The 55,393-nt window shown below is 56.6% G+C and overlaps 7 protein-coding genes across 7 annotated transcripts in view; 2 read left to right on the top strand and 5 right to left on the bottom strand.

Annotated features, from left to right (window-relative positions):
• Positions 1-1,141: 1,141 nt before the first annotated feature.
• BESB_025650 (putative pre-mRNA branch site protein p14) lies at positions 1,142-2,561 on the top strand (the record flags this gene model as incomplete). The annotated part of the gene is made up of 3 exons (XM_029361245.1): positions 1,142-1,389; positions 2,052-2,156; positions 2,444-2,561. The coding sequence occupies 3 exons, from the start codon at positions 1,142-1,144 to the stop codon at positions 2,559-2,561; spliced, it is 471 nt and encodes a 156-aa protein (XP_029215600.1).
• A 4,263-nt stretch (positions 2,562-6,824) lies between these two features.
• On the bottom strand, positions 6,825-16,711 carry BESB_025640 (guanylate-binding protein, N-terminal domain-containing protein; the record flags this gene model as incomplete). Its single annotated transcript, XM_029361244.1, has 17 exons — positions 6,825-7,036; positions 7,191-7,365; positions 7,573-7,722; positions 8,025-8,240; positions 8,568-8,687; positions 9,297-9,473; positions 9,763-9,911; positions 10,310-10,448; positions 10,798-10,936; positions 11,089-11,229; positions 11,679-11,926; positions 12,314-12,833; positions 13,128-13,303; positions 13,559-13,849; positions 14,470-14,921; positions 15,351-15,440; positions 16,156-16,711. The coding sequence occupies 17 exons, from the start codon at positions 16,709-16,711 to the stop codon at positions 6,825-6,827; spliced, it is 3,951 nt and encodes a 1,316-aa protein (XP_029215599.1).
• A 317-nt stretch (positions 16,712-17,028) lies between these two features.
• Positions 17,029-17,421, bottom strand: BESB_025630 (uncharacterized protein; the record flags this gene model as incomplete). The annotated part of the gene is made up of 1 exon (XM_029361243.1): positions 17,029-17,421. One exon carries the CDS (start codon positions 17,419-17,421, stop codon positions 17,029-17,031), a length of 393 nt encoding a protein of 130 aa, XP_029215598.1.
• Positions 17,422-19,691: 2,270 nt separating this feature from the next.
• Positions 19,692-27,343, bottom strand: BESB_025620 (putative cell-cycle-associated protein kinase CDK; the record flags this gene model as incomplete). The annotated part of the gene is made up of 11 exons (XM_029361242.1): positions 19,692-19,801; positions 20,259-20,312; positions 20,734-20,794; positions 21,115-21,225; positions 21,571-21,710; positions 22,128-22,217; positions 22,461-22,617; positions 22,864-22,950; positions 23,259-23,348; positions 23,752-23,907; positions 24,041-27,343. 11 exons carry the CDS (start codon positions 27,341-27,343, stop codon positions 19,692-19,694), a joined length of 4,359 nt encoding a protein of 1,452 aa, XP_029215597.1.
• Positions 27,344-30,634: 3,291 nt separating this feature from the next.
• BESB_025610 (uncharacterized protein) lies at positions 30,635-35,141 on the bottom strand (the record flags this gene model as incomplete). Its single annotated transcript, XM_029361241.1, has 5 exons — positions 30,635-30,643; positions 31,643-31,998; positions 32,584-33,156; positions 33,473-34,168; positions 34,574-35,141. 5 exons carry the CDS (start codon positions 35,139-35,141, stop codon positions 30,635-30,637), a joined length of 2,202 nt encoding a protein of 733 aa, XP_029215596.1.
• A 5,673-nt stretch (positions 35,142-40,814) lies between these two features.
• BESB_025600 (uncharacterized protein) lies at positions 40,815-42,806 on the bottom strand (the record flags this gene model as incomplete). Its single annotated transcript, XM_029361240.1, has 3 exons — positions 40,815-41,305; positions 41,791-42,303; positions 42,683-42,806. 3 exons carry the CDS (start codon positions 42,804-42,806, stop codon positions 40,815-40,817), a joined length of 1,128 nt encoding a protein of 375 aa, XP_029215595.1.
• Positions 42,807-51,491: 8,685 nt separating this feature from the next.
• The window catches only part of BESB_025580 (uncharacterized protein), a gene marked incomplete at both ends in the record, with an annotated part of 14,810 nt that continues 10,908 nt past the window's right edge, over positions 51,492-55,393 (top strand). The window contains one exon of the mRNA XM_029361238.1: positions 51,492-55,393. This exon is cut by the window's right edge and continues 1,110 nt beyond it. Within this exon, the coding sequence (XP_029215594.1) occupies positions 51,492-55,393 (3,902 nt within the window).

Below are 55,393 nucleotides of genomic sequence, written 5' to 3'. Positions count from 1 at the left end.
CTCATCTCAGAGCATGAAACAATCGGAAATCCTAACACGGTATCCCTCACAATTCATGCTCGATTTATGCAGGAGTATTCACCTTAGAGGAGCGGCAGCGGAGACACGAACGCTTGACAGGTTTCTTTGGTCGAGCGGCCACGGCCGACTCCCTGTGGAGCTAGAGGCCGCAAACCCAATGTCAGACAACATCTCCTCGAAAAAGTTCCTTCTTTCTACAAACCCGCGAGATTCCTTCGGTGCGACTCAACGAGACGAGGCTGCAGAAGCGACCGTAGAGGCAAGGCTGCGTGTTTGCGTGATTCGGAACTGACTCTGGGCTGTTGAAGCTTTTAGGTCGAGCGCCGATCTGACTTCGCCCATTGAGGTCCCGAAACCCTGCTACCCTCGTGTTTCTGCTTCTAATAGTTTCGGGAGACCTTGAAGAATAGGGTGGGATTCGAGGTTTTCTCCACTTTTTATGAGCTCCTGGCCATCCTTCGCTGCCAGGAGACACGAGACAAAACGTCTTGCCTCTGGCGTTGTCATCGCCCTATAGACGGAGAACGCGTGGACAGGTTCTTTGCCACTCAGTTTTTTTTCGCGCGTTTGAACGTACAGAAAAGCAGTGCATGCACGGTCACTTCTCACCCCGGTGGCGTCGCATGGTCCAAGAGCAAGAAAACGAACGGAGGAAAGATTGGGACTGCACTTCTTGGGTCTTCCTTAGCTGTTCTAACACGTCTCTCGCAGTTTCCCTCTTTACGCGTGGTAGCCAACCTGCTCAGGCGTTGCGCGCTCCTCTTTCTAGCTCTCTTTCCTCTCGATCTATGTTCGCGGAGGTTACGCCGTGAAAACAGTCTTCCAAACGACCGCTGATTCGCAGTCTCTGCAGTTCAAGTCTTTCTTGCTGTCAGCGGAAACGTCTGCTGTTCGCCTGCCATCTCGTGTTTGCTGGTTCTTGGTGTACCTTTCCTCTCCACCGGCATCGCCCTTCCCGTTGTTTTCGCTTCGTCTCAAGGCTCACGTTTCGCATCTTTCCGGGCTTGCTTTTGTTTGGTCTTGCCTCGCTGCCGTCTCGCGGCGTGCCGTTGTTTTCCCGTTCTGCTCTGTAACCACTTTCGCCTCTAATTTCTCCTGTGTCGCCTTCTACGTCACCACCATGCAGACGCCGATGATGACTCCGCAGACCACGCTTTCGAGCGGCATGGGAGGGATTGGAAGCGCGCAGACTCCTGGCACTCCAGGGAGACTCGGCGGGTCTGGGGGAAGCGGCAATGTGCGAGGCCGGCAAAAGATCGCTCCAGACATGAGCAGAATCGTCTACGTCCGAAACCTGCCTTTCAAAATCACCGACGACGAGCTGTACGATATCTTCGGCAAATACGGAGCCGTCAGACAAATTCGAAAGTACGACATGAATATATATGTTGCATGCATTTGACCAGCGCATCTGTGAATGTGAGGCCTGTACAGCCACCGGAGTCCTGCTCTGCAGTTGGCTATGGGCATGTGACGGCCTCATCGACTCGCCTCGTGGAACCACTGTGTAGATGATGCATGCCACACCGTGACATCGTTTGCAGATACAGAGGGACGCGTGGAGTCGTCTGCTAGTGTGGATACAATCAGCTATCTTTTTTTTGCGGAACAGCTGGCGAAACTCTCTAGCAACGGCAGAGTTAGCATTGAATCGTTTAGTAGGCGCGGCTTTCGGTTGTATATTTTAGACGCTAAGTTCCCGGCTAATCTAATATATGACTCCGTTCATGGAAATCAAAAGAGCTTTCACGCTATCTGTAGTGCCTGTCGAGTCGCTCAAGGAAGATTTGATCCTGTTTATGATTTAAGGGATGTAAAGGTGCTCAGGGTCTAACCCCCGTTGTACTCGCGTGCAGCTCTGCAGGATGCATACGTCATATCTGTAGGGGGGAGACGACTAGCTGGCTCAGTGGTGAATAATTATCAAGATACGGCACTTTAATGTGTCATTATCATTATGCACGTAGTCGTCGCTCCTCTCGAACGCGTGCGATGTATATCTCTCCGGCCCTCGCAATTTCTGTCTTCAGGGGTAACACAGAGAAGACAAGGGGCTCGGCATTCGTTGTTTACGAGGACGTATTCGACGCTCGCGCGGCAGTGGAGCAACTGTCTGGTTTCAACGTCGCTGGAAGGTACACAGGCTCACCTCTTCAACGGGGTGTCTGCTTCAGGCAGAGCTAGTCTCGAACGGAGGCGTTTATTATCGGCACTGCTTTAGCCTACGCAACTTCAGTTGCCTTAACCTTGATCGGATGTGTCCCGTTTTTGGGCAACATCTGTAGGGTAAGTTGGTGTTTTCGGAGGTAGGCACGTGTATCTGTACAGCAGGCAGATGTGCGTGCTGGAGATTTGGTGGATACGTGCGCCTTATACTTCTACGTTGTCCTGCTTTGCGTGTGGTCCTTTGTCTGGTTTTCAGGTACTTGATTGTTTTGTATTACAACCCGCAAAAAGCTGCGCAGCGCCAGCAGATGCTTGCGCAGAAGGAAGAGCTCGAGCGCATCCGCCAGTCGTACCAGAAGAAAACAGGAGCGTGAAAGCAAGAAAGGCAGTTCGTTCCCTCTTATCTTGATTATAGTCCCTCTATTTCCAGTCCCTTTCCGGCTCCAACCACTGCAATATTTCTGCCACAGAGACGACAGAGAATTCGAGCGTGTGCATACGTTTGAAAGCATGTACATGCTTGTACTGTAGTGGAACGATTACATGCGCGGAGTCTCCGAGGCTTTTCACTGCGTCGTCCTGTCTCGAGCAAGAATTGTATCTGTCTAGCGCTTCGAGAGACGAACGCTTCTCTGGACTGCGTATGCAATGTATAGAGTATGTGTATGCATGTGAGTTTGTATGCGTATGTACGAAGTCTTAAAGTTGAAACTCCTGCCTCTTGTTTACTCTATCTTGTCTCCTCTCGGTATTTTTCTCCCTCGTCAGCTAAATGAACTGCTACAGCCGGTATGCGCGTGTGTACGAGGTATTTTCACATATGCGCACACGCGTGTCAGCGTACTTATTTGCGTCTCCGCACCTCTTGTTCTTCTATATCTTCTATCGTTCTTTGCATCCAGAGCCAGGCGCACTGCGCTAGCTGTGTCATGTGGCGCGGCGTCTTTCTTTGTGCTTGTGCTTCTCTGTATAATGTATGTTTGGGATGGATCGGTTGGCCTACGCTCCGCATGATGATATTTATATCGTTCTCATAGGTATCATCGTGACCAGGAAAAGACTCCAGAGGTTTTTGTCAAGTATCCTGCACTTTGTCGTCTTTCTTTCCACGCAAGCATCGGATCGTGTAGATATAGTCAAAAATACTTAGGCAGACAGCATATCGAGGCCAGTATGACAACGGCGGCCTCTGGTCGCTTAGCTTGATCTGATGGTGCGCAGGACATGCTGGGAGGGGCGGATGTGGGTATGCCCAGAAAAACAGGTCCACATGAATACGGTACACGCACAGCCGGTCTATTGCTGCCCCAATGCGTATGCAGATATCTGTGTGTAGTATCTGTATTTCTTCTCCCTTGGAATTTCGTCCCGCTCCAAGCGGTACCCCAAAGGGCCTGCCGGACCTGTGGTTCGAGTTTTCTTCAAATTTCGACAGATACGTGAAGACTCTCAGCACTGTTCGTGCCCTATATGCTTAGGTAACGGCGGGTACTCAGACAAGCGTGTACCAAAGAACAGCCACTAAGAATTCCAGCGTCGCATGAATGTCCCATATAAGGGTGCGGTTAAGTCGACGCCCGGGCAACGCCGTGTCTGTCGCGCCAACACCAAAAAATGTGCATGAGTTGACCTCTGGAGAGGCTGCCGGCAATAAGGCAGTGCCGGCGGCTATCCTAGCTCCGCCGCGGTGGGGACGGCCGAGTTGTGCAAGGGTTAGTGGCGGGATGTTGCTCGTACCGAAGCGGCACACTTCAGGGCTCGAGCCCGTAGGAGCGCAATCGGGTTGGAGGGCATGCTTCCACAAAACAACTGCGCAGAGGGCACCCACTGCCTCGCTGTTGATTCCGTCCACGAAGGACGGATGTAGCAATAATGCGTCGTTCCCGTCCGATTGTTGTTGCCAAGAGCTGCAACCGGGCGGTATGCGCAGTTTCATACGCGGTGGTCGTGTCCAACTGTTCATGTGAGGGGCACGACGTACTTCATCGTGTCAAGTACTACGCGTACTTCTTTTCATTACGGCAAGAAAATTAGTCCATGTCCTTCACCCGCCGGTCCTTGACCAGTGTACGTCCGGCGGCATGGAGGATGACTCAACCCAAGACTATTCCGAGGGCGCCTGACGGCGACCGCGATGTTTCGCGAACGGCTGCGTCCTCGGTAAAAAAAAAAGTCGTCCCCGCATACATTCTAACTCGTGGGCACTCGCAAGACTAGTCTGTTCCAGATCTACATGCGTAGATAAGTCCTCCTGTTAAACTGAAAGGTGGCAGGCGCAGTAAGCCGCAGCCTTTGAAGCCGATGATTGCTTATAAGGGATCCCCGCGTTCCCAAGTCAGAGGGCCGAGATGTTAGTGGCCCTTCCTCCCTCGAAGCTGCTCTGTACGGGAAAACGTCTTCTTCGCTTCTGGGTGTCTGTTAGCTCTTTCCCTAGAACGCAAAGTGCCTACTTGCTATGCACGAGCCTGGGACCCCAGCCCCTCTACTGCGCTCCACAAGCTGTTTGATCGACTTGAACCGGTACCACGCTATGTGAATAAGGAAACTCGAAGCAACGGAAAAGCGCAGCCCATACAATCAGCAGCCCTGAATTACCAGAAGCCTCGTCTTCAACCATGCGGTAGCAACAGCCACCGCACCAACAAGCCTGGTGACTGATGCTTCTGTTCTGTGACGGGCAACTGTATAGACACCTCGGCCCAAGGCAAGGTGGCTAGTGTATTACGCTGCTAGTGATCCCTTTTCCATTCAACTGGTTTGATGTTGCAGCGTTGCGTGCTCTACTGGTGCCTTTTACCGTCCCCCGCAGCACTGCAATTTGTTATCGTTATCGTCACTTACTCTGGACCAGGATGGCCAGTCCTTCATTGCTTTCTCTCGCTAGGTATGGCGGAGAGACCGTCACCTCCCCTTATGTGCGTCAGAATCAGTTGCGGTTGGCTTCTCGAAAGCATTGTCTAGTAGATTCGTGCACATCTGGCTGCGCTCTGGATTCCCTTTGTGAAGGAGACAAAAAAAAACTCAACGCTCCGTCGTGTGTTGGTCGCTTGGAGGCGACCGCGACGGACTCCTTCGAACCATCCAGCTGCGTAAATGTGCCTTACCCCTCCCCACCGCAATCGCCGTTGTCTACCGCGCGATGTGCGTCGCTAGGTACGGCTGGACAGCGTCTACGTTATTACCGCACGTCGGCATCGGGTAGGCAGCGGCACCCATTTGAAGCTCACGTGCACAAGTATCCCGCCTCGTGACAGGTGCTCACTCTTCCATACCTTCTCGCGAGAGTTTCCAAGGATTACCAACGAAAGGACGCACAGCAGTCAGGGATACACCTCCAGCTCAACAACCGTCTGGCTTCACCGTTTCCTTGGGGAACTCCACGTCGCGGTCCGTGTCATCACAAAGTAGCGTGTCACTGCCTGCCCCCTCCCCAGAAAAGCCGGAGCCAATGGGTCTTGGTGCTATACCGGAAGTAGCCAACATCTTCCACGCTCTAGTTTCGTAAGAACCACAATAACTTGCAGTGTGATGCATAGTGCGGATAACGTCTAATCCAGCGAATTCTCACACCAAGAAACGAATGCGGCGTCCTACACACGGAGGGCACTGCAGCAGGTACGTCTGTTCACACGTTCTCAGCAAGGCCTGAGCGTGGTACTCTGACGTCTACCACTACTGGGGATTGCAGACAGCTGATCTGCGTCAGCAAAATGACGAACAGGAACGCCGGGTGGAAGCTCTGGACAAACTGGTGAACACCCTCAGACACGCCAGAGATCGAGAGGTGCAGGAAACTAGGACATTTGAAAGCCACGCGGGAGAGATGATGAAAGCCCTCGCTCGAGTGAAGTGCCTGTAAGAGGATATGAAACTAAACTCCCCGTTTTGATCCACATAACTCGCATGCCCACTACCGTGTTCCAGAGTTAGGCCCTTATGTGTTAAGGCAGACGCAATAACTGCATGAGTGGCGGGGCCCGCGCAATGCTTTGCTTCTTTCGACTCGCAGTTTCTCCCCTTAGCACGTTTCTATGAGTTGTTTTACTATCATGAGTCAAGGGGCTCTCGCCGTCTTTCACAGTTAGGCGGAACAAAAGTTCGACCCGCCTTCATGCGCAAGCGGAGCGTACGCCTGAAGTGTTCCTACAAGTGGAGTCGCGCTCTGGAACTACTGGATTTGCCATTTCCGCCACTTCCAAAGCATTGACTCAATCATTAGCAAAGTCGACAGACAATCAGGCGTCAAGGACGCCAGCATCAACTGGCTAACAGACTACTATAAATCAATGTGGGAGCCAAGTTCGCCCCTCCGTTTGCTGCTTCTGCGAGAAATTTCCTGTGACCTCTAAAACTTTGCTTGTCAATGATATCAACTGCAGATCAGACGGCGTTCAGGCTAGTACTAAATCACAACTCTCCCAGCAACAGAATCAGCAGTGAATATGGACAGTGTTCTACGAGGGTTGACGCACGCACAGTGCGGTTCGGCAGCCATCCCGCGGGTCGCAGGAAGTGACCCGTGATGTGAAAACACCCTGGACGCCAGACGCTCCTGTTGGAAACACTTTCTCCGCTTGGTAAACAACCGTCCTTGAACTCATCTCTCCAACAGAAGCGTGAACAAAAAAAATCGACGTTCACCCAATGTACGCCGTCGAATAGCGGCTCTTCCTCTCTGCGTCGGGGAACATGGATTCATACATGATACTGGATGTAGGCACTGCTGACGACCTCACACCCAGAGGCGTCTGATACTCCATCGGCTGCGGCATGCCAGACTGCGATGGCCGCGACAGACCTCCGCCCACACTGTAGGCACCGGGATCGACGGAGCACGGCCGGGAAATACCTGCATTCACCCACACACAACGGATGCAAACAGGTATCGGAAATCTTAAGGGGGTGCTCTATCCTCGCAGATGAAGGCGTGGGCAACCGGACTCCTGTATAGCGGAAGATACGAGAAATACGGTAATCAGACTCACAACGAAGATAGCGCTTACTGCAAGCGTTCGCCTGGAAGGCCTGATGCCCGGCAACATAGCCGAGATTTCTCGATTTTCGAATCGAAAGCCATCGGAAGCCGGCGGCGCCGACTACAGCGGCCGCAACGAAGAATATTCCCACAGCGGCCTCGAGCCCGACTCTGTCCTGCAAGCCGTGCCACAATCCTTGAACCTGAAAAACGCCACGATACACGCCGGAAAACTGACACAAGCGATGACCTTATTTGCATCGAGACAGGCCCAGGGGCAAGCGCTTGCATCCATGCTGGTTGTACGAAGCTACGCTGTTGTGCACGCGCTGCGATCACTCTGTCGAATCCACATACAGCGTTTCTTTCTTCCACACGGCACCCGCAAATACTATCGCTCCATGTCTTACGGTAAATTTAAACGCGCCTCTCATCCATCCGATGAGCGTCAAGATCCCAAAGAGCAGCCACGCCCCCAACGTCATCATCAGCACTCCGATCCACATATTGTACGTGCTGAAGACAGCCAAGCCTGCGGTTCCAACGATCCCACCGGCAATCTGTAGGCACGCAAGATACGCGAAGGCTCCAATGCAGTTCCGCTCGAGACGAAACAAGCGGATATGACATCAATAACACAATAAGTGTCAACCTACTTCTGGTCAATCGTCTCACTCATTCAACCGCATTGTTGCGCAGCTCCTTTTTCTAGGCAAAGACTCCTATATTCCCTTGATGCCAACCCGCGAAAAGTGCGTACGTGCAACACGCTTCCAACGCAGAAAACTCTCGCTGGCACCACAATCCTCCTTCGCGGCATGTTGGTGGTCGGTTAAAAAGAAACACCTCGAGGCTCCCTCACCTGCTGGCATAAGTTAACCATATTTCGCCACACTGTGTCCGCGTAAGCACTTTTGACGTCCGTCTCGAGCCAGTGCTCCGTCACACGCTTCACCAGGCGATCAGAGAGAAGGACGGTCGCACGACTCTGGGCGTTCTGCGACGCAAGCAGCGCGAGCGCCTCTTGCTTTGCCAAGGCAACGAAAGTTGTCCAGAGGTAACGGCTCTCTGCTTCGGGCTGCACGCATAAACACACAACGAATCCAGGACGCGGAAGCGTTCGATCCCAGCACTCGAAGGCTTGTGCCGAAGAGGAGCCAAAGAGCGGCAGTCTGTAGGGTGAGCCAAGATGAGAAAGGTGCGCGCGAAGCACGAAACTAGGAAGAACGTCTGCTTTGCGCACAGTGAACTCCGCTATACACCGGAGAGGCAAAATGTACATCCAAGACTGCATTTCATCTCTATCACTGGTCCGCTCGAAGACGATGGCGTCCAGGCCCTAATCGGATCCCCGTGTAGCATGCGCGAATGCGGGCCCCTCCTCCTCCTGGCGCGACCTTCATACCTTCAGCCCTTTCAGGAGCTTGTCCAGCGGCTCTTTGCAGTTCGTTTTGATGGCTTCGACGTTCTGCAGCTCGAGTTCCTTCTGTTTCTCGAGCAAAACTTCCTTCAGCTCGCGAGCCACCTAACGAAAGAAAAAACATCCCGGAGTAAGGATATACGTGCTGGGATCTGCCCGGATACTCCCCACCACAATATCCATCTACACAGATAGATACATCCATATACATTTATGTGTGCGCGAACGACGGAGCTGTATGCTGGACACATACACAGACACATGGAACGCGGACAGGTATGTATACGCCTGAGGATGCTTTGAATCGCCGCAGTGGAGCCGAAATGCGAAAATGCACCGCTGAGGTACACCTTCAACCCCCTGAGCATTTTGACTGCCTCTTCACCTTCACGGCTCCTACAAATCCGCTTCGCTGCGGAACCTCATTTTTCGCTCAGTCACCTCACAATGGCGCTCACACATGCTCTACCAACTCTGCAAGCGTGGCGCGAGGCGCGAGGCGCACACACAAATACGCATGCAAGCTGAACTTGTGCTGGCTTTACCGGAAGCGTTCATGGGCATGCAGGTGTGGAGCCAGCTATTCAACGCCCCTTGCAGACATACGCGTATGTGTCGAGTACGACCCCGCCGTGCAGGCGCACGCATTCAGCGATGTGCGGACTATGGATAAGCTTCGCATGCAAATGTGCATCAAGCAGGCTGGGCGCGTACCTGTTGCCACGGCGCGGTCTTAGTGCAGTACAGCTCGTTCATCTCCTCGAGCGCGTCTTGCATTTTGTTTTGCGACGCTGTGTGGAGAATGTCCTCATCGACCGGCAGAGCCTGGACTTTAGGGAACGAGGCAATGACCTCTGCCTTGTAGGTGCTGCTCCACTTCTGCAGCACGTCCTGAGCACCGCGACCGCCCGACCAAAGCAGTGGAAACGCGATAGAAAAAAACGAAGCCTGGCTTCATCCGCGCCGATTTCGCAACAAAACAGCGCCTTCCCAAACATACTCGCTCGCCCACGTACCAGTGGACATGTATATGCGAGCTTACGTATCTAGGCGTATACGTATATCCAGATTTACCGGCGCCTATGCGTATGCTTGTGCGTTTGCGTGCATACATATATATAAACACATATGTATATGCGTGTATGCATATTGATTTTCGATTGTCGATACATATACGTACGAATGCAATTTCTGTGCATTTTTCGTTCCACTGTTGGAGCGCCTGCTGCTCGAGGCGCTTGAGTTCCGATGTCAGCCGCTTCTCGAAGACGCTGTAGATCTGCCGCACGGCACGCAGGTCTTCGACTTTCTGCTGAAAGATCTCCCACGCTAGAAACACACGCAACGATCACGTCACCGCAGCCTTTACTCAGACTTTACCACCCAAGAAAGAGGATGGACAAGCACGCACGGGCACTCAATCGCGAATATCGCTTCATACACAAAGACGTGGCGGCGTGTTTGTCTCCTCGAAACACGCTGGAAATGGCAATCTCGAGCGACACCGCACACGACAAAACGCGACGACAGCTTTCACGACGGGACTGAGTAGTCGCGACGCACACGCAGCTGTGTTCCGGACGCTGAGCGCGACACAGAACACTCTCAAGCGCCTATAAAAATGTATCTATAAATATGTGTATGTGTGCGGACGACTATCTCTACTGAGGAAACAAGTACGGTATTGGGAAAGCGGCGGTAAATGAAACGCGGGCAGAAGGCAGTACCTGCAGTCTTCCACTCGAAGAGGAGCGCGCGGAATTGCTCCAACGGGTGCAGCATCTCCAGGGGGTGTTGCTTAAGCTGTTCAGCGAAAAACACTACAGTCTGCTCCTCCGCCTTCTGCATATCGGCAGTGATCTTCTTCTGAAATCACACACACAGGATGCCACAAACGGACAAGGGCCGCGCCTGAGCAACAAGATCGCTCTAGGAGCGCTTCAGCGGGTAGTCGTAGATCGGTAGGGGAGCGTTATACCATAAAATAAAGCAAAGCTATTAAATTTCGTGAATAAAGTAGAATTGCGCATGCCGATTTAAGTAACGATAAGGATAAGAAACGTAGAAAGAAGAATGCACGCGAAGTGTTACACCACACTTACCCTAAAAATAAATATATATATATAAATTTGCTCGGAGACACTCAGATCTGAGTTTGGTTCTCGAGGAAAAGCTACGCAGGATTGCGTTGAACTTCGAATGCAGCGCAACCTACCGTGTTTTCTTTGTGCAAGAAGAGGAAAAGATTTTCGACTTTTTCATCGTAGGCGCGCAGTTCCTCCTCGCAGACGTCTGCCGCGGCGAAGTCGCGGCCTCCGTGGTTGACTTCTTCAGTCAGCAGGGATCGTTGGAGCCTGAGAACGCACAGGAAAATAGAAACCCTTGGAGAAATATGTCTCCGCAGTCGGTCTCTGGCGACCTCAGGATTCGACAGCCCGTCGCGTTCACCATTGGCGGTTGACTATCCGCCGCTTTTCCCAGCCGCGTGTGCGCGCCGACGCCTTACCGTTGCTCATAGATCGCCCACTCAGCGAGAGCCTGGGGCGCCATTGGCAGGCGCTGTTGCTGTTTTTGGATTTCCTGCTGAACCAGGTGGAGGCGTTTGTCGCAAAATCCGCGGCAGTACTTGCGTACTTGCTCCTCAGCTCTAAAACGAAGCACAAAACGGAAAAAAACAGACGAAGACGTGAAGCAGGAACGCACTCGGCGCGGACCTTTCAGCAGCCCTTGGAGCTCGGCGCTCCCTCATTGAGAGAGAAACGGAAAGAAACGCAGAAACCCACCAGAAGACAGAAGAAGACAGAAAAGACACAGCCAGAAGGGGGAAGGTCCCTAAGAACTGGCGCTTTTAACGACACCGGTGCATGCTGGGTTCAGAGAGAGATGCGTTGCGCGTTTTCTTTCTGCTGCCGAAGAAAGTGCGTAGGACGCGACGAATCTTGGACTCGACAGGAACTGGGTAAACCGACTGGCGTGCGAAGCGAGGAAACATGAGAGAGAAGGGAGATGGAGCGAACACAGAGAAGACACTCGAGTCGACAGAACCCGAAGAGAGGCCTCCGGCTGCTCTGGTGGTAGGTCCGCGCGGCCACTTACACGCCTCTGAATTTTTCTACTTTTTCGTTTAATTTCTGAATCATTTCTTCCTGCTGGCGCTGCTGAACCTCCTGCGCGTGATTCCCCTCCTGGCCTGCGATCTGCTGCCGCCACTGCTGAAGCAGCTGCTGACGCAGAGAGTCCGCAAACGAGAAGAAGAGCGGAGGAAGCGGCGGCGGATGCACGCTCAAAAAGCGCTGCATGTCCTCGTCAAAGAGCAGAAGGAGGTCGTTCTTAGCCAAGTCAGACTGCGACGAACGCACCACAAAACACCAGGAATCCACTGTAGACACGGGGAAGGCAACCAGACGCCACCTGCGTATATACATACCTACATATATGTACGTATGTACGTATGTATACCTACGCATACATCCATACACGCCATGTATCGCTTGCAGAAGCGTAATCAGGTGACCATGTAGACAGGCAGATATCCAGGCGTGAAAAAAGTGTGTGCCGCGCTTGCAACCGTCTCTGCGACTGTGTATCTCGCCACGCGCGGCACTGGCACGCCCGCCACGCGGTCGACCTTCCCCTCCTTCAGCCGCAAGAGGAATCAGAAGAGGTTGCAGAATGCGTAGACAGACTTATGCTTGCCCGATTGCGCGGCCTGGGCCAGCCTAGGAACTCACCCGAACTGAAGAGAAGTGGTTCATGAAGATTTCGACGTCCTCGAACATGTTGAGGTTGGCGGCACGCACGAGGAAGCGCAGCAAATCGGCGATGTCTTTGCCACTCATCGCCACGCGGCCGATCGCCTCGCCGCGGCGCGGGGCCTCCACTCGCGCGTCGCCCCGTCCCGCGCCGCGGTCGCCATGGGCTTTACCCTCCGCATCCTCCTCGCCCGCACAGCGATCGCCTCCTTCGCTCTCTCGCGGCTGCTGCCCTTGGCCTGCCTGGGAGGGCGCGCGGCGGCAGGCGCGCTCGTCCCCCCCCGCGCCGCGGCCTGCGTCGCTGGAGGGGTGGAACAGGTGACTTTTGGCCTTGAAGTGGTTCGCCGCACGTTTCAGCAGCGCGTCTTTGAAGTCCAGAAACGCGCGCTTGTATACCGAAGTCATCTCCGTCAGCGGCAAGAGATCCAGCCGCTGCAGAGCCTCCGACGAAGCAGACGGCGCAGGCAGCGCCACGCAATGAATCGAATCGTAAAACGACCTGAGAAGCAAACAGACGCCTCATACGAAAGCCATACGCAACCCGACAGCGACGGCCTGCCCCACGTCGACTTACGAAATATTCGTAAGCAAACGAAACGCGCGTAGGAGCGTGGAAAAGGGGCAAGCCCTCGTTCCCTTTTTTCGCTTCCCAGCTTCTCCGCACGGGCTGCCGAGGCTCTGCACTGTTTATCGCGTTTTCCCCGCTCTCCATGTGTCGCTTCTTTTTTTCAGACACGCGCGCTGCGGTCTCTCTGGTGTTCGCCTTCTATTCTTCCGTTCTGCCGGGACTTACCGCAGCGAATGCCTGAGAAAGCCGTCTTTTTCGTCGCCGTCCTCGGGTTTTCGGTTTCTCTCCAAGCCACGCTTCTCCTTCCAAAAGTTCTTCTCAACTTCCGCCGGTGACGCGCTCCACCGGTTCGTGTCGATCAGCCGCTCCAGCCACTGCAGGGCCGTTAGGCCCTCAAGATCCTGCGAGCCTCAACAGGAAAAAAAACCCGCGGAAGCGCGGATAGACAGGGGACGCCGATCGACGAGGAAGACAGACGAGACGCGGGCATCCCCCATAGAACCGCCAAAGGTGCGACGCACAAGCTGCTTCGGCGTCGCCTGCGCTCGTTGCCGAGGGCGCGCATCTTCTGCAGGAAAGCCCCTACTGCCCTCGCAAGTTTAGAATTTCGAGCCACAGCAGGGGCCATGAACGGCACGGCGCGGAGAGGCACACACCTGAACGAAGTCCTGAACAATCCAGGAGAGGCAGCAGGGCGCGAGCGACGAGAAGAGCGCGGAACCTGCGACGGAGTCTTTCAGCGTGATCTCGGCTTCGCGCGCGACGCGCGCCTTCGCGTCCTGAGGATCTTTCGAATCCTTCGAAGACACACCCGCCGCCTCCTCCTTGTCCTCGCGCCGCGAGGAAGACAGCGGAGGGACGATCCGCGTCCGGTTCACCGACTGCGCGTGCGCCCGCAAGTTGAAGAGATTCGCGTCGCGCGTCAGGTCCTCAAGCAGCTGCAGAGACTGAAAGGAACCGAAAAACACCCCACACGACACGAGATCCACATCATCCGACGCAGCGCGAGACGCAGAGACGCATGCCAGAGGGCGACAGAAAAACGGGTGGACGCATATCAAGCCCTACAGCGTACAGGAGACTGGCCGTCTGACGCCGCCTGCGTCTCAGGCAGGCCCGCGACCTGCCGTCCCCTCTGTCCGCATGTTTGGCTAAAAATACCGACTGACACGCCCTCAACCGATACGCCGATCTGCGCACATTGCCGCAAGCGCGGGCCTCCCCCCAAGGTGGCGGGGGAGAAACTGATCGCGCGTCGGAAACCAGAACTTGGAAATCTCGATGGGTTGGGATGGAACCATAACGCAGCGACCTTTACATAGTTTAGCCCTCTCTCATAAATCCCCACAGACTCACGTCCTTGTCCGTATATAAATCTACCCACATGTGTCAACTTGCCTATATCTGGTAGCTCACTGCGACCTCGGGATCAGGCCAAACGAGTTCACCAAAAATACTAGAAAACAGCAGACCGCGTTCGCACTGGGGGGTCCCTGTTTCTCTCCCCCCCACCCCCCCGGCCTGCCAGAGTGCCGGCGTCACAGGGTCGCCGGCGGCGCGTGCGTACCTGCGCGTCGATCATTTTCATGGTGGTGAAGACGATCTCGGACGAGACCAGGGAGGCGACGGCGTAGAGGAGCTGGTCGTAGCTGCGCGTGACGTTAGGGCCACCGAATCCCTCAGTGTCCAGCAGGAGGACGTGGGTGATGTCGCTCTCCTCCGCCGCGCCCGCGACCCCCCCCCCCGCCTTCCCGGCGCGGCGCCTCCGCTCGCCTGCCACGACCTGCCCCGTGCGGCGGTCGACGCGCAGCGGCTCACTCCAAAACGACAAGCCCTGCGTGCCTGGATGCACTGTGTACCCCACTGGGAAGGCCGTGAACCTCCGGGACTCCTCCGAGGGCGAGGTGGAGGCGGAGGCCTCCGTCGCGTTTCCCGGCCGCGCCACCGCGTGGGGTGGCGCGTGCGAGTGTTCCTCAGGGAACGAAAACGCCAGCAGCTGCGACAGGAAAAAACTCTTGCCTGCAGCACCAAGCCGACGCACAGAGACGAGATAGAGAGTGGAGCAGGGGTCAGGCCGCGGAGACGCGACCGAAGCGGCGGGGGCGCCGCCAACAGAGACTCGCCACCGCACAGAACGGTCTTTGCCGCCCTCCCGCGTAGGCTTCGAGCGGCCTTCACGGCCGATCCAAGACACACACGCGCGTGATCCTGAGCTCCCCCCCTTCGGATGACGGACAGACGCAACTGCTGCCTGGCGACGGCGCCGCGGAATAGCGGACTCGCTGCAGCCGCTCCAGCGTCTGTATGTTTGTGGGGTGCCCAAATGCTCGTTGCTTGACCAGCAAGCGGCCGAGTTTTAGGAACGGCATCCCTGCGTTGTCTCGCAACTGTGCGAGGCCGGCGTCTGCGGTTTGAAAGCGAAAAAGTCGTGTTTTTGCTGTGGCGCACCTGTGTGGATGGAGCCGACGGCCGTCACGACGGAGACGGGCGCGGGAATTTTCTCGATCTCCGTGAGGGCAGCTTCGTCGATCTCAAAGCCTGGAAACAAACGCGCACCGTGCTCACGGCATACGAAGACAAGCAGAGAGAATCTTACCCTCGAAAACACAAGCAATTTCTTGCACGGCAGGCTTGCATTATCGATCTGCTTTTCTCAAATACATATGTAGTACACTGGTTACTCGGTGAATACGACGCGTCTGAAAAACATTAAACGGGGGCGCAGCCCTGACGCGACGCACGCAGTTCTGCCGGCCTCCGCTTATCCACCGAGGCGACGAAGCGCAAGAAGCCCGCGCGGCATCGCCACACAGACAGGCACACCGTCGGACGTCCATTGTTTCTACAGGCGCGTGTCCAGTTACACACTTCAGAAGGGGAGACATTTCTTCAGAGAGCCGCAGGAGATCGCTGTTCTGGCAACCCCGCCGCCTCCACACTCGCAATCTCTGCACGTCGCGCGCCGCAACGGCACAGAGTACGCAGAGTCTCGCGCGTGAGCACCGCACAGAGAAAAAACGCGAAGCGATGATAGCGAGAGAGGACTCCCGCCACGCGGAGACGCGACAGAACACACCCGAAGACGAGGGAGGGAAGACACGGCATACAGACGAGAGAGGGCGGAAGAATAAGCGCGTCAAATCGTGGTTGAGGCGCGCCGCGAGGAGCCGCCAGGGCCGTGAAAGGCGCAGAGGCCGCGTGGGGACGAAGAGGCTCGCCACGTTGCCGCGCGAGCTTCCGCGTCCGCACTCACCTGTGTGGCGGTCATTCGGGCGAACGACCTGAAGCGCGCGGGGCGGCAGTTTCTTGGCCTTGTTGGGCGCCTCCTTCTTTTCGGACTTTGTCACCTTTGCAGATATCTCAATCGCGTCCGCCCCTACGGCGCCGAGAGCCGCGCGCGGAGAGGCCGCCACCGGCAGCAGGAAGAAATGAGAGAGTGCCTGTGCGGCAGGCGGGGCGTGCAGCCTCCCCTGGGGGGCAGGCGAGGGAAGCGGAGAAAAGGGAAAAAGGGACGCCGACGGCCAGTCGAAACTCGAAAACCGCGAGCAACACAGAGAGAGAACAGACAGCAATACCAGGGCGGAGACAAGAAGAGAAGCGCGTGCCTGACGAAGAATCGACACCCTGTGCACCCCTCCTAGGACGCGCTTGACCTCCGCCTGCCGCGGCGCTGTCGCGCTCTCTGTAGGCGCGGACCTCGAGGCGGAAGCGGCTGAAGAGAGAGCTTTTGTCGAGCCCTGCGCGTCGCGCACGCCTGCCCCCCGCAGGCCGGCGCACCGCCAGTCGTCGCGCCTACGTCTCGCGTTCATTTTTCTTTGTCTCCCGCGAGCCGGAGCGAAGTGCGTGGCGTCGAGGCGCTTCACACACCCAGAGACCGACTGACGTCTCGCCGCCGAGAGCAGAGTCGAGACAGAGCGTGCGTTCGCCCGGCTCGGTGAAAGAAAGCAAAGAAAAGATGACAGCCGCTCCCCTAGGTGACGGGGGAGACTCCCGGCTTGCCTCGCTGCTCGCTCGCGTGCGGAATCGACGCCCACTCGTCGTCGCCGGGTTTGAGAAAGAAGCGAGGAAGCGGAAGTTGGAGGCTTTAAAGAAACCTAGCGTGGATAGAGCGCAAGGTGGCGTCGCTCTACGCACTCAGGCGCATGTGTTCAGTGAGGATGTAGTCCCCGATGGAGACGAGACGCGTCTGGCGGCCAAGCCAGCGCAGGAAGGCCTTCCAGGGCGCAAACAGCGCGGGGTAGCGGCGAACCCAGCGCCGAAAGCGGATACCGACGTTCTCTCCCAAGTCGTAAGGAAGCTCCTGCGCGACGCAGAGGAGCATCAGCCAAGACGCGAGCGCGCCGACCGTCGCTAGACCGTAGGGCGCGCCTGAAGGCGAGGAGGGCAGACCTGCAGCACTGAGCGGCGAGGCCACGGACGCCGGCGCGAGGGCGGAGGAGAGGAAGGCAGACGAGTCCGGCGGGAGAAAGCGGGGCTGGAGAAAAGACGAAGAGGAGAGCGCGGGAGCAGGGGGTCGCATGGTTCTCCCACGCCAGAGAGCGAGGCTTCGCGCTAGCAGGAACGAAGGACGCCGCTGAACGAGCCCGCAACCGACGTCTCCCGCGGTGGAACTCTGGGCACACGCCTCCTTCGGCAAGAGAAAATGAGGCGCATGGAGAACCAATCAGCCAGAGGAAAGCAGGAGATCTGGCCGAAGCACAAGGAGAGGAACCGAAATCCACAGGCAGGACAAGAGGGAGCGCGTTGGGCCACGAGAGACAGGTGGACACCAGCGCCCTACACACGGGAAAGAAATGCAAAACAAGAAAGAAAAATGCAGATGACCGAGTAGGGTTGTTTGAATTCCACGCTGCGAGACGTATTCGATAGAAAGAAAATGTGAATGCGAGCACGAACGGAGGACGACAAGGCTTTTTTTGTCATGAGAAAAGAGGATCAGGAGACATGCGCATTAGCGAAGGGCTTCCAAGGCTGAACGCCTTCCTTCGACCGTCGCCTCTCCACACTCTGTGTGTCTCAGGAATAGGAGGAAATGAGAGAGCTGGCGGTGCAAGTCGGCGCTCCCGTATGGCGATGGAACGGCAAAGAAGAGACAGAAAAAGTCTCACTTTTGCTGGTGGGTGAAAGCGCGCGTGACACCACGCAAAGCGGGCAAGCGCGAACTGTCGTGTGTAGTTGTCATACTCGTAGAGAAAGAGCAGAGGAAACCGCCAGACTATAAAGAAGCTGTGCTGAAGGGGGACGAAATGGCGTCTTGCAGTAAGCTTGAATAATTCTGGAAGAAACAACAAGATGACACATCAGGACAACACTTCCGCTGTATGTACACTTAAGCTCTCATCCATGGTCGGCGAGACGGCAAGGAAAAAGATCCGTTCTCCGGCTTGATACAATGATTGCGCACTGTTCTTTCTTGAAAAACGTCGCACGCAACTTTCCACTTCTCTCGGTCTTCAACTGGGATAGAATCCAGACGAAGTGACTCTTTTACTGGGCTGATTGCTCGTTAACGGTAAATATCTTCCGTAGAAGCAGCGTAGTGTCGTTGGGGTGTCTCCGGCGGCACGCGGCGCGGCGCGCCGTGTGCCAGTAATTCATTCTAGAGAAACTGCGTTCAAATTTTTACTCCGCTGCCACGAAGTCCACGTGGGAAGCAAAACACCATAGGCAAAGGGGCTCTCTTTTGCGAACGAGTCGAAATCGGTGTTGCTCGGTACACGTGGCGCTTTGACTCCAGTAGCTCTGCGGCGTGTACACACACTGCAGGAGGCGTTTCTTTATTTTGCGTTTTCCGTGGTTTTCATAACCAACATTGTCCAGGAGATCGTCTCGAGTGTATCTGATACGACTGTCGGCTCTTTGGCACACTAGACCGGTCACTTGGTTCGACCGAATTCCTAAGTTTCCGAGCTCTTCGCGTCGCAAGGTCTTCCGAAGCTTCTCAGTCACTCCCTCGGATACCGCTAGGAGTTCGGTGTATATGTGTGCTCTGCGCCCCGTGCACGAAAAAATTCGGGACAACTATGGTCGCATGCATGTGCAAATGCAACGCGGATGTCGAAACGGGTCGCCCTCGCAAAACGCGAGCCGACAGCTGGTAGAACTTAGGGACTTGGTTTGGGCTGCGCCCGGATGGCAAGACTGACTCAGCAGAGACCGACAGTGGAAAAAATCCCCGAAAGACACGAATGCATCGCGGCTCCGCCACCGACCCCAAGACTTGTGTGAGCTGCGCCTCACTGCCAGCAACTCGACAAAACCGTATCATCGCCTGCAGCGAGAGAGGAAAAACGGTGCCCCCCACCAAAATGGATGCACGAAAAAAACGTTTCAGGTTCTCATCCCCCGGCTGCCTCTCCACACTAACAGCACTCGGACACGCACCGCGGGAAGCGAGAAAACAAACACGCTCTGCTGGCTGCGCGCCTGCATGCACTGCACGCCCACGCGGGCCGCTAAACGAAACTATATTCTACATTCCTGTGAATATATATATATATATATTTAGGGTTTAGGGTTTTATATTTTCACAGGAATGTAGAATATATATCGGGCCACATACACACATATACGCGCGCGTGCATGCACCTACGTACACGTCTAATCAGTACACCGCAGGCGAGGGGAGATCTCCGTCTGGCGCAGGCGCTCCCAGGTGCCTCGTCCCCGGGGTTTGCCACAGCGGTGCAGCGCCTCGCGGCTTCCGTCGTCGCCAGCCCCCCCTTCTTAACTCTCGCGCCCCGTCAGCGCCACGACCTCAACGAAAAGAACGGAAGCGCGCGGAGAACGTCACCTGCCTTTCCCTAATTTCTTCTCCTTCTTCTCCTTAGACTGATCCGCGAGTGCGGAAAGAAATTTCTCCGCGTCCACCCTGGCGCCGAAGCGGAAGGAGTCTTGATCTGTGGGCGCAACGCAGAGACAGAAAAAAAAAGCTGTGGAGAGGAGAGACACGACGAAGGGACAAAGAAGTCCCGAAAATCCGAGCTATACAGCAGCGGCACGTCGATTGCGTGGCGGGCACTCTAACAGTACATCGAGAGTTTGTCCGATGCCTATGCATGGAGATATGTGTTCACATATCGTGCGCTATACAGATATGTGTTGCGCACACGCAAGCATATATATATATTAGTATATAGGCATTGAGGATTTGGCATCCGAATGACGCCCACGATGTCTTCAGGTCGTGGCAAAACGGCGACGTGGAGCGGATTTGCTGGCGCGCGTATCCGAGCAAAAATTGAGAAAAACTTATATATAGCTGTATGTAAGTGAATACGCACATATATAACAGTACGCATGAGTAGATTCAGTTTCGAGTTATGTAAGAATTGCCTGCCTCCTTTCTGCACTCACGTTTCTGCTCATCGAACGCGTTGCCGCTGCCCAGGCGTCGCTTCTTCCGGCGTGCTGAGAGCATGGCGCCACAAATCCCCGCGCAGAAAAGCGAATGAATGCGGACGCATGAGTTCAGCATGCAGACATCACGTTGAGAATCAGTTGCTTCTGAACGATCTACGGCGCACGCCTACAGCTCCCCAGAGTGAACAATAAAGCCGCGTGTAGCGCTCCGCCCTCACGAGTTTATCGAGGGGACGACGCGTCAGTGTATCTGAAAAATCTAAACTACGCATCTGCATGGCGTGTGACGATTGCCCTGCGACGCCTCGAAAGACAATGGTGGAGGGACCACCCCCATCCTCCGTAACGTAGCACACTCCCGCCGCTCACCAAGTAGGGAGGCATCCAGCTTTGTCTCCCGTGCTTGACCGGCAAGCGTATGAGGAAACGCGCAGAAAAAGAAAAAAAAAAGAAACCGAAAACAGCATACCTTGGTTGTTGGTGTCCGGAAACGTCGGCATGAGCTCCTTGAGCTGCGGCCTAGGCTTTTCCTGAAGAAAAACAACACTACCCAAAAACTAGAGGCGTGCGAAAAGGCGAGACAACACACAGATAAGCGTGCTTCCACACCCACGCGCGCGTAGACCGGCGTGAGACTCCCCTTTGCCGGTCTTCCTCTTTTTCTTCTTGCGCTTTATCTCTTCTTTGCCGCTGCAGTCGGTACGCCCCTGTACGCCTCCTCGCGTGCCCCATCCTGCTGCAGCCACGCGCGCCTTCGCGGCCTTCCGCTGAAGTCTTTTTTGCACTGCAGTGCCCTTCGGATGCGAATGCTGATGTGCGGAAGCCTGTGCAGAGACATCTTTCCTCCTACCTGGAAATATTCGTGTTGAAGCGCCTCGGCCGCCGTGATTCGCTTCGCCGGATTCAGCTCGAGGAGCTTCTGCAGCAAATCGAGGCCTAGATCTGTCAGCACGCCGCTGCTCTGAGGACATGGCAACGGAAACAGTGAAACCCCGATTCGAACGCGATTCCAAAAATAAACCTAAAGGCGCACATCGCGAAGCCACACAGCAGCAGACACGTATTTTCTCTACATTACATGCATATATATATATATATATATATATATGTGAATAGAGCAAACCGCACGCACGAGGTATACCGGCGTCGCGTGCAGCATGCGGGCGTGAACGAAGAGCGATGCGGTTCAGAGAGGCCTTCTGGCTGCGCGGACACTCGCCAATAGACATGCGAATGTCACGCCGCTTCACACGACAAAAGACAGCTATCTGCCTCCTGTCTCAGCCCTTAACCGTTTTGCACGTACACCCATCGCGAGGTGCTTGGAGGGCGGAGGAAAAGCTTCCCTCCACGAAGACTGGTACTGCGGCGGCGCGTTGAAGAATTTCTTATTTTTGATGTGCGGCAGCGAGAAGAACTCTGGCCACGAGGCCTCCGTCGGGGTCCCTGAGGGGTGCAGCGCAGTGAGGAGAGAGGCACAAAAACCGCGATGAAGGTGAATCGACTCATGCAGAAAAACATGACGCCCCCATCACGTCAAGCGGCGGACTCGGGGTCAGCGCAGAGGCCCGCAGAAAGCCACAAGGGCAGCGAGGCAACACACACACACAGTGAGCACAGCAAAGTCCTATTCAGAGACAGAGACATGACGAGAAAAAAGAACGGCACATTTCCAGCAGAAAGCACACACGCATGCAAACCTGTAAAAACCACACATAAAAATAAATAAATACATGAACAAATATATATATATATATATATATGCATTCGGAGATAGACGTGCCCTGCCCTCGGGCGTGCCAAAAGTATCGACGGCGTCGCCACAGGCAGCGGAGAAGAAGAGCGAAAGGGCATGGCACTCACCGCAGAGTTTGAAGATCGAGTTGAGGGTATCCAGTTCGCCATGGCCTGCGAAGAGAGGCTTCTTGCGAAGCATTTCGCCGAAGATTGCACCTGCATCGCAGCGCCCAGAGAGAACGCAGAGTGAAGTACTTGACAATCATTCATGGATTCAGACAAACGACAGGGGCACGAGTATGGAATGTATGCTACAGCATTGACCCCGGTCCAAGACAGCCCTCTCGAAGACGCCTCCTCGAGTGACGACCCAAAAGCACGGAATAATCGAGCTCCTCGCCCACCAGCACCCTCATTGCATTCAGCCTCGAAATCAAAAGAAGTCATCTCGGCGCTCACCGACTGCCCAGACGTCACAGGCCGCGTCGTACGTTCCCTCCCCCAGAAGGATCTCTGGCGGGCGATACCACAGCGTGACGACGTTCTTCGTGAAGACGCGGTTGTGCAGCGGAAAACCGAATTTTCTCGCCATCCCAAAGTCCGCGACCTTCAATACCTGCGCGCAACACAGACCGCACGCAGAAGAGACGCAGCGCGCCAAGCCTCAGAAAAAGAGAAGTAGCGGGCGGTGAAGAGACGGAGCGAAAAAACGCCAGAGGCGCCGCACACACATGCCCTCACGCCGGCGGAGAACGTTTTGAGACGGCGGAGAACGGGGAAAACATTCCAGAGCAGCGACCTGGCTGCGAAGCGACGGAAGGGCTGAGTAAATCCGGGAATTCTCCACGCCAAAGGTCCTTACTCCGCGATTCGAGTAGAGCAAATTGCTGGGCTTCAAGTCGCGATGGAAGACGAAGTTCGCGTGCATGTACGCCAGCGCCTCCAGAAGCTGAAGCATCGAGTCCAAAGCACGCAGGCTCAGAGAGAGCCGAGGAAGATGGAGAAAGGAATTCGTGGGACTACCATTCGCTCAAAACATAGTCGCGCGTTGCGAGGCAAGAGGAAGGGAGCGGGGCCGAGCCCCTTGACAGATGCTGAGGCGAAAAAGCTAAACCCTATATCGAAAGAACCTCACGTCCCGCAACGCGAAAGCGCCCTAACGCGGATATATATATATAAATATATATAAATACACATATTTATAAATAAAGGAATATATGCACATAGCCAGCAAAGAGGGGTGTGTGCCCTGCTTACCTGGTACAGGAGGCATTTCCTCTCTGCCGTAGAGAACTCGGGTTTCTCATCGAGCAGCGTCTTCAACTCGTGCTCAATGTACTCCATGACCTGAAAGAGCATGCACAACAGAGCCACGCAGAAAACACTTTCAGCAAGCAAAGAAAATCTGCCTCAGATTCCTCCGCACGCGCACCGGCAAGCAGACGCGCTTTTAAGCCGTCAATGCGTCCCATGCGTCCTTTTTTTCCTCCAGGAAGTCGGCGCGTCCTCACTCTCGACGCACAGTCACGCCAACGCTGAAGTCGTCATGAGCAGACCGCAGCGAGTGGACCCCGCCCTCGCCTCGCGCCAGGCCTCGGGCGCGCTTGTCGGTCGGAAGAGAAAAGACAAGATGGAAATTTAAGCTGAAGTGCTGATGACCGCCGAAAGTGAAGGACTCCAGCATTCTACTCCATTGAGTGAAAGCCGCAACGACTAGCTGCTCGGCGTCTTCAGGGTTGCCGAGTCTCACCATGAAGACCTGATGCTGGCCCGTGCCCACGACGACTTCCTGCACATCCAAGACGTTGGGATGCTGCAGCTCGAGCATGATGGAAATTTCGCGTAAGCTGGTTACGGGGAAGCCCTCGCTCCACAGGCGGTTGTGGTACTTGATCTGCTTCAGCGCCTGGAAAGGAAAACGCAGAGAGAGGCACAGCAAGATCGACTCAGTCGTGTAAGTTGATCGTCGAGACCAGCAAAAGAGAGGCGCAGCGCCTCTCATATGTTGCGTTTCTGCGAGCTGCTTCTTCAGCACTTACCACAATCTCGCCGGTGGCTCGGTTCATGGCGCGGAAGACCGCACCGTAGGTACCCTCGCTGATTTTGTTGAGCTTTTTGAAGATCTCCACGCGACGGCATCCGTACATCAAGCTGCTGCTGCGCTTGCAGACGCAACTGGCGCCAGCGAGCTGCAGCTGCTTCTGCAGCTCCTCTTCTTCTTCGCGTTCCTCCGGGTCGACATCTTCGTCGACCGGGGGGCTGACGCCCTCGTCGTCTTCTCTCCCTTCGCCCTGCGCGGCGCCCTCGTGCTTCCCAGGTGGCCCAAAAAGCCGCTTCTCCTCGGCGTCCCCCCTTCCGTCTTCCTCTGTCTTATCCTCCTCGTCTCCGCCGCGCCCTTCGCCGTCGCCCATCCAGGCGCCCCTGCTGCGGGCGCCGGCTCCGCGGCGCATCGAGACTTCAGGCCCGCTCTCGCCGCCGTCCGTCCGCGACGCTTGCTGCCCCTCGCGCCTCTTTTTTTTCGCGCTCTCTCCTTCTTCACCTGGCTTCAGCCGCCCCGCCGTTGACGCGTCCTCCTCGTCGTCTGGCGTGAGCAGCATCTCGTTCTCACCCGGCTCGGGCGTGAACAGTTCCTCCCGTTCCTCGCGTTCTTCCTCCTCCTCTTCGTTGTCTTCTTCCTCCGCACTCTTCTTCGCCTCCGGCGCAGCGGAGCTCTCTCTCTCTCTGCTCTCCGTCGTCGGCTCCTCTTCTTTCTCGTTCCTGGGCGGCTTCGCGCTCGCTTCTTCTTCGCATTCGTCGATTTCGCCTTCCTCCTTCTCGTCTTCCGCTTCCCCGGGCTTTCTGCCTCTCACCGCGTTCGTCGCGCCTTCACTCGGTCGCTCGCGGTCCACGCTGTCTCCGCTGGTCGCTCGCGCCCGCAGCGGATGCCGCCCTTCGTCTCTCTGCCGGTCCTCCTCTCGTCGCTCGCCGCAGCTTTCCCGTGCGTCGGGTCTCTCTCGATCGCGGTCGCGGTCGCGGTCGCGGTCTCTGGAGGTGTCTCCGCGCCGCGGAGCCGACCCGTTGCGAGACGGCGGCGAGAGGCCCTCTCTCGCGCCGTCTCTGTGGGCGTCTCTCTGGGGGCCTCGTCGTCCATTCCGCATGTCTCCGCCTCTGTCGCGCCTGTCGTTGCCCGCGTCGGGCTCCACGCTGTTCTCGCGCGTGATGGGGCTCGCGGATCGACTGACGCTCCGTCGCTCTTCGCTGCTGCGGGGGGTGTGTCTGCGGCCGCCGTCGTGCCTGGCGACACCGCGGTCTGCCGCGCCGCTGCCTCCGCTGCACGCGCCCGCTCTGCGTCTTCTCTCCTCCCGGTCATCGCTAGAGCCTTCACTCTGCGCCCTGTCCCCTGGGGCCGTCTCGCCTACCCTCCCCCGGTCTCTCCGCTCTCTAAAGTCCTCGCCTCGGCGCGGGCGCTTTTCATGCCGCGCGCCGGCGATACCTCGAGAGCTCGAAATATCTCTGTCGCGTTCTTCGCTCCGGCGCCGCCCCGAGGAGGACGCGGAGACCGCTTGGGAACTCGCGTCCTTCTCTCTCTCGCCCTCGCTCCGCTCGCGGCCGCGCGGGGGCCGCCGCGCGCGCGCCTCCTCCTCGCGCCTCACGCAGTCGCGCCCCCCCGCGTCGTCTTCCGCCGACCGGCGCACGTGGCCAGGCGTCTCTCTCTTGGTGTCTGGGGAGGAACCCCGACGGGCGTCTCGCGCGTGTGTCAATTCCTGGTGCCGCCTCCCGTGACACTCGCGGCTGCGGCTTCGCTCTCGCCTTCTGTCGGGTGCGCGGCTGACGCGCTCATCGTCCTCGTCGCGGTCTTCGAGGCGCTCTCTCTTGAGCGAGAGCCCATCATCTGTCGCGCCAAAACGCGAGGAGGAAACGCCCTCTTCGGAATGGCGAGAGTAGTAGCCGCGGCTCCCCTGCGACGCTCGCTCGTTGTCGCGGCTCTGCGGGCTCTGGCGGCTGCCCGCCGCGGGCGGGCAGCCGCCGGATGCAGCGCCGGCTGTAGCGCCCGCGGCGTCTTCTGTGGAGAAGGGACTGGGCTTCATTTCGCGCAAATGCGGATTTTTTAGGCCGCGGTACCGATGGAAATGAGTCGACCCGGGGCTCTTGCTTGCGTCGCCGGGCTCGCCCTCTGCGCCGCGCGGAGCCCGCGACCGCTCAACTCCGTCTTCCCGAGAGGACTCCGGCGTGGGCGAGAGCCGCGGAGAGACAGGCGACGAGGTCGACGCCGCGCTGGCCGCTCTGCACTCGTCAGCAGCGACCGCCATGCCGGTCAAGTCGCCCGCGCGCCTGCCGCTCACTTCGCGCTTCTCTGCGCCGTCGCCTCGCAGGCCGTCCTCTTCCTCCGCTCGCCGCTCTCCTGCGGTCGCCCCGCCGCAGTCGTCGCTGCAGCCGCGCGTTGCGCAGTCCGAGTCTCTCGGTGTGCTAGCCGTGCCCACAGCGTCTGTGGAGGCGTGGGAGGGCAGGTAGTGCGTCCGGGCGCGCATGTGCAGTTCCTCGAGCTGTTTTTCAACGTTTTCACTCAGCCGGCTGTGCCACTGCTGCAGCTCCTCCACGAGGGCCCGCGACACAGAGCCTCGGCCGTCTTCGCCGGCAGCTTTCTCTCGACTTGCCGAAGCGGCAGCAGAAGAGGGAGAGGGGTCAGCCGGTCGCTGGTTGCAAGCAGGCAGCTGCTGCGAGGAAGAAGAAACTGAGGCGACTCCAGGGCGCAGGGGGAGCCCCTCGGTCAAGAGAGCCGCCGTACTCTTCTTCCGGCCTTCGAGAAGCACAATCCGCCGCGCAGAAGCCTTGGAGGGCGGCAAAGGCGCCGCGAAGCGCCCCGGGGAAGCGGAGGACGCGATCTCCGACGCAGATGCGCTCGACGGGGGCGAAGGCGGCGAATGCCGAGACAAAGGCGCGGGAGCATGGGGGCCAGAGGCGGCGGGTGATGATGACGACGCAGAAGGCCGGTTGGGAGAGCTCGCCGCCAGGCCTGCGGCACCTGAGGTTGCATGCGACAACGTGGCCGGCCTCCCTTCGTCAAGAGGAGAAGCTCCCGCGGGCTCGCGTTCCAAGCCCGCGGCTTGACGGTCCTCGGCTACCTTCTTCTGCCCTTCTCCCAGCCGCCCTTCGTCCGTGGGAGGCGGTGTCGCGATCGCTTGCTGCCCGCGTGCCTTCTTCTCCAGCCTGTGAAGAGCAGGGGCTTCTGAGGGACCCAAACGCGTCGAAGTCGACGACGTCTTGAGCGAAGAAAGGGCTGGGGGAACCAAAGGCGCCTGCGCACGCTGTCGGTTCAACTTGCTTCGAAGCTCGTCCAGCTTCTGATGCATCTGGCTGTCCATCGCGCGAAAACGAGGAGAAAATCTGCCGCGGAATGACGGAAATAAATGTGCAGCGAGACCTGGGGGGCGGGGGGGGGGGGGGAGGGGCAGGGGGGATGACGACGGGGAGCGGGGGAGAAAAAGGGGTGAAGACCGAAAGGAGGAAGAAGCGACACGGAAACGACACAGAAACGGACCGAAACCAGATGAGAATATCCCCCCAGAAGCGCAAACACGTCGGTTCACAGTCGCCACGGTATAGGAAATGGCGCACGAAACAGCGGGCGCGCGACGCTAGACGAATAGGCGAGCCGAAAAGAAGGGATGGAATGCATCCAGAAGAAGAGCCGCTAACAGGTTCCTTTGTTGTTGAGGCATCTACGCCACACAGGATCGTAGAGAGGACAGCTGCATCTCGGTGAAATCGAAACGAGAAAGAAAAGAGGAGTGATCCATGCAACACGCGGGTGGCGTTCTTTGTGGAGAGACGAGGCGCGCACGGATGCACACCACAGATAGGAGCCACGAACGCGCACGCGAGATTAAGACAAGATACTCCTAAAGCGAAAACACAGAAGAAGAGAAGCAGAAGACAAAGGCCAAAGACCTACGACGAGACGGGGGTTGTCCGCCGAAACCCGAGAAAAGAGCTGTCTTCTCAGAGACTAGAACGCAGCCGAAGGACTCAGAAGGCATCAGCGAGAAACCCGACGACTGAAATCGAGTGTAAACACTAGGAGAAGCCATCTGCGGTACCGAAGCAACCCGAGAAAAGAAGGCATGAAGAATTCACGCGAGGAGGACACCACGAGGCTCAAGGAGGAAAACGAAACCGGGGAAGCCAGGTTCAGCACATCCTTCCCACTGAAACGCAGAGGAAGTTCAGCCTTCGAAATCGAGTGAAGCCAAGTTCAGTCCGTCAGGTTAAACTTCGCTGTTAAAGGAGCAATAGCAAACGAAAAGCCGTCATGCACAGCGCAGCAGCACCAGGGAGAAAACGCCTTTTTCCTGTTGCGTGCCCGCTCTGCCGGGATCGCCTTTTAGTCGGGGACCGCCTACCGCTGCGCCGGTCATTCTACCGTTCCGGTCACTAGTCAGTTTTTGCCACATTCTCTGTTCGTAGTGAGTCAATGGGCATTCCTCGGGATGTCAAAAGGTGGGCAAGTCATGAATCGCGACGGCCAAAGAGCTTCCAAGCCAGGTGAGACAATAGAGGCAAATCGAAGAGTTCTCACACCCCCGAGAGGGCCTTCTGTAAGGATGCCCTCATAGAAGAGGATCAAACAGTGCCTGTGCCGCATTCTTGAGTCGGCATCGAGGCTGAGGTGACGCAGGAGGCCGCGTCTGCTTTTACACAGATACAAAGAGACCAGCGGCACTGTAGAAATCTGCCTGCTGTTCTAGCCTCTGCATGGATGGGTAAACTCTTTGGCTGCAAAGCCTTCGTGAGGCGCAGTGAATGATGAGGCACAAGAGGTCTCTCTCGGACATCTACGTCCACCAGCCGAATGCCAGACCTGGACTAGCAGCGTCAGGTCATCGTCAGGCACCAGGCGAGAACGCCGTGCTCCACGCAGGAAAGCAAACTACAGCCGAAGTGTCCCGGCTCCTCATTGGAGCGTTTCCTTGCGTTTTCAACGAAAGGACCGCAACTCGAATTCGTTTGATGCATCTAGTCAAAGCAACTACGCAGACGGCCACCTCCGGTGGTCCTTGGGCACATCGTCGTAAGGCTCTGACAAGCCTGACCGTGTCTCCTCTGGTCTCATTTGCGCATGTCGTGGCATTCAACGTTGTTTCTGATGACAGTTACGGTCACCAAGGCGAGCTACATCTTCCCTGGCACTGTCAGAGGCGCTTGGCGTGCCATCTCTCTCTCCGTTAATGCAACGCGTCTAGCGCCTGCTGTCAGAAGCTACCCACGACCAGAGCTGATTCGAAAAAGAGCTATAAGAAAAAGAGTGCACTGGCCCCTCACAGCTTCCCTGAGGCGTCGGTGCACCCCTGCCAACACCCCAGTCTACTGCCCCACTTCCCCCCCGTCAGCGGAAGTAACGCTCCCAATACGAGCGCGGTTCGCCGCAGCTGTGGTCCTCTTTTTTAGGTATATATCACATTCCGTGGGCAGCCCTAGCTAGCGGAACAATCAAGCGAAAACATACTAGGAATGAAGACCGCCAAGAGCTGATCGGCGAGGTAGGTCGGCATGTGGAAGGCTCGCCCCCACCGGGGCGGGAACGATGTAGCAAACGCCGGTAAGTCTTTGAAAGGTGACATCAAGGGCAGCAAATGTCATAGCACGTCCACGCAACGTTATACTCACGAAAGAAGCACCTATGGTATATGTGCAGATATTTCGTGGGGACGCGTCGGTTTCAAGGTGCCAGCCAAAACTCACTGGCGCGTAGCGAGCACGTCAACATGAGAAGTCCCAGCCACTTCCGCGGCAGTGTTGGCTCACGGGCTGACCTAGATTGTCCCCATCGTCCTAGCGGTGCATAGGCTGTATGCCTCTTGTCTGAGCCTGCACACAAATGTAGTCTCGCGTCACCGACTGCGCACGACTTGAGAGAGAGACGCATGCGACCAACTGACTTCCATGTGGGACATGGTACGGCCTACACAAGCTTCTTGGTAGCCAGCCAGGAAATGACGAAACGCGATACAGAGCGCAAGTGCCCTTCTATGGCAGCGAAACTGACTCATACTACAAGCACTGGCAATCTGCCACCCGGCGTCCTCGCGCTGCGCCTTTGCCGCATTCAAGCTCTGCCCGTGCTCACACACTCAGAGTATCCAAGCCGTCTCCTCTCGCCCGGCATTCCGACGACTGTCCCCGAAGGCCGGCGGTTGGGAGCCTCGGAACAACTGTATCTCCGTTGCCGCACGAAGGTCTGCAATTTCTCGAATCCCGAAACGCACGGGTCTCCATCGTGGCTGACAGCTCTGTTCGTGTATCCAATTCCTGGAATGAAACCCACTTGACACGCACCTTCCTCCACATAACAAAGGCCGCATTCCTTCGGTTTCCGGGCAAAAATGTCAACTGGGTCCGTTTGGTGCCCACGGGGCCGGCCATCCAGGATGATGGTTAATGGTTCGTGACACCTGACTAGAAATTCCGCGGTGTTTCCACTTACACCCGGCCGTCGGGTACAACCCATTCCACCGGAATACAACCAAGCTTGGAGGAGGCTTCCCTGATTTGCTGACCTCCCCTACAATCTCCGAAAGAACCATTAGGGGTCGCTATGCCCTGCGTGGACCGTGTTCATCGTCCTCCTCCGGGGCTCAGGAACGCTGTTTTCCCCACTACGGCAGCTGTGGCAATACGCAGTCGACATCCACTAAACCGGGCCATTTCTCACAACTCTACTTTGGCCGGCGGACTGCTGGTCGTGGCGTTAGGGGCGGATCGGCCGCGGTTCACATGTAGTCTAAGAAATAGGGTTTCACCGAGCGTTGCGCGTTACGAATACAGTCAATATCCCGTTTCACTGCTCTATGCAGCATCGCTTGACGGTTAGACCAAAGCTACGCCGTGCCTGTTTGCTGCTAGTTCGTCTCTGTAGTAGGCTTATCCCGGCAGAGTGCCTCCATCTTCAAGTCCTGAAGAGAAGGCCTGCATCACAGGCCCGTGGCCTCCCTATTTATATGGCCATAAGTGGGTGCCGTTTGCGCCTGCCGGGAATTCACACAATCTGAATGCACTGCTCTCCCAAAGGCGTCCCCGGACGTGGGACGCCCCGGGAGAAGCGAATGACTGTGAATAACCTGGTAGTCCACCTGTGCGACTTTAGGCGCAGCCTGACGCTTCCCTGGTACACGCAGTCTGTTACTGCCGCTGACCCCCGACAGAGACGGCACGAGCGACTTCGGGTGTTTTTTGGCCACACAGAGGGACTCCTGGCAAAGCAGCGATCTCTTCCCTGTACCCTGGCCGGCAAAGGAAGCGCTGCCGCGGGACCGAGAGGTTGCAGGTGTTTGCCGCTCATCCAGAAGGACTGAGCCAACATTAGGACGCTTGCCCGGAGAATACACACGCCCCGGGTCCCAGGGGGGCGCACTCTTTTCTCCGAGAGAGGTATCTCGCGCGCGAGAATCCGGTAAATGTGGCGGGGTAGATGGTATATGGATCGGCATCTCGGTACACCCAAACTTGCTGCATCTCACATCTTCCATAGAACAAAACGGAAACGGTAAAGGCAGTTCCTCCCTCGCGCTGACTGCCGGGGACATCACTGTATTTTCTGATATAACGCCTTCAGGGGGGTCGAAGAACGAATGGCTAATGGGTGTCGTGGACGACGCAGCGCCCACTGGTGAAATGTTACTTGAATCACTCTGGGGTGCGTCCTCCTGAGCACTTGCCTGCGAGTCTGCATCCACCGGGCTCAGCTGACTGTCTCGAGGGGCATGAACGCCGAGCAGCGTGGCCCAGTCGACGCTTCGCGCCCACGGTGATTCGTCCACGGCTGCGGCCACCATTTGTACGATGGAGTCATCGTCAGAAGCTCCCCACTGGGCTTGTGTTCCCTCGCTTGACGGCTCGTAGAACGCCAGCAGCACACTGTCGTCACCCGAGCTCGTGCCTGGTGTCACATCTGAAGGGGCACCATCATTCAACACCTGGAACGCTCCGGGGCGCCCTGGTGGTGGTAGATCAAAGCTCGTAGCTGCATGCATACTCGCAGACATATTACCGTGATGCAATCGATCGAGGGTCGACACTGTAAGGATGCTCCGGCCGGCCGCTTTTCGGAGTGTACTGCGGTGTGCATAGATTTCCCTATTGCGGTGAGGAAAGCTGTGCCTCGTTACCCCGCCGTAGCATCTACTGAACACCGCTCAGCTGAGAATCACGCAAGCGGAGCGAGATCGCAAGGAGCACCTCAGACGCTGGTGTAGTAACAGCAGGGATGAAACGCCACCATCCCTTAAAGCCGTTAACCCACTAAGAAAGTCACCATATATGGGTTGCCTGGAGTAGATCACCACGAAATCGAGTAACCTGTCGGGTGAAACAAACCACAACGACTCCTTATGAACTGCAGGTACCGCGGGAGACGCTCGCTGCCTGCGTTCAGTTGCAGCCTAGGTCTTACCAGCGGACTCCTCGGTAGGTCTAGGCTGGGGCTGCGTCTCACCACCTCGTGATTGAGGAGCCAACACGCTCCTTGAGGTCTCCCCAGCGCTGGGCGCTGGGTTCGATATATCCGCAAGGCTTCGTTCTTTCTCTTCAAGCCTCGCCCTCAGCTTACAAAGTCTCAAATTCCTCCGTATAGCAGCCCTCCGGTAGTTGTGTCGGGCATCGCGTGCCCATCTGGCCGCCGGAGTTGTGGCACCAACGTCCCCCATACGCTCCCGGATGTGTCTTGCCACATAAGAGTCGAGGTCTTCTTTGTCGTCCTCTTCGACCTGCTGAATCTGTGCTCGGAGGGCAGCAATTTCCATCTTCAAGAAAAAACTTAGTGCAGGTCCAGTTCGATAGCCTGTAAGAAGATGCTCGCGCAAGTCGCTACTGAATACCGCGAAATGCGAGGGCCCGGGTGTGTCACCCACCGCAGCGCTTCCTGCCCCAGGCGACTCGTCGCCTCGGGCAGCCGCTGCTGACCTGCCCACCACCGGTCGGACAGATCCAGTCGGCGCTTCATAGACCGGGCGCTTTACCGATGACGCCGCTACGTCCGGACAGACAGCCGCGGATTCTCCAGCAGGTGACCCTCCTAGATTTAGCCGGTCGCCCGGGGGCAAGTCGACGAAAAACGAGGGCCCGAAGGCACGGGACTTGCATTCCTCCGTGGCTACAGTTGCCTCATCACGTGACTGGCCGTCTGACATCGCAAAGAATAAAACCAGTAAAGTGTCCGGCAAACAATATACCGCAAGGGTGCTCGCGTGTTGTCTCGTGTCATTCTCTGGAGTTCCATTCACACACGCAGACCAATTTGACTGTCCAGAGAAAGCGCGGACAGATCACAAGGCGTGGCCAGCTCCCCTGTCCGTGCGCAACACACCTGTGAATAGGCGCGAGCAACAGACTGAAGATCTTCGCGTAGTGAAATAGAACGCAGAACATGCACAAGACGAACTAACGAACGAAACTCTTCACGACCCTCCGCGACCTCACTCTCACAATGGACGTTTTACCCGCGCCCACGACGCACTCACGCGTAAGCAATTGCTGCAGGCTTGGCTGGCTCTTCTGTTGCGGCGACAAAATCGCAGCCGGGGCAATAGAGGCTAGCCGCTGGCGCTCCTTCGCCACAGCCTGGCGGAAATAGGCCAGCTCAACCCGCTTGGGGGATGATGCCTCGTATTCCGCTTCCGCAGCGGATAGAAATTCCCTTCTCTCGGGCTCGTCACTTAAAAGAAAACCTAGCCCTCGACGCTCTGCTATTGCAAATTTCTGCCGGACGTAGCTTTCACGTCTCCTCTGCTCTTCCCTTTCCAGTTCTCGAAGATCGTGCTCCAACAGTTGCAGTCTCAACTGCGAGCACAGGAATCCTTCACGTGAAGCTGAAGCGCACCCTACCACACTTGTACACCCGGTCACCGAACGTACGCCGGATTGTGTTACTCCACTCTCCTGTGCCTGGCTCCCGCTTAGACCATCCGCTGGTGCAGCATTACTGCAGGTTACCACCTTCGAAGAGCCACTGTTGGTTGAGCTCGCCAACGACTTCGGTGCTCTATCACTACTCCAAGCACGTTCCAGCATAGTTCCGGTACTCGCCGAAGACGTACAAGCGGCTGCTCCAGCATGTAAGGCGGACTCACAGCCCAGAATGGAAGAAGTGCTCGTCGGAGAGACGCACTCGTTGCGTGCAGCAGACGATAGGCCTCCTGAAAGTCAGGCAACACCGCCAACAGGCTTCTCGCACGTACGGACGGCGACAAGGTGTACGTCAAGACAGCGTTTAGGCGGGCGTCATCCCGTTGCCCGACCCTTTTGAGTCTAGGGTCTCGGTTCATATTGTCGGGCAGACATGTCGACGCTCTAGCGTCAGTCGGCATGAAATTCAACCCCGCCATGCAGTGAGTAACGCGGATCACTCCTTGAGCGGTTCGCTGACACAGTCAGGTATCGAATTATCCGCACATGTGAGTCCTGCTCCGGCGGCTCAACAGAGGAATGACACGTTCATAGGGTATCCGCCATCAAGACATCTATACGTAAAACCAGGGCTGCGGCGGCCTACAGCTTTGAGTGTCAGCAGTGCGTGAGACAGGATGGATGCTGGTGCTTACCACTTGAACCTTTTTCAGGGCTGTCTGCGGCATCCAGTTGGCAGCCTTCAGGGTGAGCAGTCACAGTACTACCTGCAGCATGCCTAGCGTTGTTGCTTTCTCCCGGCACGGGATTCAGCTGGTGAAGGTTCACCAGGAGCTTGTTGAAAAGCTGGTGCATTTTCATGTGCCGCCTTGCCGCGGCTCTTCGAAAGTTGCGCTTCGCGTCACGAACCCACGTGGAGGGCACGGTATAAATGTGTGCCTTCTCCATGCGAGCCTGAATGCGCCTTCTCACGTAGTTGCCCGCACCCTCCCGTCCCTCCTCAAGTAATTTCACTAGCTTCATCTGCGTGCTTGCTAGTTCTCTAGTCATCCGAGCCGCCTTTGGAGAGTGAGGCAAAAACTCAGCATCTCTGAAAGGCGTTTGTTCACCTCCTTGCGACCATGCGCTGCTAACGTGATCAGCGCCAGCCTGAAGGTCAGGGGGGTCCGGATCGCTGAGAGTTCCGGCAGGGCGATTGACGCCGTGCGTGGGCGCTGTCTGGGACAGCACTGCTACTGCCGATTTCTCTGCGTGGACGTCCATTTGAGCAGGACTCATTTGCAATTCAGATGCATTGATACCAGGACGATTTGGCTTCACCGGCGTAGTGCCTGAGTCGCGGCTTCGCTCCAGGCCAGCCGGGCTCGCAACTGGCTGGTATCCTGACGTTTAGATAACGAAAGCAACACCTCGACCGAGAAACAAACACGCATAGCATCCTTGCAAGCCGGAAGGCACGATCGCCGAGAGATTCCCTTCCAAAGGCGTGCTCATTCCGACAGCTTAACGTAACGCTACGATATTGCACTGGACAGCTTGCAATATGTCCACCCAACTGTGTGCACCCTGATGGTGGTCGGCTGGCACGGCCTGTCTTGCATGCCTCACCTGCGCGGTGACTGAGACCTAAGTCAAAGCTATGGCCTGCGCGCGCTGCCAGTGACTGCGGTAACCGCTTTGTAACTCCGCTTCATTTCGTACCTGAATCGTACTTTTTAGCATATTATGCGGTGTTAAAAGTAATCCCATCCAAAAGGTAAGGGATAAGCGATTTGGACAGAACTACTATTGCTTCACGCCAAATGCAAGAATCTGCTGCCGAGAGGGTGATTTGCGCAGAACGGGGGTCGCCTTCGTCTCATACCAAGCTGCGGAGCTACAATATATTCAGATCACTCTGAACGCCCAGTCGCTTTAGGCGGAACATTACCTGATAATCGTCCATCTTCGGTCCCCGTTACAGGAGTCTCGCATTGTGCCCCACAGGCAGTCATGATATGAAAGAATGGAGGGCTACCCAGCTGGCATCGCGTGTATTGCTGTGCTAAAGAACAAGACGGGGAGCCATGAAGGCGAAGAAGCCCGGGAGACAAACAACAAAGGATTTCATTTGGCTGGGGAGACAGGGTACTGGCAACAGCCCCCGCTAGCCACAGACGGATTGGCATGTGGTTTCAGTGCAGCGATGAGTCAAGACCTCGTGTTCCAGGCGAAAGCCCTCGTCGACCTTCCTACTTTAGCCGCGATGAGTAAAACGGCCACACTTCGACCAGAACGGGTGAGTGCCTCCTACTACGTGACACGGCCTGGAAGTCACTCGCGCACGAGATGGAGAGGGCGCGTGCTCGCACACCGGTTGAGAACGGGTGCGCACACATCAACTTCCAGATTCAGTGATAACACTGCAGACTGCCACGTGTGGTAGCCGCAATGAAACGACTGTCCAAATGAAATTTCCAAAAAAGTTATATCATCAATCCAGATTCCTGGAAGAATCGATTATCGGATGCGCAGCGGGCGCACCGAACCTGAACGCGGCGACTTCCTGCACTTGAGGGACGCGACGTCCGCCGTCGTGATCGCTGCGGCGCACTGGGCGGCTAAACGGTACCAGCAACACGAAGCGGTGAGCGGGGAAGATGCTCTGACACGCCCAAGCTTCATCCCACATTCTCGCTACCGTTCATCGTGCATGTATGGTAGTGGTCTTGACGTCCTCAACTGACGCCAGGACGCACGGGCGTGCAGAAGAGGAAATTAAAAAGTAGGGGACAGTCATCCACCGTGACGTAACAGATGCCACTTCACGAAGATTACTAGCAATGCTTGCGACCGAATCTGTAGATTGGAGCAATGGCGCCAACGCGTACGAGCCTCACAAAAGAGTTGGCGGACTGGCGCATGAGTCATGCAGTGGCTTCTGGTGACACCCCAGACAACAGGGCGCTTCTGCGCCTGCGAAGGTGGCAAAGAGACGCCGGAGTCCCACTCAGCAACGACGAAGTGAGCGGTGCAATTTATTGTCGACTCCCAGTGGCGTCCGCTGCGGTCGCGAGTATACTACTGTTAAACAGAACCCCCCATATATGTCAGTCTCATGGAGGAATTCTCTTTGAGAAGGTATCACTGGAGCCATGTGTCCTACGGTCCCGAGGGCTACGTGGCACCCACCAGCGATACCTTCACGAAGAGAATTCCTCCATGAGACTGACAAATGTGGGGTGTTTTGTTGAAAAGTAGTCTGCTCGCCACCGCAGCGGACGCCAAGCGCCCCTCAGTCGTTTTCGTTGCGTGGCCCGTCAAATGCACCTTCGACGAGCCGTGTTGCGCATGCAACTGTGATTGAGGCTGACTGCAACTGAACGGGTTCTCTGCCGGCACGTCGGCTAATTCTTGGTACCCAAGGCGCATTAGCGCCACCCACGGCAAGCGAAGGGGTGGTGTTGCTAGTTCGAGACAGCCCGACTTCACTTTTTGTATGACTACACGTAGGCAGGGAGTACACGGGTCGCTCTGCTCTCCGACCCGCAGCTGATGCAAATACCGTGCCATCAGATAGAACTGGCCCAAATGGCAATTCATATTCTGCGTGCTTGGTCCATCGTGCCCGGCTGAATGCTCGACTTGCGGCTGTGCGGTAGGCGACGTCTATCAGAACGGGATGTGAGCGTGTCCCGCTGCGTGAAAGCCTTGAGCTTTCCTCGTGTTGAAGAAGAATATCCAATGCTATTCATATAGCTGATCTTCGGAGTGCACAGCAGTCGTATGCACTGCTCTTGCTGCTGGCTCATTCGTATGTTTCCCTGCATGACGCAACACGGATTGCTTGGTGGGTGTGCCGAAGGCTTAACATTGCAGCAGCACGGCATTCCTCTACAGCGTTCTCAACGGCCACGGGTCAGGTGTTGAAACGTTTTACTAGGGTAAATCAGTGCCACCGTAGCTTGAAAGCGGTCCCCCAAGCTGCTCTAAAACTGCCTTCAGCCCTGGTTGAACCTTCATAACCACTCTGTGGGGTGATAACTATCGGACAGAACGCGCATTCGTAAGCGAAAAATGAAAGAGATCGCAGCAAAGAACCACAGTAGTGGACACGTGTGCGTCTTGAGTACAGGTTGAAACCGCCATGAATATAGGTTGGACACGAAGGATCTCTTTTCACCGCACACTGCCTCGCCAGGGGCACACAATCAACCGGCATTGTCGGGTACACTCGAGGCACACATACCGATGCGCTCGCCACGAGTACGTGGGCGAACTCACTCGAGTAGGGCAAATGCCTTGCAAGGATGCACCCCTCTCGCGTTCAAGCGACCTCCCTGTTCAGTTTAGTAAATATATTTTGTCACACTCCCGAACCATCTCACCAGAGCCAGATGAGACATTCGTGCAGCGGGGGAACTCCACGCCCATTTGTGGTGGAGCACGACTACAGCCGTCTCTCGCGTATCTCTGGTCATTGTTTCGTCTCTACTCAAGGCGAACGCCCTAATAGAGGCACTCTTGACCGTCTTCGTGGTTTCTCCTTGGGAATATCTCCTATATTCTGAATTCTGGTGAAGCGCCTGGCTACACGCAACCTCTGCGAGATGGCGCGACGCTGCATCCGTAGGTCGGTTCGCTCCCAAAAAGAAGGTCCACCCATGCACCAGCCGGTGAGACGGCGAAAGAATGGCGAACGCTTGATGTCGTATAATGATTCGTGACCAGCAGTCAGTGCCACATGCGAGTCACCTTGGAAGGCAGTGGTTTCACGGAGCGGTGCAGGACGCTCTCTTCTTCACGGCCGTCGGTAAGTGCAGGTAAAGGAACACGGGCGCCCCTTGGTACGGACTCCCCCCGTTCACTGGCGCGGGTTGGCGATTGAGAAAGAATCTACACTGCTAGTTCCGCCCGGCGACCGCAGTGAAGAATCGGTATCACACTGGTTAAAGCGATGGCAAGGTCAGAAGTAGCAGACCACAGCATATGAAAAATGCGTTTGTTTGCAGAGGTGCGACACACACCCTCTATTGACACGAGCTATCTGTGGCGTCTGTGAGGCCCTGGGTGGCCTCTGCCATATCCGCGTTTTCGGCGTATGGCGGCGGTGCCGGCTCTGCCGTCAACTCCTGGGCACCGGATCTACATTATAGTCGCTGGTGGAAGTCTGTCTGCAGTTGCACTGCGCTGCCTGCTTGTGGCTGGACATGCGGAGGTGGTGCACGTTGAAGAGCTGCAGCCCAGGGTTTAGGGTTGCGCCCAAGGCGGTTCGCGCATGACCGTCTCTAGCAAATTCCTCGCCCCATTCATTTGTTGCAACTTGCAGAATCTCCATCGGCTTGTGTCTGTGTGATGGGCCCGGCAGGTTGTCGTCCCCAGATATAAGGCGTGGTATAGCGCCGGATGACGCAGAATGTCTCACAGGATAGAATGCTGGGTTTCGCCCAATGAGTGTCAGCTCACATCCCGCTTCTTGGGCGCTCTCCGCGGGCGCAGGTGCACCACTCAGCAGAAGGCAACAGGCGGCGTGCGCCGCGAGAGCTTCGCGCGTCTATTCGAGCGAGCAAGCGAAGCAGCGTTGTTTTTCCGATCAGGGTAACGTGAAGAGTCTGCACTAACTTGTGGCCTGTATCGACGTCGCAGAGAAGATGCCCCCATCTGGAGGCAACTCGACTGGGATCCTTTCTGGACACACATAGTAACCCCATTCCATAAAGTATGCGAGTCTGCCTTCCCCAGCGTCCATCCGACTTGCCGACCGGCCTTGCGTACTAACAGCTCTGACCCTGCTGTTATTGAGGATCCGCCTACGACAGGAATGGACCAGATATCGTCGTGCTCTAGGCTCGTGAAAAGGTGTATAGTTTCTTTGGAGGGGAGGCTGGTATATTCGGGTTGACATTACGTTTTTCTGTGGATAAGGAAACTCTCTTGCATGTCCTTGTGAACCAGTCACTGGCGATATTTTGGGCAGTATGTGGGCTCTTCCGATCCGCTGGGGCAAGAATTCCACCGGCATCGACAAATTCAATCTGTTCGGTCAGCCCATAGATTCTGGTTCTACCGAACTATGTTTTGCTCACTCTCCTGTCCGTTTCTCATCTGGGCATCATTCCCGGAAACGAGTCAATTTCGCTGGAGAGTCCCGGTGGAGGAGACAGTTCCTGGTCGCCTCTAACAATTCTTTCACTGTCTCTGGTGAAGTGCTCTGGCGTCTGCCCACAAGCTGGAGGGCGCGGATGCGGCCACTGGGCCGCCCACTGAATTGCTGCACGTGTTCGGGTGGGAGAGGAAAATGGCCGTTCAATGGTGACTCTTCTTCTAAGGAAGGGTCTGCCCTACGTTCGCACACTTTTCCCCTGTCGGACTGCTCAATGTGGAAGTCGAAAAAACTTTGGGCATTCTCGGGGGTTTCTGCGGGCCAAGATTTGCCACATGTCCTCCGTGAGAGCCTACACAAGCACAAAAGCTTCCATCGTTCCCAAACTAATCGGCCGTGGGCATCTCAGCTGTGCAACTTCGAGGGTCGTGCAATGCCTCAGCTGGCATCAGTCGAGCGGTAGTAGATATCGCACTGCGTGGCGATAGCCGTGCCCCTGTGTCATGATGGTCTACATCGACTGAGGGGACAAACCAGCGCATGTCCTCGGGCGGTAATTTGCCCTGCCGGCCGGTATCTATCCCACTGGCAGCAACAATACCGCCGAAACTTAGTTAGACTGGAAGCACAGCCGGTGAGCGGGCCCGGGGCGCACCGTGGTCTGAGCGACTAGCGGTCGATTTGCTTGTCGTCATCGGCGACAGTGGCGCAGCTAGTGCCTCGAGTGGGTGCCGCGCCGGGCCGCGCCGCGCTCTGCCCAGTCTGCTTCTGGCGTCCTGTGGACTATAGCGGTCTCAGGTTGAAGCCAACACATTCCTCACACGCTGCCCGTCACCAATGCCTCCGCTAGCTTTCTACCGAGCCTCGTCCCGCACCGGCGGGTCCTCTGCACTCGACGCATCCCCTGAAGTCGAGTGCGTTTGGAGCAGCCCCTCCCAGTCGACACTTTGTGCCCACGGCGATTCGCTCACGGCCGCCGCCACTATTTCCGCGATCATGTCCTCATCCATCTCTACCCCGGGGTCTTGCTCCTCGCTCGGCCCGCCGGGTAGCATGGGCAGCTCATTCGTACCGTGCGGACTCGTGCCTTGTGTCAACTCTGGTAGGGCACCTAGCTCCACCTGGAATACGCCGTCGATCCAGGTGAGCGGCTGCTCAAGCGCGGCGGCTGCATGATTGATGACAGACAGCGACTTGCTAGGCAACTCCCTCGAGTTGGTATCCTCACACCCGTGGGTAGACGGTTGCTGTGGGTCGCCGGCTGCACTCGAGGATGGCTCAACGCGTCGTTGCGGGGGCCGCCATGGCTCACTCATTGTTCGGCAAAAGGCAGGAAGCTGACCGCCTGATACGCAAGAAGACAGGGGCCGCCGAGCATGTGTGAGCGGTTCCACAGACCTCAGCTTGTTAGTAGCTGGAAGCTGCGGATTGCTTGTTACTCGTATTTTGCTGGACGGTGTAGGACCTGAGAGACTGTTTTCTGCAAAAACAGGTGGTGGCAGACCATCAGCCAAAGCAACGAATGCCATGCCTCCAACGGTGCCCGCTTGCATCAAAATGTATACTCGGCGCACGTGACGATGAGGCTTACCTTTGGAGTTCGCGAAAGGCCCCTGTTCTCTGTTTTTTCCATATGGCATGCTCAGGTGAGTCGCCGGACCATGCGAACCTCTACCCGTTCCAGGCGATGGTGTGATGGCTGCAAGCCGTTTCCGTGCATACTTCAGCATTGATCGGAGTTTTCGAAGCCTCCGTTTCAACGCGACGTCTGTAGTTGTATCTCTCTTCTCTAAACCACCTTGCAGGAGGCGTCAACACATTATCCCTTACCATCCGAGCAAGAACTCGCTTCTTGCACAAATTGCTCCATATCCGAGTCAACGGCTTCGTCGTTTTCGACGTTCTCAATCTGCGTCTGAAGCGCTGCAATTTGTACACTAAGCAAGTGCTGCAGCGCGTTCTTTTTCGCCACTTCTGTCTCCGGCCTACGAGAACTTGCGCGAGTAGGTGCTAGTTCAGGGCTTCGGTTCTGTTGGTTGCTGGGAAACGGCGTCGGTCCAGGAAAGCGTACTTCGCGAGCAGTCACTGCTTCTCCGCGCAGACGTGGCGTGTCCTCTCTCCCCACGAAGGGGATCGCCGCTATCCTGACCGACGGCCCTGCCACAGCGGAGGGCCCCGTAACTGGTGGAAGGCCTGGCGTGCACCCCGACTGCTCGCTCTGCAACTCGCCGGCAGTGGCCCCGGCGTCTGGCTGTCGGAGCACCCCGAATTCTAGCGTATGAGACCTGTCTGATGCGGACAGCTTGCGAGTCTGATTGCCTGCTACGCTAGCCCAAGAGCAGCCTGTGCATCACGGAACAACACAAGGTTGCCAAATACGAGACAGGATCCTGCAGAAGCATTAAATTCTTGTCACTGGTCCGCGCAAGTGCCCCTCCGTCCGCTAACCGGAGGTTTCTCTTATATTCAAGTCAGCAGCCCCACGATACCAGACCCCTAATATAAAATGAGCTTGGATGATGCCGGCAGCATTGCATGTGCCCGCAGGAAACATACCATCACCTGCACATCATACCAGACACTCTTCTGCGATAACCCTGGTCCGCGGCTTATGGCCGAAGCTTCCTCCGGTTTGTCTTTTTTGCCGTAGTCTTTCTCTGTGGACACACACATCCCCGCTGTTCTGGTGCTGAAAAGCGTGGGCGCTTGGATTTGTGCTTACCGTCATCCGCTCGTTTCTCGCGCTCCTGAAAATCTTGCCTATGCAGGGGACGTCTCGATTTCGAGTCCCGCGGGATTTTATCTAGCCCCACGTGGCATCCTGAAGCCGCCGTGCTACTCCCCATCGTTATCGGATCACCCCCTGCGTGTGCACCTACCTCTACGTGTCCAAAAGCTACGTCGTCGTGCAGCAGGTCACTGCTAGATTGGCTCAACAGTGCAATACAGGCGACAGCTGACGCATCCGAACCACTCATCTCACGTCGGATTTGGCGGCGCTTCACTTGCCTGGTGGTGTCCGCGGCTATGGCAACCGCATCGGCCAGCTTGTTAGACCTGTATACCGTGAGAAGCTCTTTGCTGGGTTTGTTTTTCTTGCAGTCAACCCGATGCCGGTCACCTGTTCAATGTGGATCGCACGTAGGCCGCAGGTACCGAAAACAGTGTGCATATCCCGACGTCGCCCTTCAGGCTCATCGCGTATTGTGTGACAGGAAGTACCGGGCGGAAATTGAGTTATGTGCACAATAGGGCCGGTAACTGATTTATCAATCTGTGCCTCAAGAATATGTTTCGCTCAGTGCACCCTTCAACAGCTCCTAAGGTGGTTGTGTGTAGACGTATGATCCACGGAGTAGTGCTCATCTCAACCGCTGCTTCTATGGCTGATGGCAGCACTCCACTAGTATATATACGAATGCTGTGTACTTCATGCCACACAATTTACTAAGCTTACACAGTCGCAGCACCGCACTCAGGTGGCATGCCGAGAAGCTTCTTTATGAGGCGCCCGACGCTCTTGTGAAGCACACGAGATTCTAAAGGAAATCACCTCGTCGCATTCGCCTGTGTCCACGCTTGACGAGAGCCTCGTCGTCGCCCCATGCATGGTCCTTGTTGCATTTGCATGTCTGCTATGCGAACTCACTCCCTGCTCCTGTGCTGGCGTCTTCTTCCCAGTGATTGGCAGCAATTGGCCCCCTCCCTCCCAGTTCGGTAAGTCGGGTTGCAGGTGGGTCAGGCCAGCATGCCCCCCTCGCGCACGTTTCGCCTTTACTGGCTCACCTACCGCAATGCAGGGGCAGGCATGTGAACGTCCTTGACACGATGCAAGGGCACACGATGACGCTTGGCTATCTGCTGAGATGGAAGAATTTCGTGAACGTGTGATTTCGCCCAGAGCACGTGTTTGAGGCTGCTGCAGCGGAGCAATTGCTCGCCATGGCAGCTGCCGTACGTCATGAAATGATGTTGATTCACGTGCTGTCAGCGTAGTAGACGCAGTGTCCGTTGACTCTGAAGGCAGCGCAGAGGTCTGCATTATCCTGATTTATGCGGCACCACTTCCTCGTGCATGCTAGCCTTCTGACATAAACAATAATCAAAAAACCGCACCTGTTTATCATTTCGGGGAGGGCACTGCTCTTAGCAGTGCACTCGGTATACGGAGGGGACTCAACACAGTCCTCTCTGCAGCCGTCGCAGGGGCACGACGTGCTGAGAGAGGTATGATATTCATTCCAGCAGCCCAAACACGTTGTAGCAGCGCCTCCAATGGGGACAGGTGCGTCTTTCGTTGCAAAAACGGGCGATGTACCTGAAAGAACCAGGGCGTCGCTGCCACCAACAATGCCCGCATAGGTTTGCCACGACTCGCCCCCCCTCCCCCAACGCTTCGCTGCATGGATTTCCACAGTAACAAACTAAGACGTTGCTTGATATACGTGCAATGGCTCAGCGGCCTGCAGGCCATTACTCAAACGCCTGAAGGTGGTCACTACCTGGCACAGATTCACCGGCGTCCGTGTTGTTTAGTGTGCGGATCCCAGCGCCACATACTGTCGTGGCGTCCGAAGCTGAGCCTCTACTCGACCGATGCTGCAGGTTTTTCTGTAGCCATTTGTGAGCGTGCGATGACACATTTTGAGCACGGGAGGAACCAGTGGGTGCCAAGCAACTGGGTGCCTCGTGCCGTGGAAAAATGGCAGCGGCGGTTGCCCCCACCAAGAGCAAACGGGTCCACATTTAGGTGCAGAAGGGTATTTTGCTGGAGCTCCGCTCCCTGGGATACTCACCCACACTAACAGCCTAGTACTGCACGGTAAATATGGTGGATCAAAGGAATGGTTCGTTGCAGAAGGATCACGCTGTCTCAAACGGCGTTTCGAGTCCGGGGCGCATGAACGGTGCGTGCAGAGAAAGCTGCGACGCGGACTGACAACACAGTCAAGCCTGACAGCTTTTCTACGTGCCGGCACAACAGATTCAACCATATATTGAATGCAGGACTGCATTCTCCCGTATGCCGGCCGCCTGGCTCAAATGAAGTGAGCAAATCATGTGGGTCACTCGGTGTTCTCCACGAGTCCGCCCGAAGGGCCGTGGACTGTGTGACACATCTCACCGTCTGAAGATGACAGCGAATTTGGTGTGCGGGGCGTGGGGTAGCGTTTCGAGGAGCGGCCGTGCGGCGTGACACAGAATCGTACACGCTCAGCAAGCGAGAGGGTTATCATCGGACGCCATGTTTCAGCGTTGGGCGTACGTGTGCCACGAGTTTCACCGTTCACTGCAGAAAAGTATCAGACATAAGGAATCTTGAAAACGAATTCGGAGGTTGCACAGATTTTTGGCTCGGCATGCCGAGCGGTCACTGCCACAAATGATGTCTGCCGCCGGTAGATTCTCTATCCCTGTGGCGGTGTCTGCGTTACGGAGATCCACCTTGGTACCACGAGACACACGGCACGGGTCGTCCTCCACAGCCTCCCCCTCTCCTCCGCCCGGGTGAAATGCATCCTCTGGTTTCTATTGCTATTTGCCGCAGAAGGCTGCATGTTCTTTCAGTGCGGCACCGAGACCGGCAGTCAACTGAAGAAGATAGAATTGTGAACCACGAACCCGTGAGCGGTGGGATCGAGCTCGCGCGGGGTACCCCGCGTTGATTGTGGACACGGTATTGTAGTGCTGCCTGTATCTGGGGAGTAGAAAATACGGTCGCCATTGCATCGGCGTTTGAATGCACCTGTCGCGGAGCAGTAGCTGATGCCCGGTGAGTAGGACAATGGACGTCATTGGCCGCACAACCGCACTACGCGATGCAGCGTTACTGCTCACGCAGGAATCGTCAAGGATCAGCCAGATCCCCCGTGTTCCATTGTTGAGCACCGCCGACGCAGCTCGAATGGCATGTCTCTCCGAATAGGTTCCCGCACGTCCGCTTGTTTATGACAGTCACCCACACAGGATGGGATTGAGACCGTGGCGTGTGTGTCTGTCTATCAAGATGCCTGTCTCTTGACCATGCATCGCTATTCCGCCGTATCTCAATAGTGAGTGAGGAAAGTCTGCGGATAAGAAGACAAGTAGCAAAGAAGAAAGCATTCTTGAGCAAGTCACCGGCTGCATCTCACTAAAGCACTGCAGTATCTTTCGCTACAAGCATGCGCTCGGTCATGTGTCAAGACACCTGTATGGGGGCAGCGTTGTAGGGTAACAGAGAGAACTCTGTACGCTCTCGACACTGCAAATGCCCATCAAAGGCGTGTTTCCTGCCCATCCCAGTATGGGCCCCACTGGCGTCACGCTTCACAGCTGGAGAGAGTTCTCGCAACTTCCGCACAGAGACAGTAGGGACCTGTTGTGGGCCTCCTAGCAGAGCCACGGAGAGAGTACGGGAACCTGGGACAGCGTCTCTCCTTTCCTATTGAAGGAGAGGAGAGACGGCGGTCGGCCGGAGCAGGGTCCTCAAAATCATTCGTTACATTGCAGAATTCCTTTCAGGTGGGCCGAAAGGGTGATCTCTCCCGATGGAAGTACATAATCCTCTCTGCATACTACTCACGCTTGTACGACAGCGCGCGATGTGGCAGATGCTCTGCTAAGCATGCCACGACCAAAAGCTGCTTCATCTCGATCCACAATTCAAAAAGGGAGAAAGGAGCCAATCCCCCCTGGCTGGTCTTTGCATCGACTCCACGGAAACTGGATGCTAAATCCAGAGCAGGGCCATCGATAGATTAGTACAGTGGATGGCGGTGTGGTGCAAATAGTGCAGTCGCGGACGCTACTACCGAACATTTCACAAGCTGTAGTGAATCGCGAAGTGAAACTGATAGTCGTGGTGAGTTTGCCGTGGGGTCTAGGAGCATCCAATGGAAAACTGGCATCGAATGTCGCCGACTGGTCTCGGCGAGAGTAGGTCGAAAACGCCATTTTCATAACGCTGTAGTATTTATACAATACCCTGCCGTTGCGGTAGTGCTTGGATTTGGGGGTCCCATAGCTTTGTGACGCTGAAGGAAGATAAAACTGCTTCCCAGTGCTTTTCTTGTCCGTAAACATCTCAAAGAACTAGGTCGTCGAAAAGAACTGGCCTGCCCATATCACCCCCGTTCAGTGTCGTTTTTGATCCATTGCGGTGGCCGCGTATCTTTCCTGTGTATCCGTAGGTTGATGTCTGTGCCCATGTTTCTGTTTGCTTGCCCAAAAACTGTTTCGTATTTGCTGGATTCGTACATTTTGTTGCGCAGCACCGAATGCGCACTGTGTTCCGTTCCGAGTGTGAGGGCCATGAAGGAAAAAAGTGCACGGTAGTTAGTTGACTTTCGAAGCTCGTACTAGAGCATTCAAATCAGTGAATATGATGTAGAAGACTGAAAAGGGTGACCATGACCCTCGCCTGTTATCCAGACTTCGGATGCAGGTCTCGCCACCATCGATGTCACAGCAGACCAGTAAGCGCTCTACGCGCATGCACTACCGTCATTAATTTGATCCTGGGACGAACGCCGGATGAAATTGGAATGCCTATCTTTACTCAAGTTGTGTATTCCCCTTTGGCGAGGGAAGGGTGCCTGTCTCCTCGACAGAGTTACCGATTCGCTCGTGGCGCCGGCGACTCACGTTTTAGTGCATTATGTTTTGTTCTGCCCCCCAGCGCCACATACGACTCGACTCATACCTGTGCACAGTGCGCTGCTGCTCGCAGGAGAGCATGAGGAATGAAACATGAACGGTAAGGCATGCTTCTGGGTAGCTCGTGCGTCTGGGGGCGACAGCAGCAAGATCAGTGTCGTGATACCTGTCCTTTTGGTGGTGATGCGAGGTAGGAACACAAGCTGGCGTCATCCGTGAGTAAATCTCAGCGTCTCCTGTGAATCTTGTGTGCTGCTTCTAGCGAGGGTTGAGCTCTCCAGCTGAAGGCCACAGCCATGCCGCGCACATCCTCGTAAATCCAGTGGATATAAATTATTCAGAGGTGTATCCGTTAGTGCGCTAAATTGCGTGCGCGGACGCCCGACTTCGGAGGAGTACCAAAAACAGGAAATGTGCTCTCCGTGTGCGTGCTTCGCTTGTGTTCGTGTACGCCAATCGCGCACACTCCGTACGCGAAGTCCTTTGACGCCGTCTTGTGGCGTTGTGGCTTTGCCTCGTGATCTCAGGCGCACGAAGGCACCGCCAGTAAAGAAAGATTCACCTGTCCTCGTCTGCGGCCAGATTTCCAGACCAGTGGCTCGCCAGTCCTCTCTTCTATAGATTTTTCACCTCGTCCTGTGGCCTCCCTCTAGTCGCCAGGCAATTTGTGTGCTGCTCCCAGTAGAGAAGGCCTCGCTGGCTACACTGAAACCTCTCCTCTGCACGAGACCTGGTGGTTAAGCGTGAAAAGTCTTGCTGCCCAATCTCGCTTGGAAAAGGTTTCTCGGAGACACGTCTGTCGCTCAACACTTTTTGACTGTTTTCTCCGGTATAGGCCGCCGGGGGAGGCCGCAACCCGTGCGACAGTCTGTTATCGTCGACGTCATTTTTTTTCTCCGTCTATTATTGCATTTGCCGTTCCACATTCATGGGTTCTTGCCTTTGCATATGTGTCTCCTCTCTAGTGTGGCGAATCCCTTGTGGTGTAGTTCTCCTCTGTCTATCTCGTGGCCGCCTGCAAGCCTCCTCATCCTGTCAACGCTTCTGCCTCCATCGGAGCCTCGTCGCCCTTGGCGAGGAGCGCACGCTGTCGGCTCAAGCGCTGCCTGCTGGTGTATTCTGGTTTTCGATGGCGAAGCTAATGAGGAACGTTGAAGGAGTGTGAGATAAATCGCCGGCGTTAGCCTGAGGAAAGAGTTATCCAGAGGATGCCATGTTTGATTATGGATCTTTAGGTGGCATGCAGCCGCTTTCCGCGGGAAGTCCGTCTAGTTCCACTCTGTAGGTTATGCCTGTGCTTGTCGAGCAAAAGAAAGAAGGGCGCGTCTGTTCATCATTGTCACTTTTCGTTCCTGTTTCCCTTTGTTTTTCCATATCCTTCGTTTTCTTGCCGCAGGTTGCGCGTAGACTCAAAGGAACAGGCGGGTCAGACCAGGGGAGCAGCGAACAAGACGGCGTGAGATGCTTCGCCCGGGAGAAGGCAGGGGAGGAGGGAAAGGGGGTCTTGTCGTTTACGCGCTGGCACTGGGAACGTTCGCGGTGGACTGCGCTTTTTTCTCTCTTTCTTCTCTTCTGTGTTCCTTGAATGTCGCTCTGCCCCTTTTTCACGAGGCGCGTCATCAAGAAGGTGCTCCGTCTAACCCGACGGACTGGAAGCCCGGGTGGTTGATGAATGGAAACAGAACTGCTGCCATTCGGGATTGAAAGGAGGTTTCGCCATCCTCGGTTTTCGCTTTTTCGCGGAGGCTTTAGCCATTCGCATTCAAACACGGATTCGTGGACGTGATGCTAACGCTGCTCATCGTTTTCCACCGTCCGTTGTGCTCGTGGCCACGCGGCGTGTGTTTCTCAGTGGACTAAGAAAGTCTCTTGAACGCCGCATTATTTGTACGTTGTGCCCTCCCGTCTCTGGATTCCCCCGGAGACTCTGAGGGCAGGAATGCTGTTGGAGAAGCCCTGCTCGGGCTAATTTTGGCCTCGAAAAAGCAAGTCGAACGACGCGAGTTGTTTATAGAGGAGTGTTTCGAGTTCTGTCAGGTATGAAGCCACTCCTCACAGGAGTCAAGGATTTGGGGTGACAAAGCGGAAGCGGATTCATTGCGGAGAGTGACTTTTTGTTAGAGCGCGACGATACAGGCAAACGAGGTCGACGCACGTGGCGCTGTTTTCGGCTTCCTCGTATTTTGCAAGCGGGCGTTGAACGTCAAGTGGGGAGGGATCAGCAGAAAAATACCTTCTGCTCGTCATAGTTCGCCGACGGGGAAGATGTAGAACCCTGGTTATATGTCCAAAAGTTTCTGTAGTGTCCGTTCCCCGAGATCTGTATCTGGCCGTTTAGGTCAAAGGGCTCCTGTGTCCCTCGGTGCAGAATTTTTTCTTCTTGTTTCATTCCCTCTGTTGAAACAAGACGTTTAGCGGGGCGCCCTTGTCTTCGGGCATACGCAGGTCGTGCTCCTCCCCGCTTCCTGGCTTCAGCCCAAGCTCTCGTCTTTTTTTGTTTGAATTCCTCCGTGCTCTTCCTCTCTAGCTTTGCGTTAGAGGAACTTGTTGCATGACGGATGCCAAGATTGGCATTTCGGGGAGGTCTCCAACGTTTGGGTCTATGGTGAATCGCCATCCGTGGGTCTCCGAGGTTCCGTGTGTATGCGCCTTTTCCGTTCCGGCTTTTTTTTATCTTCTGGAGAGCGGAACAGCGTGCAGGCCTGAGCGGCTGCAGGGCGCATCTTTCTGCGAGTCGAGCCGCAGGATTTTATCACTCGCGTATCGGGAAACGAGCGAGAAGAGGAGGGTGTGTTCCTTGTGTTATTGGTCGCATTCAAGTTCGCAAGTTTTGGTCTAGATTCTCGTCCGCTGGTGGGCGCGTTTCGCTTATGCGCCTCTGGCGCCGCCGCAGATCAGCATTCGCCGACTCACTTGTGCGTGAGGCGATAGTTCAGGTCGTATATGGTAGTATGATGTGGTACTAGTGCAAGCAAAACGCGTAGGTGTTGTCATTGCATTCGGAGCGGTCACGCAGAGACGCCCCGTTGGTGTGCTGTGTCGGTGGGGAAAACGTGGAGGAAACTGGGGGGAAATGAGTCTGCAGGAGTTGTGCCATACAGGAAGGTGTCGTTGTGAGCTAGTTTTGTGTGCTATGTTCACATTTTTGCGCGGTTCCCGACGCGCATCCTCGTGTTACCATGGAAATATGTCATGAAATCTGACCATTTTCCGTGCATCTTTTTTTATTATGCCTTGAAGTATTTCGGGGCTTTCGAAACTCACAGTCTGCGCGGACTGTTTTGCGAGGAGGAAGACACACGCCTCCGCTTCTTTTCCTGTTCATTCTAGCGGGACAAAGGGCATGCGTCCCGCTCGGCTCCCCTTTTTTCGTGGTCGCAGGCGTGATGAGGAAGGGGGAGGGCAGTGAAAGGCAAGAATCTTGGGTTGAGCAGTGAGTCGATCCCTGTGCCTCGGCATTGGGGGGCAATAACGAAGTATTACTAGTTGCTTCGGATGTAGAAGAGGCGGAGGGAGTGAACCTCCACTGTTGCGTGTATGTGTTGGGATGACTCGGCGCCCGCGCTCGTGTGTGCTCGTGCTGGCTTTTGTGTGGAAGAAAAAAGACGAAGGCGAAAAGCCTGGTGGGAGCAGGTGGATCAGAGCGAGGAAAAATTCCTCTTAAGAATGACAGGGTATGGCCGAAGTAGTGTTTTTGGCTGGCTCTTCTTCGTGTCTGCTTCTGCGTTATCAACAGACAGGTCGCTGTCAACAGTTCTTCGCTCTGAAGACACTCGTTTCCACCCTTTCGTTCACCCGATCGTGCGGCGCCTCCTTCGTCTTTCCCATGGGCGTTTGCTTGCTTCGTGCCCGGAAGTTTCCTCCCTGCTCGTCGCCCCTCCCCTCTCCTCACGATGTCGCCCACTCGACACGGCCCACGGCGCCGTGGAGGGACGGCGAAGGGTGCTGGGGCTTCTCCGCGTGGGCCTGAACCTAGGTCACCGTCTCCTGCTTCTCTGTCGCCTTCTCGTGCTGCAGCGGCTCCAATCGGTGTTCCCTCATGCTCGCCGTATGCGCAGAATGACGCAGAAGAGCGAATCGGGGTGGGTTCGGTGACGCCTGCTGAGCAGGCGCGCTGCTTGTCTCCGGCGTCGGAGGAATCGCTCTCTATATCGAAGCAAGCGGTGGAGCGGAGTCAGTCGAGAGACTCCGGCGGGCAGGCGCCCCTGCAGGGCGGGGGTGTGCGCGCGAGTCCTGAAACAGCTTCCAGGAGAGGGGCGACCTCGCAGGCGTTCTCTTGTGCGCATCGCGGCCTGCACGGCAACGCGGACACAGCCGGGCCTCCTGGCCTGACACCTCAAGGCTCCAGAGAGTCCAGCGAGTCCTCGCCTGCTGGCGGCGCTGCCGTTCCCCTTTTCGCGGTCCGAGACGGCCGAGGTGGTGGGGCCCCTCTGGGAACGGCGCGCGCCCGGCTGCTGCTGATGAGGCACGGTTTGGCGCCCCTGCCCCCGGGCGCGTCCTCGCCCTCCGCGGCGCCGTCGGGGACTGCGAATAGTCTTCGGTTTTTGCGGGATCTTCAGACGCTTCCGGGCCCTCACGGACTGCATGCAAGACACCTGGCCTCTTTCCTGCAGAAGCACCGTCGGACCTTCGCGCCCGCGCCGTGCGCAGCGTCTCGCGCCGCGGTGGTGCGCGACGGGCCAGGAGACCCGCGAAGGTACCCCTCGGGTCACCCCTTCGTTCACCCGTGCGGGCCTGGCGCAGCTAGCGCACGAGGTGAAGACAGTGGAAGGGAGCCCATGCTGCTGGCGGCTTCCAGTCTCGTGGATTTTTCTTCGTCGGTCCTATTCCGGAATGCGAACTCCGTCAACATCGGCGCGGCGCACGCGGCGTCGGGGGACTCTCGCGAGTCGTCGCACTGCCACCTCCTTCGCTTGTCGTCGGACCTTTTGCCCAGCGTTTTAACCCCGTCGTCGTCCGTTTTCGAGTCCGCTGCTGGCGGGCTAGACAGATGCAAGCAACGGAGGTCGCCGTCCACAGTGTTGCTGAGGGAGTCGCTGTTTGCCGACAGGGATTCGGAGTCTCTTTGCGCCAGAGGTGCCGGTCTGCGCAGTCAGGGGACCACTGCACGCGACGGGGAGTCTTATTGCTGCTCGGAGTTTCCTTCAGATCCTCTACACAGACGTAATTGGTCCGTGGGCGACGGAAACGAACGTGGACGCCTGAAGGAGACAAGAGACGTCGTGGGCTCGCAGTATTCTGCGTCGCCTCAATGTTTTCCCGCGGTCGCGCCCCTGGGTAAGAAGCTGTCTGCCGGTTCCCCGTCGTCTTCCCCTGCGCAGGCACAAGTCGATAAAGGAGCTGCAGTGTGTGGCAGCAGGAGGCATGGCAGGGTGTCGCCGTCGTCTTCGCAGACCTCTAGCGATGCGGAGGGATATCGAGGAGATGCTGCAGGCGACGACGGCGCGCCGTCCATGAGGCTGCGGACGCCCAAGTCGTTGTCTGTTCTGACTTCGCCTGTGGCGACCGTGCTCTCGGCCGCGGATGACTTTCTTCGTAGCGCCGTTGCCGTCAGCGTCTCCTCGCGTCAGGTGTGGGGTGAGGCCTCTGCCGCGCGCGACGTCGGAGATGGCGGGGCAGCGTTAAAAGAAGGCTCAGGCCACGAGGGGTTTTCGGAAGATGCGCAGCTGTCTTCACTCGCCGCGTCTCCGTTCTCTGTCGCTGGCGAACGCGCGAGGGACAGCGAAGCCGACGGCGGCGCCGGCGGCGGGTGGATGGAGGCGCGAAGCTTCGGGCGAGAACAGCCGACGGCCAGCGGCGGGCCAAGCCCGACAGGGGGCCTTGGGTCGGAGGTCGGTAACTTCGTGAGTGGGCCTGGAGTGCGAGGAGCGCTACGAGAGCAGCTGCAAGCGCTGGAGATGACTGGGATGCGCGCCGGGATGGGGCGACCGGGCACGTTGCGTGCTGCCTCGCAGAAAGAAGGGGAAGCGGAGGTGGTCGCCAGCAATTCGTGTCTTCAGCGAAGAGGCAGGTCGCTGCCCCCTGTGCGCTGCGCCGACTGGCGCAGATCGCGGGCCGTTGTCGCGGCTCTGCTCGGCTCCAATGTGGCCTCGTGGCGGACGAAGCATTTGGTTCAGCACTTGGGGCGTTTTCCTTTCTTTGCGGGTTTGCGCGACATGTGCCGAGAGATCTACTTACGCTCGAGTCTGGGGTGCGCTCGCGGCGCCGAAGACAACAGCGGGAGTGGATTCTGTGTGGGGCGAAGGCGAGAAGATGAGAGCAAAGGGAGGTGGGGTAGATGGGTAGAGCGCGGCGCCGAAAACGTCCATTCAGGCCCGAGTCAGGCTGCAAGGGGCTGCGCTGCGTCGGGGGAGTCCTCACCGGCGTCGGCTTCGTTCTCCACGTCGTTTTCCAGATATCCTTGCGCTCGTCCGAAGGGACGACGAGGTCGCGTCGAGTGGGTCAGGTCTGCTGCTGCGGACACGCAGCGGACGGACCCAGCTCTGGGTCCGTCCGCTGCGTGTCCTTGCCCAAATGCTGCGTCAACAGCGACGGCAGCCGAACGCCGCTCGCTGCTTGCTTCTTTCACCTCCTGTCAGTCGTCTTCGCGTCAGGCAGTCTCTTCTGCGTTCTCCTCTCGCAGTTGCGAAGAGCGGGACACGGAGGTAGGCGTGCCGGCGGCGAGCGATTCTGGAGAATGCTTTCGGCTCAACCGCGAAGCGCAGGGACGGGGGGGCATCCCTGGCGCCAACGGGCCCTTGACGTCGCGTAGCAGCGCCAATTCGCGCGATGGTCGTTGCATGTGGAGTCCGCCCGAGGGCTGGGAAGAGAGTTCCGCGAGTAGCGACGAGTTCGTCGAAGACGAAATGGATGCAAGGCAAGACTTCTTGGGGATCTGTTCGTATCGGCGGAGGCGGCGTTTCTCCAATCCGGATTCGTCTCACGCGCAGTGGAGACCTGCTCAGTCTCTTCTGCGGCGGAAGCTGTGGCGGTTCACCAACATTCCGTCAGATGCGACGCTGGTGACTGGTCCACATGGAGAAAAAGGGAGGAATCCAGGAGGGCGGCGCGCGGAAGTGGGGTCGGATGCGTGGCACAACGGGCTAGGCGGAAGCGCCGATGCGGCGTTATCGTTGTTTTCCCCGCAGATGGAGTCCGGAGGCGGCGACGGCTACGGGAGCTTCAGGGGCCCAGATGACGATTGGACTCCCTCCTGCACCGACTCGCCCCGAGACCGCACCAGGGAAAGAAGGACAGTGGATTTTGGCTTCGGCGCCTCCACAGCTGTCGTGGGCGGGGAGGTGCCAGGGAGGCGGAGCTCGCCTTCGAATCCAGGCGGGCGGTCAGCGATGGGAGAGGACAGCAGCAGTTCAGCGCATCGCTTCGGCGCGTCGCCGTACCGCGCTTCGTCCTCTTGCCGAAGTAGAGAGGAGGCAGATGTCTGGAAGAGCGAAGGAGGGAACGGAAAAGGTTGGGCGTGGAGAGCGCAGGGAATGGGGGCAGACGCCCATCAGGAGGCAAGTCGCGAGGAAGATGGCGCTTTCGGCGGTGGTCGTGGAGGAGGGAGAGCGGATTTCACCGCTCCGTCAAGTCAAGGCAGTGTAGAGAGTGTGGAGCGCGAGAGACGGGCTGAGTCATCGCAGAAGCGGTTTGCCTGCCATCAGGTGGATTCTTCGTGTGCTTCTCTGTCGCGAGATCCTTACTTGTTTGCTCGTACCCCGACAGGGATCTCCATGCGGCCGTCGGCATTCTCTACCTGGTCGTCTTCATCCCTCAATCACTCTGCCTCGTCGGTTGACACACCCGAGAGCGGCAG

This window comes from Besnoitia besnoiti (genome assembly GCF_002563875.1).
Source record: "Besnoitia besnoiti strain Bb-Ger1 chromosome Unknown contig00014, whole genome shotgun sequence".
Lineage (NCBI taxonomy): Eukaryota > Apicomplexa > Conoidasida > Eucoccidiorida > Sarcocystidae > Besnoitia > Besnoitia besnoiti.
This window is presented reverse-complemented; position numbering and strand designations above follow the sequence as displayed.